The sequence below is a fragment of the Thermobia domestica genome, chromosome 18 (assembly GCF_964235325.1).
Source record: "Thermobia domestica chromosome 18, izTheDome1.hap1.1, whole genome shotgun sequence".
Taxonomy (NCBI): Eukaryota; Metazoa; Arthropoda; class Insecta; order Zygentoma; family Lepismatidae; genus Thermobia; species Thermobia domestica.
Genome location: NC_137471.1, coordinates 152,602,362 through 152,674,450, shown reverse-complemented (window position 1 = coordinate 152,674,450; position 72,089 = coordinate 152,602,362). Strand labels below are relative to the sequence as shown.

The following is a 72,089-nucleotide window of genomic DNA, read 5'->3' as shown; positions in this document are numbered from 1 at the left end:
AATAATGACATTCCCAGGCTTGTGATCATAAATTTGCATGCAAACAAAAACATTATATGTAAAGAAGCAGTTCTTGTTTTCATTACCAGTGCATTTTTAGAACAAAAGCTCAGTTGTCTAAAAATGACTTACAGAGCTTCATATTGTATCTTCGTGAGTGACTAAAATTTATTAAGAAATCTGGTTGCTGGACACTACTTGTGTATAATTATCAATTTCTTGTAGTGTTTTTTTTCTGTGTGAAGTATTTTTGAAAATAAAAAAAACTAATTACATAGCACAGAATTAATATTCAGAAAGAAACTTTTTCATAAAATGAAATAACAATTTTATTTCTTTGTAATGAAGAAACTTGATGTATTTCGAGTTCACAAATTTTGTAAATGTCAACGCGTGAGAGGTTCTTTTATCTTGCTTTGATTCTAGATGTAGAAAATTTGAATTGAAGTATATATCTATTACGTATGTATCTTCCTAATAAACTTCTAAAGTGTACCAACAGTATATATAAACATTTAAAAACAAAATAATACAACTCTTGTATCTTTCAACACATAAGTCCACAATTTGCAGACAAATAAAACCGGTTTTCAAGCTTCTAAATAATTTTGTAATTTATTTCGTACTTCATTTCTACTTGTTTAAGAGCATGTAAGTTAAGAGATAATACGAGCAGCAAATTTAAACGCATAAAGAAGTATGAAGGTACTAGCAAATGGCTCCACGACACCACGTATGGAGGATATCTTAGCGAACCATTCTGACTTTTTTTAATCCTTTCTACGTAGCTAAAATCAAAGAACGCTGAAATACGTATTCGTTTATTTTAAATGAGAGGTTAAAATTACATGTGTGTAACCTTAAAAGTTTACCTCACACTTAGCGAAACTCACCGTATTTATTTTATTTTGTTTATTTATCTATTTATTTATTTTTTGGTTAGGTTTAACTGGATTGTTGACGGAACTTGCACAATACAATATTTTAAAGATTTTGTTTGCAAATAAACCTACATCTGTTTTATTTTCTGGTTATAATCACCTTAATTTGCATCGCCAGTAACTAAACCTACATAAAATAAACCCTAAGGACAACGACTTTTATTAGATAAACTCTAGTGAATTCTATCAATTCAAAACAAGAAAAGAAACATAAGAAAATATGCCGAAAGGAAACAAAATGGTATTGATTGATATAGCTTAAGAAAAACTATCAAACTTTTACTAAACATAAATTTTACGAGTTGAGTTTGATTGTGAAATCGTGTTTGCAAATTGCATTTTAAGCGTTTTTTAATTTAAAATGTAATTCACGAGTGCAACTTGTGCCAACCTATTGCGGTTTGCAAGCGAGAGTTTTTAGATTTTTGTTCAAAAATATTAATATATCTGTATTTTCAGGGAGAAGTCTAGATCTACTGGCAGTAACGATATTACCAGCAAGTGAAAATACTCGTTCAGATTCGACTGAAGTTGCTGGAATCACCATGAATTTTTTAGCAAGACATGCTAATTTTTGAAGCCGATGTTCGTTAAGTTTCCATCATTCAAGGCTGTTGCCCTTTGCGAAAGACACTGATCTGACTTATAAAGAGTAAGCTCATCTGTTACATTAGGACTTTTTGAACACGATGGAAATATTCCAAGCAAATAGTCTAATGCTGATGACCCACCGGACGATTGCTGTGATAAATCCTCTTCTGATCTTTCTGATTCTACGAGCATATCATGAACCAATCTTTGGATCTTTGTTTGCATTTTAAAATTCAGAAATGGTAATGATTTGTACTTTGGGTCCAAGAATGTTGCTAAGAGGTAAAATTTCAGAAAACTATTTCACAAAAAATCTGATGATTCAGAATCGGATAATGCATCGAGCTGAAGACGCTTTCCTAAGTCAACTGATATTGAAGATTTCAAGTTTTTAACAATTTCAGAATCTGAAGAACATTCCGACAGGTCGTTAGAAATAAGACCATAGCCTAATGGTAAAGCAAAAGAAATGGAACACTTTTGATCACACATAACTGTTGTAGCCATTTGTAGTGGCTTCAGTACTCGAACGATATCTTCCATGATTTGCCACTTGTCTTCAGTTAATTGTAAATTCCTTGCATCCATAGGTTTAGTGACATTTCTATCAGAGAACACTGCAATTATTGCTTCTTTTTGTTCCAGCAACCGTTCGATCATCGAATATACACTGTTCCAGCGAGTCTATGTATATTGAATAAGGCAATGCTTTGGTAACTTCAGAATTTCTTGTTTCTTTTCAAGCGCGACTGAAGCAGTGGTGCTATGTTTGAAGTGCCCTACAACTTTGTTACAGATTGAAATTATATTTGTTAACTCTCTTTTCTCTAAACTGGTCAGTATGGATCGCTGCAATGTATGTGCCAAACATGATACATTGTAAACCGGCAACAAACGTCCAGCATTAATCATATTCGATGCATTGTCGTGAACTAATGCAACTACATTGTCTTTGATGCACCATTCCTCCATACACAGTTTAATAGCATTAGCTACATTTTCAGCTGTATGTCGTTCTTCTAGTTCAATTGTTTTGAGAACAAAATCTTCTGTACAGAAGTTTGTATACAGAGCATGACATGTCACTGTAATGTAAGAACCTGTTGCTCGAGACGTCCATATATCTGTCGTTAAAGCAACTACTTCTGATTTTGGTAGCCTCTGTTGTACTTGCTCTTTCAGTTCAGAATAAAAAACCTGCAAGCGTCTCCATAGTGTCCGCCTAGACGGTACGCTATAATTTGGTTCAAGAAAGGACATTAACTCCCGAAACCCTTTCCTGGGAGTAGATCTGTTACTATCATGTTTGCAATCCTTTTCAGAATCTGTTCTTCATGTTCTGGTGTGCACGGCCGGCTATTTTTAAGATACTTTACTATTGAATTTGTTTATACGTTCGCTTTTTATTGTGTGTTTGAGGAACTCTAATTACGTCATCACGCGTTTCGTCATTGGTGACAGTTTCACAAGAAACTTTCACAGTAGTATCTTTAGATATATTTGTGGCCTCAACACAGTCTGATGGTCCAGGAGAATCTTCAGAACTATCCGAATAGGAAGCTTCCACAAAGGTACTGTTGAAAAAGAAAATGACACAATATTATGTTTAAGCAAAATCACAATGTAATTCTATGAACAAACTAAATATAAACTTATTTTAAAGACAAAAGCAAAGAAATTATAAATATAAGCATTGAAACTTGTTTTAGTGTATTACTATTTGCCTCATCAAGCCACTAAGTGGGTATGCATGTAACAGTTGTTTTCACAAATTTGCCTCAGGAGATTTGTTGGTACTTCTGCTGTCTTGAAATTGGGGTGGTGGGAAACTGGAAGGCGTTCTGGTCACCAGCATCCTTGTAGTAAGTTATCAGAGAAGGAAAAATATCTTCCATAAAAAAGGAGATTCCATTCCATCTCGCCTAACGATTTATCAGTCACTGATATCTCAAAGATAAGAATGTCAGCTATTTTAGGTGAGATGGGAATTCACATCCTGCCTAATCCGTTCTCGCCTAAAATGACGGTAAGATACAAGGAGGGAATTTCTGCACTAAAGAGAGAATTCCTCTACTAGCATTTTAGCCAGATATTTTAATCAATATTTTCAATTTCTGTCAACTACAATATAAATATTTAATAAGTACTGTACTATACAACAAGAAAGCATAGGGGAGGGGGACGATTAAGTGGATGTAGTTCACTTTTGGTTTGTCTTGGGAAAACTGGAAGGTGCTTAGCAGACAGGAGCTAATCAGAAACAGGATAGAAATATACAGTGTTTCAAAACAACACTGACAACGTTTAGGAGCAGATTCCTGACACCAAGCTAAGACAAAAAGTATAGACCAACCTGGGTGTACAAATACTTCCTTTCGGTACTATGACCAGCCAAAAATCTGTCGGATGATGCAAAAAAAAAAAAAAAAAAAAAAAAGCAACTCGAGAACAAAATGTCGGACCGAAGTTGGGGGAAAGGGAATGTTTATTATTTTTAGCCGTAGTTTCCATTAATACACAACTCGATGTGGTGCAGGGCGGGGGCAAGGGTCACCCCAAAGAAATTGAAGAAATCCTGGGATATTTTATTAAACGATGATTTAATGACATACGATTAAACTAACTAAAACTAAAGACGATGTTTCAACTAACAAAAGTCTTAGAAGTGGTCCAAGTTACAAGAACCTCGTTAGAATTCGAAAAGAGAAAGAGAAGAATATTTGATTGATCTACTTTGTCTCAGTACAGAATTGGCTATCGAGGAAGAACTGAAATTATATGAAATCCAAAACGTTTAAATATTATGCCTTCTAGGCTAATGAAGACAGAGAAATCACTCACGGCTATGTGGGTAGCATACGGGACTTTGGCATAGGAGACCCGGCTCCGATTCCCGGCAGGAACGCAAGCGGTTTGAATCTCAGGTTAATTCGTAGCTCCATAGCTCATATAACTTTGCTACCGAAGGAATGCTAAACTCAAATCCGAACCAATAATACAGACAGGTAATACATGGAAGCTAATTATTGGAAAATAATTCGTGAAATGAGAATGTAAGTGAAAACAGATAATCCCGAGAAGACTCAGTGGTACGATGGTATCCACCACGAACTATTATAACCTGGGATCGAACGAGGTCCATCTCGCACCAGAAGTAAGCGCTCTATCACTGAGCCATCGTGACCCTACTTTGGAGAAAGCACTATGATTCTGACCGAAGTATCGGTCTAGAAAATATTGTGTGTGATAAACCAATGTAACTTACTAGAAGTACAAACAGTCAGAATGAGGAACTTCTTTCGTTCTGGTCGAATGGTTTTCGATAAGTACCTCGCATATGATAAATAATAGAAAATAGCAGCAACGTGAGAACAGTAGCCAACAGTTCTGTTCACGAAAACCGAAATTGTTCCAATATTGGACGGAAACAGTGATGAGGATTAAATTCTTTCTATTCATTCTTTATTTGATCATATTAAACACACATATACAGTAATACCATCGAAACAAACTAAACACATGAATTGCTATTAACAACAGGTATAATATTAACCAACTGTTACAAAAAAAGAACAATTACTAAAGAAAGATCTATATGTATCACAGAACATTGATTATGTGCACAATTCACACAAAATTCGGGAATGTATAATTTCAGTTGATGTACAGCAGTGGTGTAGCCAAAGGAGGTGTGAACATGGTCGAGAATCCCCTTCATCCTCAGAAACCAATTACCGTTAAGACAAAAAATACTTGTTATCATAAGATTCCAATGTTATAACAACTTCATCTCCTCCCCCATAAACACCTAACATCTTTTTTTGATGCAAATCAGTTGAGCCGTTTAGGAGAGAAAAAAAATAATTTCAAATTAATTCCCCCCTCCTAACACCCCTCCAAAAGCGCTTGGGGGGCTGACACTTTTGGAAAACGAGTTTCTCATAAATGTTAATCGATACTGTAAATTTGGTGCAGATAAGCTTCGGGGAGCTTTCACATCTTTTTCCAAAGTAACTGTAACGGTAACGCGTTAAAAATTTCTAAGGAATATACCTAGTTTGCTTTAGTTTGTTTTGCGTTACATTTCGGACGAGTAACTATAATATGTATGGTTTTCCGGAAACTAATCTTTGTTTTCTTTCCTGTTTTAAATCTCTTAGAATGGAGCAATGGAGCATGAACTGTCAGTGACCAACAGTCACTCACACACAAAGAAACAGATAAGATCTTAGGGCCACTTGCTGGTTCCAGAAGGGGAGTATAAGCTCAGGGAAATCACGTGTACTGTTTGCAAGCCAAGCACTAGGGAGATTTTGTAGTAGATTTTTACAGCTCTAAATTAATACATTCAGTGAGTGAACTGCAAGTGCAATGATAGTCCAGCTTTGATTAACGAAAATATTTCAAAAAATCCTTTTTCTTAAAAGCTGAGGATGAGGACATAATTTAAAAGTAAAATGTCTGAAGTGTACCGGCAGGAAATATTTATCAATAGGCAGGAGTTCGTCTACATATTTCAAGAAACATCTGAAGTTTTTTTTAATTATTATTATTATTTCTAGAGTATACCGAAACAGTACCCACACAAGCATTGCAGATAAAACTATTGTCCAAATGTTAATAATTTCTTTACACGTGCTCTTACTACTATATTAATACTTTCTTCAATACTTCATTCTTGTTTAGTGCTATTCTGATTATACTTATGGAGATTTGTTTATATTTATGGAAGTTGCAATTTCTTCGAAAAAAATGTTTCAATTGCAATTAAGTAAGAAAAAAGATTTCATTTTCTCAAGAGATCAAAAAAACGAAATGTATATAGAGTGTAGGTGAAGTAGGAAGTGTCGGAGTAGGTGAAGTAATATGTCGATTGGTTATCGTGACAATAATATAGCGATTTTCTACTATATACTCTTTCAACTTGAATAATTAGGTTTTAAGTTAATCATCGAAACGTAAAATCTTTGACGTAAAAAATATTCTAAAATGTTTTATATGATATGATTATCCTTATAAATCAATAATTAAGAATTGCGGTTAGTATATACATTGGCGTATTTAGGATTTTGTTTCGAGGGGCTTTGTCTGAAAATGTGAAAATTCTGCAAGGTGTTACATATACTTTATTATAGTAAGTAAGATTTCGGGGGGCTTAAGCCTGGAAGCCCCTCTAAATACGCCACTGACGAAAACTCGATTTAGGGGCCGCTCAAAAGTTTTGTAGGCCCTGATCCAATTAGCCCAAAAAATCTAATATATTTCAATCAAACATTTTCTTGTATGCCTTATATCTGGAGAACTACATGCAGTATAGACATACCCAAACTATTTCTTAACTCACAAGTAAACCTTACGTTTGGGTGAATCGAGTTGCTGACTGAGACACATATGAAAACGTAGTACTAAATGTGGTCAGTATTTCAGTGAAGTTTTAGGTGCGAAGCTCCAGGGGTTTAGGAGATATAGCTACCAGAACATTACATGGAAGTACAGAATAGTCTTCATACAGTTGGAGGTAAAAGCTCTGTAAGACCTCTTGTAACGACAAAAGATGAATAACAAATATATGGGTACATATTAGGACTAGGGGGAAGTCATATAGTAAGGGTATACCTGACGGCGGCCATCTTGAAATCCGCCATTTTGAATTAAGGTTAAGTTTTTAAAATAGGAATAGGGTCATGTGATACATGATTTAAGGCGCAAATTTAATCAGAAGAACAATGGTGACGTTAATTTTGATTTACGCGCAATTGGTAAAAAGTTACAGGGAAATTAAATATTGTTGCAGCATATGTATTAGTCCTTTACCCCACTTTGTTAAATTTTGTGTTAATGATAATAATTAAATAAAAAGCAGATGAATAAATATTAGGTCTATGGTAAGAGTTGCCTTGATGGCGGCCCTGTTCAAATCCGCCATTTTGAATCAGACAAAAGTTTTAAACAAAACGCATAACAGTGACACCTTATTAATAGCAAATTTTACCATAACTCCAACGGTATAACCATTTTTGCTTTATCATTAACCAGCACAAAATTAAATGGATCGCTCCTTACGACTACTGCTTTGACGGAATTGTTAACGACAAATGTGTCAAGTGTAACTCGATTGCCATTGTCAGGTGTGCTCACTGTGAGCAGAGCATTTGTGCAAGTCATGCACTCTTTTCTGAACTACATATTGATTGTACTAATTGAGGACTTTTCTGGAAGAAAGACCCAAGTTCAATTATGACTCAATTCCACTTTGGTCATTTTTCCTTAAATTAGCAACTTGTTTATGCGATAACAAGTGCTGGTTAATGATAAAGCAAAAATGATTATACCGTTGGAGTTATGGTAAAATTTGCTATTAATAAGGTGTAACTGTTATGCGTTTTGTTTAAAACTTTTGTCTGATTCAAAATGGCGGATTTGAACAGGGCCGCCATCAAGGCAACTCTTACCATAGACCTAATATTTATCCATCTGCTTTTTATTTAATTATTATCATTAACACAAAATTTACAAGGTGGGGTAAAGGACTAATACATATGCTGCAACAATATTTAATTTCCCTGTAACTTTTTACCAATTGCGCGTAAATCAAAATTAACGTCACCATTGTTCTTCTGATTAAATTTGCGCCTTAAATCATGTATCACATGACCCTATTCCTATTTTAAAAACTTAACCTTAATTCAAAATGGCGGATTTCAAGATGGCCGCCGTCAGGTATACCCTTACTATATGACTTCCCCCTAGTCCTAATATGTACCCATATATTTGTTATTCATCTTTTGTCGTTACAAGAGGTCTTACAGAGCTTTTACCTCCAACTGTATGAAGACTATTCTGTACTTCCATGTAATGTTCTGGTAGCTATATCTCCTAAACCCCTGGAGCTTCGCACCTAAAACTTCACTGAAATACTGACCACATTTAGTACTACTTTTTCATATGTGTCTCAGTCAGCAACTCGATTCACCCAAACGTAAGGTTTACTTGTCAGTATAATGTGCTCTTTCCGTAAAAGGGGGGCCGCGTTGGCTCACTGGTAGAGCGTTCACCTCTGGTGTTTGGGGTCCCGGGTTCGATCCCAGGAGCCTGCCAAGTGAGCTTTGTGGTGGACAAACACCGTGTGCGTGGATTCTCTCGGGGTTCTCCCGTTTCCTCCCATTTTCTTCATTCCACGATTTCATCCATTACTCATCATCACCGTCTCCTTTAGCCTAACCGGCATAACCTTGAGACGTAAAACTCAAAGATTTCATTTTTTTTCATTCCGTAAAAAAATACGAAAACGATTTAGGGTCCGTTCAAAAGTTTTGTAGCTCCTGATCCAATTAGCCCAAAGGATACAAGATACTTCAATCAAAAATTTTCTTGTATGCCTTATATCTGGAGAACTAGATATAACTAACTAACAAACTCTATGGCGTATGGAACCCGAGGTTCAATGCCGCGTTCAAAAAAGCTCTCCATTGACTTTTATCCTTAGCCAATTGAATCCAATTGAACCCAAACTATCTCTAAACTCAGTATGATGTGCTTATTCCGTAAAAAAATACGAAAACTCAATTTAGAGTCCGTTCAAAAATTTTGTGATCCCTGATCCGAAAAATAATTATTAGCCAAGATCGCAATCCTTTGATGCATTTTTTTAATCATTCTTAAACTTCTTGCCCAAGATCGCAATCTTTTGATCATTTTTTGGGATAATCCCTAAAAGTAATGTACGCGTAAACTGCAACGACTTTTAATTACTTCTTTTCATACATATATATATATATATATATATATATATATATATATATATATATATATATATATATATATATATATATATATATATATATATATGTGTGTGTGTGTGTGTGTGTGTGTGTATGCAACAGGAATGCATTGTGACAAAATGTGTGGGAAATGTGCAGAAACTTCCAAGGGTGCAAGTCGTGCACATTTCTCTCACGTTTTGTACACGTTTCTCACTCCTTCTGTTGCACAAATATATAAATGTAAAAAACGTGATCAAAAGTTACAGTTTACGCATACAATTTTTTTTAACAGTGCAGCACAGCATTTCAATAATAGCGCATTGTTTATTGTTGCTATTAGTGTAGATATGTTTGATGGGTGGCATAATTAACGCTGATGAGCAAGCCTAAACTGTCCGCATGAAGGGATATAGCAGCGCTACTATTATCAACCTACAGTTCTAAACATTTATTACGATCGGGAAAAATCAGAATGTGTAATAATAATAATAATAATAATAATAATAATAATAATAATAATAATAATAATAATAATAATAATAATAATAGTAGTAGTAGTAGTAGTAGTAGTACGAAAAATTTAATGAAAAGAATGTTTTTTGTATATGATTATTAGACTTCGGATTTTTGCATATTTGCATGTTTTTTTCCTGATGTGATATTGATATGCTCTTTAAACAGAAATTCGTTTCAGCTGTTTTGGGGTAAAATAGTAGAGTTTTATAGTGCATATATTTGCATATTTCGGATGTTAGTGCATGTTTATGTCGTTATTGCATATAAATGCATATTTAAAGAAACGACAAAATTGAGAATTTTTGATGTGCAATAACTTTAGTCATAAATGGAATTCCAAGTTTCTAATATAAGTAGACTCAAGACCTTGAAATGGTTCATTGTTATCGGCTTTGAATATCTTCTAAGGTCATATAAAAGGAGAATAAGAAAGGGGTGAGTGATTCATCCTCCCGGCAATGATGCATGATTGTTACCTTTTTTTTCTTTTAGTAAGACTGTGTCAAATCACCTACAACAAAATCTCCACGTCACCCATCTCGGAAGTTAAAGTTGCTACTGTTGTGTGCGTGTGGATTTGAAATTGTGTGGTCTTGTGGCAGGATAAAAATACCGAAGAAAAATCTTCTAGAATTTACTTCCTGAAACAGGGCCCATTCAGTTGTAGTGCGACATCTTCAAATTGAATTTTAACTAGCTCAGAATTTTGTCCAATTTTTGTCCATTTTTGTCCAATCTAGAACAAATTTTGTACGATTCAAATTACCAAAGGGGGAACATTTCAAAATCTGGGCCACTTTGATCACCTGTAGTGCGACATCTTCAAATCTGAAATTTAACTATTTCAGAATTTTGTTAATGTTTATCAACCCAAGTTTTTTTTTTTTTGAAAATCCAAGTAAACGACGGAAGGCCATTTAAAAATATGGAAACTTTGATGAACTGTAGTGCGAGATTTTCAAATTCGAAATTTAACTAGCACACAATTTTGTCCAATTTTCGTTCATTTTTGTCCACCCAAGAAAAAAATTAAAAGTTTAAATAAAAGAGTGAGTGCCATTTAAAAATTTGGCCATTTTGATGACCTTTGTGCGACATCTTCAGATCTGAAATTTAACTACCTCAGAATTTTGTCCAATTTTTGTCCATATTTGTCCACCCAGAAAACATTTTGGAAAATTCAAGTAAAAGAGGGAGGGAAATTTCAAAATTTGGCCACTTCGATCACCTCTAGTGAGAGATCTTCAAATTTGAAATTTAACTAGCTCACAATTTTGTCCAATTTTCGTCTATTTTTGTTCACCCAAGAAAAATTTATGTACCATTCAAATAAACGAGGGAGAACTACTTCAAGATTTGGCCACCTAAATCACACATGTTCAAAATCTGAATTTTAAATAGCTCATAATTTTGTACGATTTTTGTACATTTTTGTACCACCAAGAAAAATTATGTACCATTGAAAGAAACGAGGGAGGGCCATTTGAAATTTTGGCCACATCGATCAGTGTGACATGCTCAAATTTTCATTTTAACAAGCTTAGTATTTTGTTCAATCCTTGTACCACAAACAAAACATTTTGTATCATCTAAATAAACGAGGAAAGTCATTTCAAAGTTTGGCTACTTCGATCACCTGTAGTGTGACATTTGCAAATTGGAATTTTAATTAGCTCAGGATTTTGTCGATTTTTGTACATTTTTGTACCACCAAGAAAAATTTTAAACGCTCAAATTAACAAAGGAAGGACATTTAAAATTTTCGGCTACTTAGTTCACCAGTAGTGTAACATCTTTAAATTCTAATTAGCTTAGAATTTTCACTTTTTTGTAGAGTTTTGTACCATCAAGCTAGTTAAAATTCAAATTTGAAATGTCTCACTGCAGGTGAACGAAGTGGCCAAATTTTAAATGCCCGTCCCTAGTTTATTGGAATGCTACGAATTTATTTCCTGGTGGTAGAACATGTTCAAATATTTAACAAAATTCTGAGCTAATTAAAATTCGAGTTTGAAGATGTCTCACTACAGGTGATCGAAGTGGCCAAATTTTTAAATGAACCTCCCTCGTTCATTTGGATGGTATATATCTTTTTGTTGCTGGTTCAAGAATATAAAAAAATGGACAAAATTCTAAGCTTGTTAAAATTCGAATTTGAAGATGTCGCACTGCAGGTGACGGATGTGGCCAAAAATTTCAAATGGCCCTCTCTCGTTTATTTCAATTGTAAAAAAAATCTTCGCGGTTCACCAATGTACAAAAAACCGGACAAAATTCTGAGCTAGTTAAAATTCGAATTTGGAGATGTCGCACGACAGGTGATCGAAGTGGCCCAAATTTTGAAATGGCCTTCCGTCGTTTATTTAAATGGTACACAATTTTTCTTGGATGGACAGAAATGGACAAAATTATGAGCTAGTTAAAATTTAAATTTGAAGGTGTAGCACTACAATTAATGGACCCTCTGAAACAATGGATTGAAGTCGAGAGACGTTAACAATTCAAGGAGAAAACATATTTTGCAAAATGTATGCTAAACAAGTAATATTTTCAAACTAAGTGTGCTTGATTTCGGAAGAGGACATTTCCATTTTGTTCGACAGCAAAAGCTGATACTTCAGCAGCTATTTTTTGGCCTTCTTATATAGCAGCTTTAAGTCTGGTAAGGAGTTCTACAAGTATAAAACAACTTTTTTTCTTTTGCATACTCGACAGAGATCATCCCAAAGAAACCCTTTAAAAATGTATTTCGGGAAGAAATGAACAACCTTTTGAAAATAAGCTCTACAATTAATTAAAATATTTGCTTTACAAAATCTAAAACTTGTCGCAGCAGTTACTTTTTGAGATAAGTTTTCGAGTTTTCCTTTAAGTAGTTTATGAGATTATTTAAATATAAGTAGGGTGCGCATGAGAAAAGATTTGTGACTGTCTCGTCTCGAAAATGTGCTGTAAAAGTCATGTCTCGACTCGAAATAAGTATATTTCTCTATTGGAAGAGCCGTGTCTCGACTCGAACTTGGCAGCAAAATCCTGTCTCGACTCGACTTGTGCGCATCCCTAAATATAAGCTTGTGTTGCTTCGATATGAACCTCAGTCTCTCGAAACGTAACTTTCCTACTAAGTCTTCTGTTATGTTTTCGATAACTTTACCTTGTTCCCATTCATGCTTCATGTCTCGCTCAAATCAGTTTATTCAGTTTAAAGTATCAATATTATACATTGTAAATTCTTACTGTTTTAAAAGGACATGTTACGCTAGAAGAAAATATTCTAAGATTAACACATAATTGGATACAAAAAGTAATTTAAAGTGGATTTACTTTCTTTTAAACAAGAACAAAGGTTTTTAACACAGTGAAAATTGCCTTCAATAGGTCCCTTATTAAACGGAAATATTTCACGCTCCATGAATTTAAAGGTAAAAATAAATATATAAATAAATTGTCTCGATTAGTCGGAATCTGTGTTGCGAACAACGGATGTTAAAATATACTTTTTAACGGAAATTTTTAAGTTTCGGAATGCAGAGTTTAGAAAATTTTTAGACATTCTGTGAGAGGTTAGGTATATGAACTACGTTGTCTGTAAAGGTCTTCGTTTACTGGTTACACTTCACATTTAATATAAGTCAACCGCCATATAAGGCCCTGGATACGGTGCAACTTTTTGAACAAAGTGCAATTTATATAATAATTTCGAAACCAGTAACTATTTTTCTAGCTGATTTAGAGACATGGAACGAGGAGCATAATATACACAATAAATAAAGGGAGCCAAAAGTAGAGGGAGGAGCGCTGAAAAGGGCAGAGCATCTACTTTTTGTCTTGGCCTTGGAAAATGTATGTAGTCTTTTTTTTGTTTTGTTTACTGTAAGTTTTATGTGTATGAATTTGTTGCATAACTAAATACTGTAATTTAATATAGTATGTATAGCATTTTATCTTATCTCCCTATGTCCATTATTTATTTATTTATTTATTTATTTATGCATAGATCTATCTCCGTTAACTTTAAAAACTTTAAGGGAAATTTTTACGAGTCGCTAGTCATGCTTTACTATATGCTTATGCCGGAAATGTTTATTTACTTCTCTAAGTATATTTATTCATATATATATATATATATATATATATATATATATATATATATATATATATGGGGGGTAGATGTATTTGAATTTCACATACTGAACTGTTTGACCGAAGAAACCAAATGTATTCAAGAAGCCGTGTATACTTGCGGAGCTGAAAACATTCAAAGCGAACTTGCGTTTATCAATACTCATTTCAGTTCAATTTCAAAGATCATAACGGGATTAGAAGAGCGATTATTAGGACTTTGTAGTACATTTGAGCTGTTTGATTCAATAGCAAAACAGGCTTCGCCAAGACCAATCGGACAAACATCTTTTCGAAAGGCACAGTCAATAGACGCAAAAAAAAACCTGGAATAAAATTCTTGTCTAATGCAAATAAGGTGTTCCTGGGAACAACGACGCGCGAATTACGCGCTTATTTGAAATACTGTCTCTTAACGACCCGTGACACGGAAGGAACATTTTCGATGTACAGTAATGTTTTGTCTAACAAATGCAGGCTTTTGCCAGAAAATGCCGAAAACTACATAGTTGTCTATTGTAGCATAAATGCATCATGGATGTACACCAAGTATATGTAGTTTAAGTAAAACAACTTTTTCTCTAAAGATAATAAAATTTCTCATTTAACTTTAGCTTTTAATCGGTGCATATTTATCCTTTTTAGTGCATATTTGCATATTTTCAGTGCATATTTTCGTGATATTTAGCGCATATTTGCATGCATATTTTGCCGTTTTTTAGTGCATATCGATCCGAAGTCTAATGATTATATTCAAAGTTCCGGGCATAAAAGTAACGCGTTACTTGTCTTGCTTTCGAAGTAGGGTAACAGTTACTTTTCTAGGGGAAGTAACGTTCCCTTACTGTTAACGATATGCAGTAAGGGAAAGTAAACTAACTTATAGCGCGTTACATTTCTACAAGTAATTTACCCAACACTACCTCAAAGCCTCAACAAGTCTTCGATGGGTACCTGAAACAAGCTTTCGGAAAACTGATTACATGCTATTTTCCAAAAGTAGATGGGACAAATGCATTCACATGAGAGTGTTTCATGCATAGTGTAAATAAAATTTTGTGAGAATAGCGTTCTATAATAAAATGAGCCTTGTAACTATTTGAATGACCCTCGTCTTTGTTCCCCTCACAACGGATGGTATATGTCCAAACACACACAAACATACACATTGACGATTTCAGAAGAGTCTCCCCGGACAAACTGAATAAGCAACGAGTGTAAGTAGTACAGTACTACTAAAATACTGGTTTCCAAGAGGTTAAGCCCAATCAGAGAAATGCCCACGGAAATTTCGTCGTTCTGGTGCAGTATCTTCAGGCCATACCATGAAATCACTGCTCACACAATATTAAACACCAGTAGTGTAAGCAGTAACGCCCGCGGTGTTTTTCCAAGGATGGAGGCTGACATAGAAGCAAAATTGCAAACACAAGCCCCTTGAAACACTCAATATAAGTTTTACTGCATGTAAAACAATTACTTACGCTCATGGCGTAAGTTTACTACAGTAATGTGTGTGAATAAGCAAACTTGTTTTGATATTTATTTTGAGGGATCGGACCAATTTTGATAATCCAGGGAGCAATGTCCTTCTTGACTCCCGTTGCAGGTGGGCATGAAAGTAAGGATATAATTTTTTGGTAAGGTATACGCGCAACTGTTTTCAAACATATAATGTTACCCATCATCCCCATATATGCTTCTTCTTTCGTAAAATTAAAATGGGTGAGTATTATGGTTACCAACACTGAAAAAAAAAAATACAGGCACCCGCTCAAAATTTCCTGTGATATAGGCCTAAGTGAAACGTCTCTCTCTTCGAACCCATCCATGGGAAGGAAATGTACTATCCTGGACAAAATGCATTAGGATTTAGATTTCTGGGCTTTGGGCATTTAAGGCCATTTAGCCCTTCACGTTTTGAGGCATGACGTCCCTCGGCGAGCACACAATCCGAGAAAAGGGAAGGAAGAAAGGATTGGGAAAGGAAGGAAGTGGCCTGGGACTTAAAGTTAGGTACCACCCTGGCATTTGCCTGGTGTGGATGAGGAAAACCCAGGAAAACCTCATTCAGGATGGCTGGCATGAAAAAGCGCTTTACACTTTTTCGACCGAGTGCCCCCACCAGGAATCGAACCCGGGAGCGTTCACACCGAAGGCGAAAGCGTTAGCGATCACCAAAATTCATTAGGACCCGTATCCTGCATATCTTTAATACATGCACTTATAAGCATAATATATGCATTGTGTTCTGAAGTCGTATTGATCATTTTCTTCTTTTTACCAGTAACTGCTACTTCTTTAAAATTATCGAGAGATGAAAAAAGAGTATCTTAATCTGTATGTGTCAATTTTGGACAAATCCTCACGCTATATTTATGCCGCACAATTATGACAAATTAAACACTTCTGTATCCAGGGAAGGGGGCGATCGGGGCGATCGCCCCCCCCCCTCCCAGAAGAGAAAACTTTCTTATTTTATATATATAAATAAAACCCATCCCAAAGTTTGGAGCCTTTAAAAGTAGCAGTATGACAACCCACCGCCCCCCAGAAGTTGGTTCTGGATCCGTCCCTGTCTGTATCTATTGTCGAAAACAATGTTTCACAATAACATTTAATTATCAAATTTCTTGTTAAATAAATGAAAAGAACACTCATAAGCGTCGCTGCTAAAAGGGATGTTAAACGCAAAATGAAAATCATGAAAAGAACTGCCGTAGGTTTTTAAAAAAATTACCGAATGTATAATACAAGGAAAATTTGTATTTGCAAATAAGACACTGTTCAGAATTAGGATGTTTAATATTTTATTCTGGATTATAAATTTCAAAATAGTGGTCATAAAGAGGCTGGTAAGAAGTTTATAGTGTGTACTGGTCACCGACCTTAATAAAAATAACCGCAATATATAATAACGGGCTGTTGGCAACCCTAGTTAGTATGCACAGGGCTATAACAATATAAGAAGCCTCAAACTTTTATGTACAGTAAGGAACACTTTTGAATGGTACACCCATATGGAAATTTACGGCAAAAGTGTACCATCCAGAAGTGTCCCTCCCGGGGCCCACCGAGGCTGAGCCCCGGTACTTCTTTGGTTGCCGGGGCTCAGGCCCGGATTTTTTCTCGTTGCTTTTTTAAAAATTTTCTCCGCATCTCAAATAATGTTGATAAAAACCGTACTTTAACTTTCCTTTGTCACTGTTTCGGTAGCTCGGTGGCTCACATTAATGTAAAATTCAAGTGCATTATTGAGGCAACCGGGGAGTGAGAAAATAGCAGAAACAAGGTTATTTTCTCTCCGGTCGCTGCTGGTAATTTTCTTTTTTCTATTTGTTTTTCAACAGGGGCTATAGCTGAGCTATCCTTGGGGGAGGAGGGGGGCGGAGAGTGACAGAAACTAAGAAGTTCTTTCTTCTACTGTCTTGTGTGATCTTTCTAGCTTTTCAGAGTCCTTGCAAGAAAGTACTATAGCCCTACCGAAGGAAAACTACAGAAAAATCGAGGTGTTTAAGGCCCATAAATAGAGAGGAGACATATACTGGAGAGAAGTACAGAGAGCCATAAAAGAGAAATATTTTAAAGAAGTTCCCTTGAAAATGAGTGGAAGGAAAAACAACGCTTCGGAAATTAACAAAGGACAGTTCTATGAACAGAAGGTGCTTGACTGAGAAGGACACTGTGTACTCCGAAATGATGAAAATTACTGTCCGGAAAATATTAATGTTGATTATAGCGAACAAGACTTGAAAGAATTGTGTGAATTGTTTTCTTTGTGATTTCCAGAAACTATTCAAACTTTAAGGATAGTGGAGGCAGCCAGGTCTTGGGGAGAATGAAGGTACTAATGCAGTGTGTGCAAACAATACCAGTCAGCAATGCTGAGTGTGAGAGGGGTTTCAGTGTAATGAATAATGTTGTCACGCCAACTAGAAACGCGCTATCGGTTGGAAGTGTGTCATCTTTAATGACAATAAGTAAAAATGGTCCCCCATTGTCCGCAACCCCTCCCGTACGTTAAGCGCTGGATATCACAAGGAAGAAACAGCGCCCTCTCAAGTTGCTAGGAAAGTAATCGAGGCAGAAGAAAAAAAAATCGAAGGAAGCTTTGTGGAAACTTCTGTGACTTAACTGCATCCATTGTCTTATAATAGGTAAATTCAGCTATTTTGATATTATTATTCACATAAAAATTATGTGAAAATTCTATGTTGTCATGAGATTTGCTTGATTTGTGTTTGCACAAGTTTTCCCAACTCTATTTAATATGGAAGTGCCTGGAATTTTACAAGATTTGACTAAACCGCACACACACACACATTATATATATATATATATATATATATATATATATATATATATATATATATATATATATATATATATATATTTATATATATATGGTAGCCAGGAAGGGATCCGGTACTTTTTTATCACGAATTTAAACACTGCCCTTACTGTACATCCCATTATCCCTTAAAGCCACTTTTAAGGTAAAATAAAATAACGAAAGTTTGGTTTGTTTCAGTTTACCGCGCTACGGTTATGCCATGATGACTAAAGGACACTTGGACTTACTGATTTTAATGGAATCTGAACCACTTTTTCCGTTCAACTGTGTCCCACCGGGAACCGAATCCACGCGTGCCGTAGGCAAGCTTGTTAGCCACTAGACCAAACGGGTGTCCAAAATAAAGTAAGTTAAATATTAAATGAAATATTACATGATAAAACACACGACGGTATATATCCCTTGAATCAAATTACATAAGAAAGAAAAGTGTTTAAATCTTGTTACCTTAACGTGATGTGTTTTGTAGAACCAGAGATTCCAGGATCGTCATCATCTTCTGATTGAGTGTTCCGTGCAATCACTTTATTAATACAAGAAATGTGTTTAGTTCTCAAGTGCGATAATAAAGCACTTGTCGATCCTCCTTTTTCATCTAAGTACTTTTTTACACAAGAAGCATTTAGCTTCTTCTCTAGTCTCGGCACGTTCAAAGTATTTCCACACTTCACTCCGTGACATATTGTGCTTTGCTTCACCTTAATTGCTTAACACTTAATTGCTACTTTCACCCATATCTTGCAGGTCACTGAAATTAATATTAAATGCTTGCTCAGTGCGTTTGCGCAGTTGACCTTGACAATCGTTGCACCATATGCACCTGCAAATGTTTACTATCAAAAGCTCGACACATTATAGGCTTAAGACTTTTAGGTTCCAAAACGTTCAAATTAGAATAAAGTACATTTAAGGACGTTATACGTTAGGATTTTGTTTTATGTATTAAAGAAAATGACATTTTCCTACATTTGATTACCAGTATATTTTAACAATGTTAGCTATTGTGCACATGGAAACATCTTTTAATACAACAATATTTTAGTTTTAAGCTAACAGTTTTAACCCTGGATTACAAACCTTATATTTTGCTTACGTGGTTACAAACCATTCGTAAAATTTACGACTCAATTTTAGTCTTTTTATTATTTCTGTATATATTATTATTTTTTAAATATAAAAATGGGCTTGTTTATAGAATTATATGAACAATAATATTGGATGCCTTTGGAATACTTTATTGAACAAGTACATGTAAAAAGTTATGTATATAACTTGCTAGCTGCATACTTGAATTGCAAATATGACGTCATGAAGATATAGTTACATTTATGTGGGAAAATTGTCTTATAGATATTACAATAATATATAACTAAAGTAAAAGGACCAAGACAACTAAAAATCGTAGCACTTTGCATATCAACTTCGAAAAAAGTAATTAGGTGCAAACTTGAAAGTTGTCATTGCAAACTTTTTCATTTTTCCTCGTCACTCACCATTCAACACACAGCTCTAGTTTCAGCACAAATCGCCTTCCTCCAGTGCTTACACAAATGTGTTGTCATTCTCCTTTCCCTTGATGGTCAGTAAAAGTAAGTTTTTTTCTTATTTCTTGTGGCGGGTTTGCCATAGGGTTAGTGATGTGAATGCGCTTCATTAGCAGTATCACTAGAGCCTTCATCAGAAGATATCCAACAACATTTTTATTTGATTATTTTCACGTTCTTCCTCACTCTCACCCATAGTTTCACCATCAACAACAGTTACAATAATATGACACGAATCTTTGCACTGTTTATAGTCCAAAACACTCATTTAATGTTGAAAACAAGAAAGTAGATTTGTCAAAATTTGTGAAAAAAAAAAAAACTAACATGGTTACAAACCTTTCGTAAAAATTACGACTAGACCTTCAAAATATGCATGATAAAACTGACTGACACGGCTGTAAAACCAAAACTAGCCTCTGCTGTAAGAGCTAGGAAGGTATTGGGAAGCAGGCCGGCCGCGCATTCGCGGTTCAGCGAATTCAACAATTTTGGATATGTTGCTTCGTAAAATTTACGAATGGTTTGTAATCTAGGGTTAAGCTAACATCTTTTAAACAAAATAAAATATTAATAGAACTTTCCTTACCTGGAGTTGTTATTCAAATCTGGTACAAGTAACATTGCCAAAGGGGGCCAAGGACGCGGGCGCTACCCGTAGGCTATACCTGCACCCCAGACTGGTAGTATATATTAATATTGCGCAAACAATGTGAAATTAACCTGTTCAGTATAACTCCCTCAAATAAAATGTATCCACCCTTCGATTGTGTCCTCAAGAAATTAAATCTGATACTGTAACTGGTGGTATAGCATATCACAGCCAGTTTAGAACTAGAATGGACCTAATATTTTTATTTTACTTATTTATTATTTTTAATTTTCCTATTTTTAAAATCAAATGTACTTCACTTTCCTAGAATCACACTAAGGGAGAAAATAATACCTATATGAGGTAGAACATACGGCGTAGAGGGAGCCTTGTTATTCCATTGTTCAAAACTGTTTGACGATCAGAGGCTAAATCAATATTTCGTGCGTTGATATATATATATATATATATATATATATATATATATAAACGGCAACTTAGGGTATAGATTCTAAACGCGGGGGGGCTCCGTCCCGACTTCGAAAAGATATGTAGGCGTAGAGATGCCAGGGCTCGGAAAAAACCGGCTTTTTTGGAAAAAAACTCGGTTTTTTCTGCTTTGCTTTTTTGCTTGGGAAATTTTGGGCTTTTTTCAAAATACTGCTTTAAATTGATAAAACAGACTTTGTATCGCTTCTCTATAACACAAAAAATCATTTAATTAGTGGTTGATGCTGATAATAATATAAAACTAACTAAACTAACTAACTAACTCTATGGCCTATGGAACCCGGAGGTTCAGTGCCGCGTTCACAAAAACTCTCCACTGTCTTCTATCCTTAGCTAATTGGATCCAGTTTCTACTTTGTATTCCTATCTCTGCGAGATCCATCTTAATATTATCCTCCCTTCTGCGCCTAGGTCTTCCCAATGGTCGTTTTCCTATGGGTCTACCAGTCAAGACTTTGAAATCGTTTCTACTTTCTTCCATTCTAGCTACATGACCTGCCCACCTAAGCCTCCTAGACTTGACGACCCTAACAATGTTGGGTAAACCGTATAAACTATGTAGTTCCTCGTTATGAAGCTTCCGCCATTCCCCATTCTCGTTCCTCTTGGGTTCGAATATTCTTCTCAGGATCCTGTTCTCAAATACTTTCAGTCTATGTTCTTCCCTCAGAGTAAGCGACCATGTTTCGCAACCATACAGAACAACAGGCATGATTATCGTTTTATATATTTTAAGCTTCAAATTCCTCGACAGAATTCGCGACGACAAGAGATTTTGAACCGAATAGTAACACGAATTCCCTGCTTTTAGTCGACATTTAATTTCTTCGTGAATATGATAATAATAATATAAAACATCGAAAATAAACTATGAATTTCGAAAAAATATTTCAAACAATTTTTCTTCAACATATTTACATTATGAATTCCACAGGATTAACCAATGTGTATAATAAGAATTTTTTAACCTCCTATATACAAAAGTAAGCAGAGTTGGCAAGAACCGTGGTTGTTTTTGAAAATGCCAAAAACCCGTTTTTTGGGGGATGTTTAAACCAGGCTTTTTTGGTTTAAACCAGGCTTTTTTGACTTAGATTTTTTGCTTTATGTATTTATATTACATATTCACAGAAATAAGATTGTTTCGCCTTGATGTTATTATGCAACAGCGGGGTTATGCCGGAAGAACTCCCATAAGCTTAAAGAAGTGCGGTCAGTAAATTTCTTAAGTTGAGAATCTCCCGCCCTAGCCATTGGGAAAATCCCGTCATTACTTGAAATGTAAGACAATAACGGGAAAATCCTGTTATTGCTTTGCATGTAAAATTTAAAGGTCAACGTACCATAATCAGTACGCTAAAACTGAGGTATTAAATTACAAATTTAGTACCGGTACGTAGATATCATTGAAAGTCCAATCCAAGCTAATGTTGGAAGCTACGTAGGCAATCGATAAATTTTGCCAATTTCTATCAATATATTTAAGCAATATTGGCTTCTTTATGAAACAACACGCATTTAGGCATGCAGAAATATACAATTTGGTTTGTTTCGTATATTTAGGCTTAACATCCTTACGAAATACCGAGGTTATCAAGGAGAAGACTTTCGCTTAATCTGACTTCCGAACCGCTACTTGGGTTACGCATGAAAGAAGGTTTGTGGTTCGACCGAGAATTGAACATGGGACACCTTGATTAAAAGGTGAAAGGGAAATAAAACTATTGCAGGTGGTTTGATATCTGGAAACGTTACCATGAAGTTCACACGATTCGCATTTTTCATTCTTTTTATTTTTGTGGTTTAAACCAGTTATTAAAAAAAAGTTGGTCTAAACCAGCCAACCCTAAAAGTAAACACTTCTTTTTAAAGAATACACAAATAACTAGCAAAATAGTATGTAGTATTTTTACTTCAAAATATTCCATACCCTCTTTTTGAAACAAAATAAAATTAAAATAAAACATAAGAGAAATACTTAGATTTATATGATACACTTAAAGGGTGCACATCTAGAGCTTTTGGTTCTGTATATTCTTGAAATTCTACAGTTAAGTTGTATAGAACCACCATCACAGTTTACCCAATCCTCAAGTTTTCTGAATTTTTAACAAGAGGGATTCAACATATCATTACGGAACTTCCCCCCTTCCCAAAAAAAGACTACGGAATATATTTAAGTTAAGCTAAATACAACTGCACAACAAACGTGACTGAGTGATTAGCTTTTGTGCTTCTATCGGGAAGTCCGGGATTCAACCAGCATTCGACCATTCTGACAAAGCTTTTCTTCATTCCATCTGTAAATGTAGAAATAGTGCGTGTACTGTGAGTTGGGTGACTTCCTTTTTTATTGTTTTTAAATCGTTATTATTACTAATTACCAGCAGTGACGGTTTTGCGAAGGTTAGGGGGGGCGATCTTTCGGACTGAAGCCCGTTCCCCAAAGTTACGGAATGTCTGCAACAAACGAAATATCTATTATTTATGCCTTTACTCATAAACTTTAAGCTCCCGTCAAATAAAAATTACGAATGTTTAAAAAACTAAACATTAGTAAGAAACCCTTCCCAAAATACTTTTCTAAATCCGCCACTGATTCTCAGTATAAAATGATTTTTAAAGTTGTATCCGGAAGATTATTGCTAAACATATAAACGAAACGAAATATTAGCTATGCCTGTACTTATAAACTTCAAGCACTTCCCAAATAAAGTTAGGACTTTTTAGGAAACGAAACAATCAGAAAAAGCCCTCCTAAAGTACTTTTCTAAATCCGCTACTGATTATTTGTATAAATTGGTATTCAAGGTTGTGTCCGGAAAATTATTGCTAAATCACTTCACAGCTACAGTATAACAGAAATGTGGAAGTACGGTTTGACGGATATATTGAAAAACGTACGCTTTGACGGATAAATAGAAAAACGTAAGTTTAACTTCTGCGTTAGAAGCTAGAGTACTAAGCTCTTAGAAATGAAACACGGATGACAAACTAGAGAAGAAAAAAGATGTCGATAACTAAAAAGTTAAAATAAAGTTAAATAGCCTCTAAAATTACCCTCAAATACTACATTCTTCATGTTAGCTTTAATTCGTAAAACATGTGCTCCATCCATCTTGATGGTGAATTTCAGAACGAAATATCACATTCAGGTCATGGAATTCTTATCTAACTATAGAATATACTATAAGAAAGCTATTTAGATAGAAAAATCATCAAGTTGAAAAAAGCCAAAATTATGTGAAAAAAAACATCGATTCAAAAAAGCCGGCTTTTTTGCATCTCTATGTAGGCGTCGCCAAGTTGTTAAAAAAAATACAATGGAGAAAGATAGGAAGGGGGAACAAGCGTGACGTCATGCTGCTACCTACCGTCCTCCTACCTTTTCAGATCCACTTTTACCCCTTTTTATGAACCCCAAATTAGAACATTTTAGATGTTTTAAAATTCTTGTATTTTTGATCATAGCAACTTGACCTGTAAAGAAGACACAAAATTTCTCCATTAACTGTACAGGAACGAAATAGGATCATCCTTAAGAATCTGAAGCTTCGACATAACACTTCTTTTGTGATGTGTGTCACAGCATGAGACCACTGCGTGGTAGCGATTTGTGTTCATGCAAAGCAAAATGTGCGTACATCAGCACAATACAAAACTGAAAAAAGCTATTTATTAATGCTTATTTTCATTACCGCAAACTAAACGCAAATATTACGTTGTGTCGAGCTCGAAAACCGCTTGTGAATGAGGGCTCAGAGCGCTTGAAAAAATTGTTTTACACAATAATTTTGTACTCTGAGTCCAGAAAATGAACACCTATAGGCCTACATACATTTCAATTTCTTACTGGCAAATAGTTATCCGGATTTTCGGTATCCAGTTCTAAAACAAGCCAAAAAGTTCGCTTAGTAGATTAATTCAACGACGGTACTAAGAAAGAGCTGTTTCAAAGATACAATACACAATAATTTTTGAAAAGGCGGTAGATGAGCCTCCGTAGGATTGCCTCCGTCTGTCTTGATTCGTGAAGACAATAAATCAAGAAATTTTTGTACTAGTATTACCATTTCTTCTATCTACAACATAATATTACGCAACTCTATCATACAGGGCATAGTGTTTCATTTCAGTATTCTCCCCATTAAATTGATCACTTGTGACTATAAATATCTATATATTAAAATGCTAGGTTTATATGTTTGTGTGCAAAGAAAAGTTTATATGTTTATCTCCAATCCTGTTGACAATGAGATCTCGAAAACCACAAGTGTTAGAATCGTGCCATTTTTGCTGGTCGATTCCAAATTTTGTGTAGATTGGCCCAGTTCCAATTGAATATTTAAAAAACATGGCCATTATTTCTTTAATACATTTTTTAGGGTACACTGGAGGTGTTGACATTTTAAAAAATAACACATTCTTTAAGTTATACACTCCAACACAACATGCTTGTATACAGTGGTTGTATATTTCTCAGGCGTTTGTTTCATGATCAATTGATAATGAACCGAAACCGGTTTTTTGAAGAAAACCGATACCGCTTTTTGAAAACCGAAACCGTTTTTTGGAGAAAACCGGTTTCGGTGAAAACAGGTTTTTTGAAAATTTTGAAAAACCGGTTTAGGTTTTTCTTGGAAACCGGAAACCGAAAAAACGGTTTCTGCGCCTACCACTAGTTTATACTGTATGTGTGTCTTTTTAAGCGTATGAGTAATTGTATGTTTATCTGTTTATTTATATATTTATTTATTTATGTGTATTTATATATATTTATAATATTATTTAGTTATTTATGCCAATTATATGTTAGTTTAGATTAGTTGTGCCAAGATCGTCCTTTTGATGTGTGTGTGTAATTTACAACAGATAGGAAGCCTCGGTATAGAGAAATACGAATTAGAATACTTGAAGTGGATTGGCTGCTGCCAGGAGCCCATCAGAAGCAAGATATCTCAGCTCTTGTGTGTATATTAGACTGCACGTTTCTCATGTATCTCATAGTGTCTGATGAAGACAAAATGTTAGTTGGCGAAATTGTAACACGTATGTAATATTTTTATGTGAATATATATTGTTTTGCTCAGCAAATATTTATTTTGTGTTTAAGTATATATAAAGCAAAGCTTCTACTTATGGAAAAAATTACATGTGTAAGGATAAAATAGTATTGTAACGCCGCTAGTGGCGCATCGAGCCGGAAGCTTCATATCGTGTGCAATGAGTTGATAGCCGGTAAATTTGCAATTAAGTTTGGGAGTGAGATGCGTTTTACTGATAAGTAATGTGTCAAATTGTTCCTCGTGTAATAGTTGTTAAAATATGAGTTTATGAGGTAAGTACAAGAGAATGTTGAAAAATAGAAATAAAAGTCATAGTCAAATAACTAGATACATGATCACTATGAAGTTAAATAGTTGTTTCGGGTGGAGATACATGAAAGTGCATGTACGAACCACTGTAAGTGGCATGAAAATCGAGGTGAAGAATGTTGCGAGCTGCGTGCTGAACGTGTTTTAATATTAATGGTTGTGCAAAAGAGGAACGTTTTGAAGAGTGTGGGTGACAAATGCTAATAGTTTATGCATATAAATAAATTGATTAGTCTTTCGAAGTCTCACCTTTTCGATTTTGAACATAATGAGTCAATAGTGGTACTACAAGTTTCGGCCTGAATTCTTCAGGAGCAAGCCGAGACTTGCACTTGTAGCTGTATGTCGTAGGCGGGAATTGATACCAAGTGTTGCTGATGGGAACTTGTTGCAGATTCGGACATTTTTCATAGGAAAAGGAAAAGTGTGCACCTCTTTGTAGGATAACAGGTTCATAGGTTGCACCTGTTAGTAGGATATACTTTATTTTCTTGACAGCGTTTACCTGGGAGAGGAATTAGTCCTAATGAGCAGGATTGTTCAAATCGGCATCTCTTCTTGAAAATTAAGATTTGTTTATGCAAAAGGTCGTTGAAAGTATCCTGTGATGTTCTCAGAATTCGAACTATGTACGTTGGTCCCTGATTGTTGCGAATACGGATGCATTTTTAAAGGTGTATCCCACTTCAGGAAGTTCAGTCTATATATCAAGTGTTATAGATAGAGGGACTCCTCGTACTACTATTGATATGGTATGTGGCTGAGGTTGCTAGTGTCGGATGTTGTTGAGAGAAGTTAAAGTTGCAGTTTTCCTGAACATTTCGAAACTGGATTGTCACGAATTATTTTGCGAAGTTAGCCGACTGTGATTTAATGATGAATACATTTTTTGTTTCTACCATTTGTGAAATATCTTTGCGTTGCCGATACTGGAAAAGTTAGAGAAGTAAAACCTTCGAACTAAAGTACTTTGTATTGTAGTTTTGCTGTAGCAAGCTGTAGACAGCTGCAGAGGAGGATAAGCTGGTTGGAGTCAGAGTCGGAGCTCGAGATGCTATGTGCATTTGTATGCTTCTTAAATGGTGGTGAACTCGTTGATGATGCTTGGTGGTTGCCACTGGTCGGAGAACGAGAACTCTGGGAACTTGGTTCAGTTTACGCTGAGCATGGACGAAATTGTGGAATGAAGAAAGTGGGGGGAAACTAAAAAAATTCCAAGGAAACCCAAGCACACGATGTTTGTCCGCCACAAAGTTAACTTGGCGGGAGCAGGGTTTGGACCCGAGACCCCATGCATCAGAGGTGAACGCTTTACAACTGAGCCACCCCGGGAATTTTATCTTCAAAGAATGTATGAAAGACTTTCCATCGTCAATTATCATATGCGGTAAAATAACCGAACTGAAACAGTATTCAAAACTATGTGATGAGAACAAGATAAGAGTGAAAGTGATCATAATGATGATTAAAAATTATACTACTTGTGTGCTCCAGCCAAATTACGTTCGTGAAAACTCTCAATTTCTTGCAACCTGTCGCCTGTTAATGAATTAGCATCACTGTGCGCCCACATGAGTGCAATAAATAGAGTCTAGACTTGGCAGCTACGCCTCACTACATGTGCGCCAGCTGAGAAAGTATGTGAATGCACTACGTTTTACCGGCAAATCAAAGTGGCTAGCCACCTATGAAAAGGTTACGCCCCCTGTAACGTGAGTGATGGAAAAGAATTTATTTACAAAGTGTAAGTGGAGATCTGTGCTCTATCGAAATTTTACAATTATACGGTATAAAAACTAACAAAAAATCAAAAAGAAAAAGAAAAATGGGCGTATGGAACTTTGATCCTTAGCATTATAATGTAAGTAAACATATATAACACAACTTAATATAGACAGATTGATTCAATATAAATACAACACAATTAGAGAAAATAAAAAAAATGTGTAAAGGGATAACGAGGACGGAGAATGAGGGGAGGTGCGAAGCACAAGTTTACACATGTGTATTGTTAATCAGACAAATGAATGTGTCTTTTGCGTAGGGTCATCTCTATGTGATGATGGGAACCGGAGAAGCCAAACTGAGCTGAAAGTGATTACTGTGCAGGATATGATGGATGAAAATGGAAGATGCTAATGAATAACATAATCAGATATAATCTTCAGCCCCAGATTAGCCCTAATTCGTCACCGTTTTTTGAATTATTTGTAAACAATTGAAACAACATTTTTCTTAATTGGTATGTTAGCAACTTTGGGTGAGACACTTGTCGGTTTCCGGGGAAGATGTGGATTTCGTATTTATATGCCTAAAAGACCTCCAAAATATGAAATTAAAATTTTTATTCTTGTTGGTGAAACATTATACTACACAACAAATATAGAAGTGTATGTGAGGACACAACCAGAAGGCCCGTTCAAGATAAATAACAAACCTGAGGAAGTAGTGAAGAGATTGTGTCAACACATTCATGGTACATCTTGTAAAGAAACCTTTTTACAATAATCGTTTGCAAGCTGCAATTTTGTTAAATAAATTGAATGAGACAGTAAGTTAACTATTACAGGGACAATTCGTAAATACAAGAGAGTTGCCCCCGCGTTTGTGAATGCCAAACGGAGAAAAGAATACAGTAGTGTATTTGGTTTTCATTGGAAATGTCCCATTGGTTCGTATGCATCTAAGAAAAATCTGAGATGAGAGTTCCAGAGATAACAGGAAGCCAGAGATCGTCACATTTTACAACGATACTAAAGGTGGGGTGGACATAGTAGACCAGATACCTACTGAATATGACGAAGAAAGAAATACTACACGATGGCAAATAACGTGATTTTATCACTTCTAAAATGTAGAACCGACTAATAGTAATGTTATACATTTAGCGAACACAGCAAGCTTATTCGGATTGACTCTAGAAACAGATGCTTCTGTAGCTAATCATGTAGGAAAGCGAGGACGATGTTACATGTATAAACACAGTAAGGCCAGATATTTTGCCAAAAGTGCTGTAAGTGAATTTGCCTAAGTCACGCAAAAATGATGTGTGGAGACTGCTGCAGAATTGAAACGTGAATATACCGCTATTAGGAGAAATCCTGGTTTACTTCTTTCTAGTTAATAAATATTTTATTTTCAGTACCGGTATTTAAGCAATAAAATAGTCACATAATTATCGAACTTCATTTTAACAAGAAAGGTATTGCCTCAATAAAAATGTATAGTTTCACTTAAAGCGTATCCACTGTCTGGTGTTTGTATTTCATATTATAAATATAATACAAATTTAAATCCTAGTTCACATCTTATCAGACAAAAATGTTCCTGGGTCCAGGAGGCAAAATGTTACCATTCATAAATTTTTTTTTCACCTTACCACTATAAGGTTAAGAACAATGTATCTCACGAGGGTAAAGTGTACTGGCAGAGCGTAAACATTAGGGACAAGGAGTATGCTGATAGCGATTTGGTGTGCGGTCTAAAGTGAGGTAGTATATATTGCATGAATAAAGGGTGCTGGGTTTGGAAGCGTTTGTTGATATAGGTGAGATTTACTTTTTCGATATATTAGTGTAAAGTGGACAAGTTATGTATTGGTATAGCTCCAGAGTGGGACTACGTAACCGGACAATGAAAGGTATGTGGAAAACTTTTGGTTAGAAGGTCAACAGTTTCTTTTATAGATTTTGAATAATGAAGCTATCCACACTGTAAATCTGTATGTTAAGTTTGGCAGTAACAAATCTTTGTATGTACTTAGGATCGTCTATGCATAAAATACAAAAAGACGACATCAAACCGCAGAAAAGTTAAAGTTCGAGCTACTGCTTCGGGAAAAATATTTGTGCTATCTCTATGCTTTATCATTTCCATTGTGATCCCAGTAGTAAGGCTACGGCTAGAGTCTGCGTTTGCCAGCTGGAGATGCAGTGAAATATCGTTATCATTTATTGGAAGAGAACACTCAATTAAAATAATTTACAATGTTCAACTCAGATGGCAAGAAAAAAGTGAGAGTGACTTGGACAACGTGATCCCACGCTAGAGAAGTGTGCCAAATCAGATGTTTTATATTCTGCGTTTAATGTGGTGATGTACAGTAGAATGCTGCTCAAAAGTGCAGTGAACAGAAAACCACCTTTAAACTATACTACAAAAATGTACAAAGTGTTACAAACAATTTTACAGACTGTGCCGTAAATATGGCTGTTTAGTGGTGAGCAAAATATGTCTGAAAATATCGATAAGGAACAGTGGAATGTCGTTTCTCAGCCAATTCTCTACATAGAAATAAGACCGCAAGACGATAAAGGCGGATTGTTTGTAGTATTAAAATTAATGGGGCAGCAGAGCACAGAATGATCTCGTACGTGAGTGTGAAACTATTTGAGCTGTCCAAAAACAGTATTCGTCGGGTGTTTTAGCAGACCATATAGGAACAGTGCTCAAAGTTTACTTGAAAGAGGCCACGAACATTTCCAGATGTCAGAAGGTGACAAAGTTGCTCATTTTGGTGACTATAACTTGAGCTTAGATATGGATCTACAATAAACATGGGATAACGTCAGACACAAATTAAAACCCTTTGTTGACTATTCTACTCAAGCACTCAATTTGGGATAGTACAATTTTTATAGCACGCATAAAAATAACAGCTTAGTTTATATCATATCTATTCTTCCAACAGAATGCGACATCTCATATAAACTCTCAGCACGTGTGAGATTTTTGTCCTTTGTGGATTATCATTTACTTTGCAATATGTGAACATTGAGTAAATGCCTTGCTAAGCTCTTTGCATCTTTTTGGTGACTGACTTGTGTTCAACTGCGTTTCAAGGTTTTAGCGTTGACTATATCGTCTTCCACACTTCTCACGTGTGAGGTTTTCATCCTGTGTGGCTCAGCAGGTATGAACGTTGAATAAATTCTATTTCAGGATTTTTGCAAGGTGAGATTTTGCTACTGTTTGGATTCACATGTGTGCAGCCAATTTCGAACGTAAATTAAATGCCTCACCACACTCTTGACATGTGTGATGTTTTACTCCTGTGTGGATTAACATGTCTCTAGCCAAACTTCAACGTATATCAAATGACATACCACACTCAGGGCATATTGATGCATATTCTAATTAAAATTAACATGTGTAGTCAGAATTGAACTTCGATTAAACTTCTAAGCATACTCTTAGCATACGTCTTTTTTTCCTGTATGGATTAACATATGTGTAACCAAACTTAAACGATATTTAATTAAGCCATCACACTCGTAGCATGTGTGATATTTTGTTCCTCTGAGGATTAGCATGTGTGCAGCTTAACTGGAACCTCGATTAAATGCCTTAACACACTCTTGGCATGTTTAATCTTTTTCTCCTGTGTGCATTAAATAAATGTAGCCACACTTGAACATAAATTAAATCCTTTACCACACGCTTGGCATGTGTAAATTTCTTCTGTGTGGACTAACATGTGTGCACCTAAACCTGAACCTTGACTAAATGGCTTATTTCACTCTTGGGAAGTGTGATGTTTTTCTCCTGTGTGGATTAACATGTGTGTAGCCAAATATGAGCGAGGACTAAATGTCCTTCCACACTCTTGGCACGTGTGAGGTTTTTCTCCTGTGTGGATTAACATGTGTGTAGCCAAATCTGAACGCTGAGTAAATGCCTTTAAACACTCTTGGCACGTGTGAGGTTTTTCTCCTTTTTGGATTAACATGTGTCTGGCCAAATTTGAACGTTGAGTAAATGACTTACCACACTCTTGGCACGTGTGAGGTTTTTCTCCGGTGTGAATTAACATGTGTTTAGCCAAGTGTGAACGTTGATTTAATACCCTACCACACTCTTGGCATGTGTGAGATTTTTCTCCTGTGTGGATTAACATGTGTGTAGCCAAATCTGAACGTTGAGTAAATGCCTTAAAACACTCTTGGCACGTGAGATGTTTTTCTCCTGTGTGGATTAACATGTGTGTAGCCAAGTGTGAACGAAGAGAAAATGCCTTACCACACTCGTGGCACATGTGAGGTTTTTCTCCTGTATGGATTAACATGTGTGTAGCCAAAGCTGAACGTTGAGTAAATGACGTATCACACTCTTGGCACGTATAAGGTTTTTCTCCTGAGTGAATTAACGTGTGTTTAGCCAAAGTCGAACGATGAGTAAATGCCTTACGACACTCTTGGCATGTGTGAGGTTTTTCTCCTGTGTGGATTAGCATGTGTTTAGCCAAAGTCGAACGATGAGTAAATGCCCCAGCACACTCTTGGCACGTGTGAGGTTTTTCTCCTGTGTGGATTAACATGTGTGTAGCCAAATGTGAACGTCGATTAAATCCCTTACCACACTCGTGGCACATGTGAGCTTTTTCACCTGTGTGGATTAACATGTGTGTAGCCAAATCTGAACGTTGAGTAAATGACCTACCACACTCTTGGCACGTGTGTAGTTTTCCTCCTGTATGAATTACCATGTGCGTAGCCAAACTTGAAAATCCTCTAAATTCCTTTCCACATACTTCACAAATGTGAAATTTTTCACCTGAATGTATAAACTCACCACTTGACATAGTTGAACTTTGATTAGAGCGTTTATCACTATTTTGGTACGTATGACGCTTTTCACTTTCCTGTGTCACCATATTTTTTGTCAAACGTGATCGATGAAATCCTTTGCCAAACTTCGTAGAAGTGTCAGATTCCCCATAAGAATGAGAAATGGCTTTATTTAATGTAGTAAACGTATTCCCTTCTCCGTGGAAAGCAAAGATGTTATCGCGCCTGTAACAAATTCAACAAACAATGAAACTTAAATGGAGGTAATAAATAAGTAGCAAGAAAACATGTAATCATTCGCTATATTACATGATTTATTACATTAAATATTGTAGGAATATGAAATGGAGTACCATATCACTATTGTCTCAAAATAAGTTGCTGTAGTTTGTTTCACTATATCAAATTAAACTATCATTTATATCGTGGCGGACATAAGTCTATGACCAGGTATTGTCTACTGTCTTGACACAAATGCACAGTATGAGAATTAAATCTGTCGTATCTGTAGTTTCGTGTGGAGAAAAAAACAACTTGCGATCCAAAGATTTAAGAACAACTCAACGTATTAATAGAAACTGTACCGAATATAATTCACTTATATCATCATAAGAGGAACACGAAAGCCGTTTTGAAACCAATTAAAAAATTACATACAACTTTCCAAACTGAGGCAGAGAAACTTAGAGTAACAAGACTAAAGATGAATGATTTACATCGTTGTGAGTAATCATTTTCAGTGGTCTAGGAGCTTGACCAGTAATCACGAGGTTCTTCGATCAAATACACGTCAAGCATTTTTTTACTTTAGGAATTTTGATGGAAATAGATCGGCGATAAAACACGCTTCATTACATTCAAATATTTGAAAACTCGTTTGCTTCAGCACTTGAACTATCAAATTTTCAAACTATCAAATTTACAATTATTTCGAAGAATATATAAAAATTAAAAACTTATTATCGCTCAGGTCATGCCATTACAAGCAGAAACGTGATATTAGGCAAAAAAAAAAAAAAATTTAAGTTTTGTGTAATGTTGCCCATGAAAAGACGAATTTCTCATCTCGATTCTAAAACAAACCAAACAAAATCGGATTAAAACATTTTAGTTCGAGACAGGAGAAGGTTAACTCACACTATAGTCATGCTTTGGAGATGAGAATCGAGACGAGACCAAAACTATCGTAAACATTTCTCATCTTATCTTGATTCTAGAAATAATGTATGCCACTCTTTAAGCAACAATTGCTCTGTAGACTGAATCTTATACATCATTTTGATAGTTTGTATTTCTGAGCTCACTGAATTATGGTCTGTGTATATATTTTTGTAGCAAAGGTTTTTAATTACATCTGCAAACTTCACAAGTTAGTTTATTACAAGCTTTAGTTTTCAATTATATTGTTCTTTCTTTTTACAGTTTTTTTCCTGAAAACGTACAGTAGAATATATTCTACACGAAATATTAGCAGAATTCTTTCGTTTAAATTTGAGTAGCTGTAGAAGTGTCTCATGATGGTATGGAACCCCTTTCTTGAAACCCCTTCGACATCTTCTGTAGCTTAGCCAGCATAATTATTACTTAAAAACAACTGTAATTACGGCTCTTGTGAGTTTAGAATCCCTACTTTCTACACCAAAATTACCTCGAAACTTTCCGTTATAACATTTAACTTTCCTTTATAACATTTAGCTAGTTGTAGGGAAACTTTCCGTTATAACATGTACCTAGTTGTAGGAACGTATCGAGAGGGTATGTGCTGTTGGTCCTGACACTTCTCTCCAATCCCGACTATTTTGTAACTTTTGGCTCACGATATGGGTTATTTTACAGGCTTGAATACAATGTGTCCTCATACGGAATTTGTTACCTGTACTATTATTATTATTATTGTTACTGAATATTTGAGACCTCAATATTACGTCACACTGCCGTAGCAAAGCTGGGATAAATGCAATAAACAAGTGACAAATCTTGGCAAAAAGACGAAAATCAATGTGAAGGTTACGATTATATTTACAAGAATATAACAACTACCAAAAAACACGATTTCAACCACATGGCGACCGTTCTCCTGATTAAATTATAGTAATCTTCCTACAACTGCTTTTACAATACCATTAGTTATACAGATAACGTGTTGAGTTTGGATCTGATTAGCCTACTGTCGACAGTCAATTTCCATCAGAACCTCGGCGAACACAATTAATTAAAAATAGAGCAGAGTGATAGATAAAAACAAGAACTGAGTAATGTAGATTTTTCATGTAAGTAAATATGTTTTGACCTTGAAAGCAACAGAGATTAATGTAGGTCATAAAACTTTTTCTTGTTGATTTTTAATTCCATGTAGATGTGAGTGGATAGCAAACAGCTGATTGAGTATACACACATACATACATGTTTTACACTATGCACCTTCAAGTGCATTTATGAATAAGAGTAAATGTTTTAATACTAATACACAATAACACACTGAGCAAGGCTATGTGATAATATGTAAAAAGAAAACAGTATCACGTGACAGTTTCAACACAATAACTGTGCAAACAAACACAGAACATATAGAGAATGTTTCGGAAAGCAGGAATTAGGACGTACAGGAAAAGAGGAAGCAGAATAAATGAACTAGTCAGAAGAACAAAGAGAAAAGCAATAGCGAACAAAGATCAAGGGGGAGTAATATATAGATTAGGATGCGAAGAGTGTAACAAAATTAACATAGGAGATACAAAAAAAATGCAAAAAAAGGATTAAGCAGCACCAGGATGATGTAAGATTGAAAATGGAAAACAATGCGATATACAAGCATCAGAAAGAAACAAACCACAGGATAGGTGGGGAAGGAGCAGAGGTCATAGAAGTAGAGAACAGGGCTTTGGTGAGAAAATGGAAGGAAGCCAGAGAGATTATGAAAGCAGGACGTAAGGTGATGAACTGGAATGCAAGATTCCCGATAAATAAGGAATGAGAGAAGATTCTGCTTAAAAAGGAAGGAATAAAAAGGAAGAAGAAAGAAAGAGAAACAAAATAACAAGGAAAATAAGGATAATTAGAGGACAGGACGCATCCAGCGGAAAGAAGTAAACCTTTAATTGGACACGTGTGCAGCTAAAAAGTGAAAGTGAAAGCCAGACAAATGTTACTTTTTAAAGAAGGGGCGGAACCTAATTAAAATTGATCTCCGGACAGTATATATAAGTGATAACCAACTCCCAGCAACCAGAAGGAGTGGAAGTCTGCTGAAGACACAGTTATTGTGTAGAAACTGTCACGTGATACTGTTTTTCAAATATTATCATATGGCCTTGCTGATTGTGTAATTGTGTATTAGCACAAAATGGAATCAAAGCACGATAGAATAGTTATAGAAAATATTTTATATATGGTACTAGTTTATATCTGTGCTAAATTTATATTGAAGCACTTTGCAAAGTGAAAACTGAGTTGTAAAAACAAGAATTGGTTGTTAATGGTCGTAATATCAAAATTCTTAGTGTTTCATGTTTTAAGTGCATGTTTCTTATTTTCGTGTTAAATCCAGACATTTATATTTTTGTACTTTGAATTAGTTGCTCGTAACTCATATCAATATGGAGGCTAGTGTTCTAGAACAATTTCAAGCAATGTTGACAGAGGAATTAGAGAAACAATTAGAAACCATTGCTCAAAAATGGTAATGAATATTGGATGCCTAGGACAAAAAATACATGAATCAGTAGGTGAACTTCAAAAGCCTGTAACAGATACGATTTGGGAGCGTAGGAAAGAGCGAATTGAATACCAAAGCAGACAGCTTACGTAATAATATCAAAGTAGCCAATAACTCCTTAACCGAAGTACTCTCTGAATTAGTTAACACGGAAATCATGTTGATTCAGTAACTGCTGAGTTTAAAAATAGTGTAGCGGAATGAAAGAAAGGTATCACTGTGTTCTATGAATACATGCGAACGGCACAGTTTGAGTGCAGGCAAACTAACAAAATAAAAGAGTGCAAGGCGGAAAAGAAACCGTCTTGAATTCGAGCCAGCCCAAGCTGTGAAAGATATGTGCCAAATAAACCAGAAAGTCGATTACAGTCAGGAAAAGGAAATATGCAGTGTAGAGATAGCAAAAAAGAAGAATTGTTACGCATACCTGTAAAAAATTGTTTTTAATGCAATTGTTTTGCAGGCAAGGGATACCGATGTTTGACACATGATAAGCGATAGCGTTCAGGTTGCGCGTATCCGCCCTCTCGAAAAAGCCAGGGAAGGCTTGAGATTTCAATTGATGATTTTGTGTGATAACGAAGTTACAGTGTTGTCGGCTTTGTGTCGCAGGCAAATGGTTTTGCGCGAATTAACAAATTCAAATTTGTCTTTGTAACCGTGTATGTCTAACGTAAGTTGCATTTTAGTGCTGCAAATCCATTCCGACTTTATCAGCTTTGAGTATTGTAGAAGGAAACGACTTAAAATTCACAATAGACCCACCAAGCGAATTCTGTTTTACGCAGTGAATGTCTCGTACATAATATATCGGTCGGAAATGTTTACCGTAAACAAGCGAACACTTCAAATAAAGCACACGCAGTCGAAAGTATATTTCCGTTAAAGAACCGAAATGTAACACCAAAGTTAAGAAGAAAACTAAGATGGCCAATGATACCCAGTTGAGTTTTCGTAATACATTATTAACGAAAACTCGATTTGGAGGAACATATTCAGTAAAATTAAAATGAGCAGACGTGATCATATCAGTACATCAGATGCAACATTTGTTAATTTTCAGTTGCCGAAAGTTTGAATTTTCAAGCTAGTACTTCACTATTGCGAAATTGTAAAAAGCGAAAGTTTGAATGTAGTGCTACCAATGTGCGTCGACCTCCACGTACAGCGTATTCTCAGCACGCACAACCACACATTAGGCGTGCAGAAGGAAATAAGTTGAGAATAAAAGGAAAGTGCCTTGGTAAGCGTAATTCGGAACGCACTAAACTCAGTCAAAGACGAACTACATGCAAATTAAAGTCGAGCTGTAGGCGATGTTATTTCGAGTCAAACATGCGGAAGAAGTATACATCGACTCCGAAGAGCACTAAAAAGCTTAAGCGAAAACACGTACGAACATTGTATAGTAAACTACATGGCAAAATATAGTAATAGTAAGCGCAAACCTAAAAAGAAATTTATGGCAGGTATCGCAATGCAGCGTAAATCTAAACGTCGCAAAGGATGGTGTGTTATAACCGCTGCTATGTTATAGAAGGATTTTTTGTGGACACTCTGTATATTTCGTCAAGACAGTGATCATTATTTTCAATTTATACTTTATTCTGCAACGCACATTAGTTCTTTCTTTGGGGGAAATTGCTTCTTCCCCACACAATTGGACAAAGAAGTCTTTCATCGTTTTTTTCATATATATAAAACGTTGCTTTTGCTGAGAACATTTCAGTTAGTGACTAACCATTTCAGTGTTTCTCCCTGACTTATTATATGCACTGTATTTATTCTGCAGTTATTTGGAACTGAATTAAGTGTTTTCTTTAATCGCTTATGAAACATTATAATAGATTAGAGAAATACGGGCAGACCAGATGTTTCAGCAATCAAAGTGGCACCAACTGCGTTGTTTCGTTGCCCGTTATCTGTACTTTCTCACGCCAGTGTTATCGCCGTGTCTAGTGCATTATAGGCAGTTGACTAAAATTAACATAAATTGTTTTCCGTATTCTGTTTGTATGTGCATACAGGTGAGTTAACTGAGTGATTTTTGAAATGAACTGCTAACACAGGGGCACAAGCTATTAGCCGGTGAAGGACGATTTCTTACGGCTAGCCCCAACTAGTGAAGTCCCAGGTCCGCAGACCTTGTGCGTTTAAAATGTTATATACGCGCCCGCCAACAGCAGTATTCTACTTTCGAGAATTTCTTGTTTAATTTGCTGAAGAATCACCTCTTCGTTTTAGGACGGTTCAGCGTAACAACTGGATTCATCGTGAGACGATCCAGACAACTTCTTCCTAGTGCTAATTTCCAAGCGTGTCAGTGGTGTGAGGGAAGCATTTACAGTGATATCTGAATCATAATCATATATATATAAAGGGCTATATTGCCTGAAAAGGGCAAAGTGTGATTTCAGCGACGAAAATTATTATATCTATCTAGTGTTCAGTGTTGTGTCCATTCTTCTTCGCTATTTTTTTCAAACTAGTGTTCTAATAAATAAGTATAGTGTCATCCCACACAGCAAGGAATATTTTCTCAACCAAAAGAAAATATTTTCCTTGGTTTCAAAAGGTTTTCCTTCTCTGGAGATTTCCATGCTGGTTTTCCTAATGTATTCCGTATATTTCCGGAAAATATTTTCCCAAAAATGTTTAGAAAACATTTTAGAAATTACCGAAAGTACATTTTGAGAATGCTAGCCGGAAAGTATATCCAGGAAAATATTCACAAAATGTATTAGAAATATTTTATTGGATGTAATCTAATATGTTTTCACTATTGAGAAGGAAAATATTTTCGAAATTATAATAAAAAATTTTTCAATATATGATATGGGAAACAATGAAAGGAAATATATTCCATATATTTGAAAAATGTTTTCTAATAGGTTATTTGCAATATTTTCTATTTTTACAAGAAAACATATTGAATATATATATTTTTAAAACGTTTAGAATATTTTAAAAATAAATTCTTTCGTAATATAAAAAATATTTTTCAGAAATGTTTTAAAAAGGTTTACTTAATTTTAACAAAAGTATTTTGGTAACCTTCTGTTATAACTTAAATGGAATATTTTCGTACAATATTTTAGTCTTATTTCCAGAATATTTTATCGGATTTTGAATATAAAACTCTAAAACAAGGAAAAGTAAACATATTAAAAATGAATAGAAAATGTTTTCCGTTATGTTTTGGAAAATATTTTGTGTTTTTAGTGAACAACTTTTTCTGATATATTATAGAAATATTTTTACATTGTTTTCATAATATACTCTTCCGTTACTGGAGAAAATATATTTCTTCTTATATCTGAGAAATATCCCAATACTTACCGGAAATATTTTTAGAAAATGTTTGGAAAACATTTTATGAAGTACAATAAGTATATTTTTAGAACGTTAGAAGGAAAATAATCTAAGGAAAATTTTCACAAATTCTACTATTGTGTTGAATGTAATGCAATATGTTTTCAATGTTGAGAGAGAAAATGTTTTCAAAGTAATACTGAAAATGTTTTACATACATGATATAAAAAACAGAAGAGGAAATATATTCCATAGATTTTACAAATGTTTTCCAACGTGTTACTTGCAATCTTTTCTATTGTTACGAGAAAACTTATGAAATATAATTTTAAAAATGTTTCGAATATTTTAAAAATAAATTCGTTCGTAATATGAGAAATATTTTTAAAACGCCTATTAATTTTGTATGGAAATGTTTTTGTTACCTTCTACTGTAAATTAACCCTAGGAAGTCCACGATTTTTTTTGTCTCAAGTAGGTCCAAGGGGGGACTCCTCGAACCCACAGTATAACATACTATAACTCACATAATGCCATCTAACAAGAAATGAATATAGAATAAGCATTCAGAACTTACTCGTGGCTGATATGTTGTTTCCTAACATAAAAACACAATCCTTGTTAAATACAAACGAAAAAATCTAAGTTCAGGAAATATACTTCTAGAAAATATGTCACATGGAAGTCCAAGGAGGGGGTTCGATGAGCCCACTACTTAAAAATAATTTTTAATTTTCAAGTTACTAAATAATACCGCACATTAATGATGTGGATTTATCAAAGAAGTAATAATAGACAACAAATAAAATTCTCAATATTTTAATCAAGACTTACGACGGAGTTTTTCAGGAAATATACTTGTAGAAATTATGTCACATGGAAGTCCAAGGAGGGGGTTCGATGAGCCCACTACTTTGAAATAACTTTTAACTTACAAGTTAGTAAATAAAAATGCACATTAATGATGTGGATTTATCAAAGAAGTAATAATACACAATTAATAAAATTCTCAATATTTTCATCAAGACTTACGGGTTTTTTTCAAGAAATACAAAAGAGTGGGCTCGAGAAGCCCCTCCCTTGGACTTCCTAGGGTTAAATAAAATATTTTCAGAATATTTTATCTAATGTTTAATTAAAAAAGTTAAAAAAATATTAAAAATGAATATAGTTTGATGTTTATGAAATATAGTTTATGAAACATAGTTTGTGCTTTTAGCTAATACTATTTTATTATATATCAAAGAAATACTTTTACATTATTCTCATAATATATGCTTCTGTTAAAATAAAAGTAAATATTTCTTGTTATACCTAAAATTAATTTTATCGGAAATGTTTCTGAAACAATTTTCTAATTTAAATATGTTGGAGAATATATATATATATATATATATATATATATATATATATATATACAGATGGTGATCAGAAAAATGGAACCACCTGAACGAAATTGCAACTTACCAGATTAATATGGTGTCGGGCCACCTTTAGCCTTCAGAACAACCTTGATGCGACGTGGGATGGAAGCATAGAGGTCGTGAATGGTAGCAAGTGGAATTTTACACCATTCTTCGTGCAGGGCATCGGCCAGTTCTCTGAGAGAGGATGGAGGTGGAAATCGTCGCCGGGGTCGTGTTCCCAAGACGGACCACAGATGTTCAATTATGTTGAGATCTGGGGATTGGGCGGGCCAGGGGAGGTGTTGAACTTCATCCTGATGTTCCTCAAACCACGCTGCAACAACACCAGCTGTGTGAGTGGGTGCATTATCATCCTGGAAGATGGCGGAGACACTGCAGATCATAAGCTTCTTTGGGCGTTCTCCACACACAAACACGGCCCGTGGTTGGGAATAGGGTGAAGGATGACTCATCCGACCATATCACACGTTTCCAGTCTTCAACGGTCCAAGTGGCATGGTTGCGGCACCATTTGCGGCTTGCGAAAGCGTTATGGTCCCTGATGAGCGGTTTGGCCCGTGCAACACGACCCCGTAAGTTCATGTCATGTAATTCGCAGCGGACTGTGATTGTCGAAACAGGATGGGGGAGGTGCTGATTGAGTTCTTCCGTCACTTGCTCCGCAGTGGCACGACGCTTCTGCGTGACAATGCGCTTTAATACCCGGCGTGACCTGTCACTCATGATTTTCTTCCGCCCACTGTTCCGCTTCCCCGATGTGGTTTTCCCGTGTGTTGTGTAAGCCGTCATCACCTTCGACACTGTCCCACGCGACACACCTAACACAGTAGCCACTGACGTCACACTCACTCCACATAACCGCGTACCAACAATTTGTCCTCTTTGAAAATCTGAGAGGTCTCCGATTTTACACTACCTCCGTCTGCTGCAGCCACTGGACACTGCTGTTCCACTGCGCCTCACGTAGTATGGAGACCGACCTAACTCACCACCACCAGCGAACCGGCGCTGCGGGCTCCATGACACCACTGCCAACCCATACATCTGACGTGTTGTCAACTACAGGTGTTTCCATTTTTCTGATCACCATCTGTATATATATATTGTTGAGTTGATATTGAGTTTAACGTCCCTTTTAGCAGCGAAGCGTGGACCTACTGATTAACATGGAATCCGAACTAAATGTGGACGTCTTTTAGGCCGCGCCTCTATTACTTCCGAATGCGATTGCGAATGCGAATTTCCCAGCACGTGTAAATAAATTGGAGAGGCGTCGACTAGTTCCGACCAGCAAATTGTGAAAAAACCGACGAAAAGATACGAATGATCCCAACCTGTTGGGATTGTTCGTCCGAATACGTGCGAAGGAGATTTGTCTGCAAAAGAATTGAGCGCTACGAAAGAAATAAGTTTGTTTTGCGTGAAAGCAGACGACGTTGCAAGGTGCGGAGATAAAATAAAAAATAAAAATTAAGATGGAAGTAGATGTTCATGGTGTAATGAATTGTGCTTTTGATAAAGTTGCATTGTGGAACAAATTATGGGCAAATGTAAGCAAGGAACTTGGCGTGGAAGGTATGTATATTTTTCTTTGTTTTGTCTTTAAAATATGAAGATTTAATTAATACATGAACTCCAGCTTTTTATTCAATTTATTTTTCTTTCTGTTCCTTAAATAATGATTTTAGGAATATATGTAATTATTGACAAATATGTTTGAAATAGCAAAAACGGGTTCCTTTTACTCATGGAGAAAAGTTACTTAGAAAGTAGATTGATTCTGTAATCTCTAATTTTATTTAGGTTATTTATTTTAAAGTGAAAATAGTAGCGGTTACCACGAAAGCATAATAATAAAGGGAGCGACATTCAGTCTATTTTGCACACAAAGGAAATGCCATTCATCCTTTGAACGTGCAAAATATGTCATTTATCCGCATTCGTCTTCTTCGTGCTCTCAAGATTTTAAGGTACGAATTTTGAAGCAAAAATATTTCACATTGAAGCGTTGAAAGAGACATTGCAACTTGATTCGCATTCGCAATCGCATTCGGAAGCAATGAAGGCGCAGCCTTGGACGTCATTCTATTACCTGTAGTATGCAGCGCCAGGGGCAAGTATATGAACCTGCGTTGCCAGATCTAGCATAATGATGCTAGATCTAGCATAATGATGCTAGATCTAGCATAATTTGCATTTCTTTAGGATCTAGCATCTTGTTTTTAGCATTCTACCCAAATCTAGCATAATTTCAGCAAGTTTATCAAAAAGCCGTAAAACCTGAAGATGAGAAACAAGTTGGTCGTGGGAAGAAAAAGAACGGCAGAAATGTATCCTCTTTCATCGATTCATATAGTCGGTAAACCATACAGGCAGTCTTATTTTCCGAAGTAAGTTAAAAACGGCTTTTTTTTTGTGTGTGTGTGTGTGTGTGGCTCCACCCACGGTTTTCTAATCCTTTAACTGCGAGGCATGGCCGGAGCTATGGGGGCCATTAACCCCCCAACTTTTTGATAATTTCACCATCTTTATTTCTGACTTCATTACCACCTCTATTCCTGAAATGAAAGGTCAGGGACCTATCAAAGTTAGCCCCCCCCAGCATACAATACCTAACTCCGCTTATGCTGCTAGGTAAATTTCTTTCAAAATATGTAAACAAACACTTTGCATTCATTTATACGATATATACACCATTGAGTCTGGCAACGACTGCACTAGTTTAGTTGAGTTAAAGCTTTGGTGCGTGAAGTATTGAGTTCTATCCACGCATTCTTGAGCTCTGCGTATTTTAAGTTACGTTATCGTATCTCAACTTCGTTCTTTTTTCTTTTAAATTTCCTGAAATAGTAATTATGAGGATCTAGCATAATTTCGATCAGGTTTTGGAATAATTCCAAGCTGTCAGTCTGGCAACGCTGATGTGAACCAGCGAGTTTTGAAAACAAATGAGTGTTAGATATTGGTTGACAATTCGTTTGTGAAGCAAAGAAATTAATACAACCTTATTTCGGACAATTGTAGGGAACAGGCCATTTAAATCTATGTTTGGGCCAAACTACACGGCATTTTACAGATGCCGAATAGAATGGAATGGAAGCAAAGAAGCTAACATTTGAAAAAAGTAAGTGTTTATTTATTTATATATATATGTAACGTTTGACAAATTTCTTCCATTTTCAGGTTAGGGTAAGGCTTTGTATTTCTGTTAACTGAGCATGCAATAATTAAGGAGATCCATTACTACTTGCAGATTGACATAAGGAGAGCTCAGTGTAAGGACGGTATGGACGTACAACATAAAAACCAGTGCATAAGGGTAAACTTTACTACAAGACACGCCCCAACTGCGCATCTATAAGTAGGGCCCTTCGAAAAAATATAGTAGAGTAGGGTAAGGTAAAGTAGAGTAAGATATAAATAGGTAGGATAGGGGTTAGCTTAAGGTTAGGTAAGTTTTGATTCATTTTCATAAAATTATTAATGTGTAATTTCTCCTTTCTGAGTGAGAGTATCTGCTGGAGCGGGCCTTGTAAATTAACCCGTGCATAAATCAAACCAGTTTGGGGTTAAGTTTAGAGTTACCCCACCGCTTTTTATAAAAATCAAGAAAATTTACAGGAGAAATGAGGTAAGAAATGATAATTTGAAGTATTTATTTGATGTTTAGGAATTTAAGTTCGGCATGAGAGTTATGTTTAATACGAGAAAAGATATGTGGAAATTAGTAGTATTTACCGGATGCGGAAGCATTCGCGGAAGGTTTCAGCAGCATGGTAGTTGTGAAATATGGCGAACATGTATAATGAATGCTTAAAAATAATGAAGAAAACCTTTTAAATTTTTGTAAAGCCAACGGAGTACTAAAGTTAAGTGAAATGTAATAATTTTTAATACTTTAAGCACTGTTTTTTGTATGTTGCGAAGTCCAAGGGAACCTACAGACTGGAGAGGCAACTCTAAACTTAAGCCCCAGTTTGTGCTAGCTGGCCACTGAAAAGCGCGAGTGCTATCTAACTGAGTCAGGGCACAAGTGCAGCACGAAAGCCCAAGTGATAATTTTGCGCCCGTAGGGAGCAGGCTCGTCAGCGACGGGGTTTACGCGCATAAACGATGATAGTGGAATAGCACACTAACAGGTATTTATTCCGAAGTTGGTCGTCGCCTACTTTTTGGCTAAAAGTGTAATAATTGGTTTCTTTCTTTAGCAAAGTTTTACATTTAATTCACATAATAATGCCGAGTGAGCGTTAGCGAGTGGAGACGGGTTAGTGCCTCGCAGGGCACGTTGTTTTCTATTACTGCTGAATGGGAAGACGGGCCTGTGTTCTTGAAGGTTGCTGGCTTCTTGGTTGTCACTAACCGTTACAGTAGACAATATTACTTTCTCCACGTTTTTTTTATGTTAGTATTTATCAGGGTTGGCAAAAACCATGGTTTTTATTGAAAAAAAAAACAACGTTTTTTTGTTTAAACCAGGTTTGTTTGGTTTAAATAATTTGTTCTATATATTCATATCATATATGGACAGAAATAAGTTTGTTTCATCTTGATGTTATTATGCAACAACCGGGTTATGCTGGAAGGGGTCACTTGTGCTTAATGCGGAATAAAAACCGCTTCTTGAGTTACATCCGAGAAAAATTGTCCTCCAATTGAACTCGGAACCAGGAATAATTGGCCACAAATGCGATACGTTTGCCGACTCACTCAAGAAGGAATCCTCATAAAAATACGTTGAACTGATCTTTACATGCTTCTTGATATAATTGTCAAGAGTAATTTCAGAAGAGCAAACACATAAACAGTTGCACAAGTGAAACTATTATACAGACTTACATATGGACAATTTCAAAGTACTACGGAGTACAGAAGAACTAATTTAGTTCAAGTTAGTTAACAATGACTTTTATTGGTCCAAATTAAAGAAATACAACGACTTAATTTGCATATCAGTAAGAAAAATGAATAAAGATACGAATTATTTGAGTCCACTTTGGCTCAGACTCATTTATACATAAATAGATACCAAAAATACTTCTCATTTCACTAAATGCTTTTCGTGGGGTCTGTATGACCCCCCCCACACACACGAAGTACGGCATTTCGAAGTATTTTATCAATAGTAAACATTGAAACGAAACAATATTTAGTATTTTTCTTTGATTGCAATTATATAACAATAATAACAACTACAAAAAAAGTTGCTTTTGTAGTATAATCTTTTTGAGTAATGAATGGGGAATTTAGGTCTGAGTATAACACGAATAATGGGAGTGAAACGTGATAACCCACAAATGTCTGTTCATCAAGATTTTACAAACACTTACACTTTTACGAACATTTTTCGTTTTTTGGTTTAAACCAGTTTTTTTTTTTTTTTTGAAAAAAACAGCTGGTTTAAACCAGCCAACGCTGGTATATATATATAGGATGTAAGAAAATTTAAAGCATCAAACCTACAGAGGTGATTTGTCACATCAGAGCAAAGAAATAGTTCATATGGACCTGTGGTCAAAAGTCCATACTGTCGAAGCTATAGACTGTCGAAGACATAAGAAAATAAATTTTAAAAATCTATAGCTTCAGTGTGGGACCGAGCGCAGTCAAGGAAGGCATCACTTAAGAACTAATATGTGCCCTATTCAAATACCCATGCTTCAGAATTCTGCGGTGCTTGCGTATCAATGGACAGTTTATGAGCACTTCAACTTTTCTGAGTATTCCTCAACTGGCTCTATAAAAATTAATGTGTAAGTGCCGCAAGATTCTGTAATATGGATATTTGGATAGAGCACGTAGTAGCTCTTAAGTAAGGTCTTGACTCGACTGGGATCGGTCTCACAGTAGTGGAATTCTGGACCTCTAAATTTCCTTTTCCCACGTTTTCGGCAGCCTGTAACTATAGACGTTTGACCACGGGTCCATATAAACTTTTTTTCTTTCTTTTCGTATGCAGAGTAAGAATTAAATGATAACTTAGCTGCTGGTAGTCGAATTTCGGTTAAAACTACGCTAGAAGTCGTGTAGCCGAATAGTAACCGAGCAGTACTCAGTGCAACTACACTTTGCCTTTTCCTGGATTACTATAGTACGGAAGGTATAACGTTGTTGCTTTCCCGTGAAAAGTTGTAGTGACGTTTATGGGGAATTGCCAGCTTGGTTACTCGTGGCTCGCTGAGCGCAGTGAATGGTTGCTGGTGATTTGCTATCCTCTTACCACACCCCCAGTGACGAGCAGGTCGAAGTGCGGGAAGCCAACGACGCTATACCTTCTGACCTTTAGTTACCAAGAAAATTGTCAAAAGATGTTAACCAACTTACTTGGTTACATTAAGCAAAAGGAATAACAGCTGTACAGTTTTGCTGTAAAAATAGTCGTCTCGTCTTTGTAATTGCTCATTGCACTTAATTATTGCCGGTACTTGGGCTGTTATAGACAATTAGTTATTTGAACCCCTCTTCCTTGGTTGCAGGACTCAGTTATTCAGGATAAATTAACACGTCTCAATTGATCTTTTTTTTCGAGTATTGAAATTCTTATATAATATTAAATTAGCTGCAGTATGGGATATTTCGCAGTAAATTATTCTGGTCACAGTATGAAACATCCTCAGATATGCTAGTTGTCATTGTCGTGTATGCGATGCACTAACCAATTAAAGTAGTGTCTACTAATTACGGCTCTCGATTAATTTAATCGTGTGGTTGGCGTAATCATAAATATATTCATCTGTATTAAATGAATCGGTGAGTAGAAAAAGGAGAATATTCCCCAACACGTTACTTTTGAAAAACGAAAAATAAAAGTGTTTACCAGAAATACCATTGTTTACGTAAAAATATCTGTATGGGAGATTTGTAGCGTATGTTAAGACCTTTCATTTCTCAAAATTGCAAAAACGTAATGGAATTGGATATTTAGTTATAGAGAAATTCTTATCATAGAATATTATCCTTTATTTTTTAATGTTCTCCTTTTTCTACTCACCGATTCAAATATCAGTTGCTATATAGATGTATATGTAGTATATAAGCGAATTTTAAAGGGAAATGTAGACAGTAACTCCCACAGGATTTTTTTACAGGGGGAGTGGGCAAAAGGACCGACATACAAGCAAAGTCACGGATACAAATACTTAGAACCACCTAATATTTAATGTAAAAAAACAATTATTACAACTCACTGCTAACTTCACTAACTGTTGTGTGTGAATAAAAAAAATTAGCATATTTTAATATTAATTAGGAAAATCCATTGTTAAAGCAAGTGCTCCCTGCAGCGGGCGGCTATGGTTACGGGAATACAGTTTTAGTGTTATTGATACTTCGTAAGTGAAATCCTCATTTAGTTGGGTGAAGAATCTAGAATACAATAGTGCATGATAAAGAAAAGAGTAAGTTTTTATATTTTAGGTATGTTTTGTATTTGTAAACTGTTCTTCTTTCCGAAAGTATATTCTCCTTTAGAACAACTTAACTCTGTGCATCAGAAGTGCAAAAGTACAACTCTTATGTAAATCAGGCGCAAATATATATGTATTGAAAATTGAAAGTAAAGATTACCATGAAAAAAAGCAATGATAGAACGACAGTGCGAAAAATACGAAATAACCAGTGCTAGATAGCTACTGAAAAGCAGGAATATTATTAACAGAGTGAGCACAAGGGCGTAGCAGGATGAGCTTGGTGTGCTTCCGTATGGAGCGGGCATGTCAGCGACGGTGGATATGCACGTAACCGAGGGTAGTGTAAAAATTTTATATCCCATACAACTATGCCTTACATCTAATATAGCTTTAATTCACTCCTGTGGTACTGCATCATCACTTTACATAATGCCTTGATTTCATAATAGCTTCCTTACGGAGTACTATGCATTACGTATTACGTATTTCGACGTATGATAAATATTATAATAGATATAAGGTTCTGATATATAATTACATGTAGATTGCTATTGCAAAATGAATCAACATATAAATAACATAAATAATGGTTTGCGCCTTCCATTTCAACTGAGCCAAAGAAAAAGTACCATCATCATCTCAGATATTATTGGAACTTTTTTTTTATAACAACTAGACATGTTTTTTAAATGACCCGTATTTTTGTTGTTGGAAAAGATTTTCCCGCCAAGTAATGGGCCATCAAAACGGGAAGTACAATTTACGACTTTTAGAGGACGTGGAAAACGGTAAACTTCGTTGCCTCACCATTCAGCTATGGAGACAGATAGTTATAATTCTTGTTGTGGTATGTGCACTCATGACAAAAATTATTGTCGCATGTCTATAAATATGTTGTTGTAGGAATATAATTTGTTTAACGAATTCATCCGGTATTTCTTATAATGTAGTGTGTGTATAATCGGGAAGGACGATTTATGTGGCAAATTTCATGTCAAAAGAGTAGTAAATAAGAACAATAAAACGAAAATAAAACTTTGTCAATTTAGCAACATTTTGTTTTACTCATTCTAATTTTCGTGTTTGTAATTCTTTTCTTCTTAAATTTACTACAAGTATACATTTCCCAATTATACACATAGTATCATTATTAAAAGTACCCTGCAAAATCATTATCAAATTATATTCTTACAAGAAAACAGTTATAGATATGCGACAATCATTTTGGACATGAGTGTACATAGGGATATAAATAAAATATATTTTATTATAGTTTGAATTGCGCATGCGTATCTTTTGGTATATAAATTAACAAATGAACGTAAGTTTATGTGAAAAGTCGAAGTTTATGCTTTCTTTCGAGCACTTCCGGTTCGAATTTTAAAATTCTATTTTACGGTTGGTAAGACCTAGTTACCCGCTTCTCAAAAAAAAAAAAAAGTATTGCTTGTGTGTGCAACCGTTTTGTCGCAAAAAATCGAGAAACCGTCAAATTTTCAAAAATCACCTTTCTCGAAATCACCATAATTTAAAATTCTGAAATGTTGTCAAATTGTTCAACTTTACATGAATAATACACAAACCAAATAGCATTGTCGACCAATGCTTCATGAATAAACTACAGCCTCTTGAAGTTAGCGAAGTTTCATTAACTTCAATATCACCGTTGGCAACACTGAAAACAATGAAAGTGCAACAATTTGATGATGTTTGTGGTTCACATTCATTAAATAAAAAATAAAGGTTTTTCCTGGCTCCTTTTTATTATTTTGATCAAAAAGGCTCTCTGAAATAATAAGATGAGTCTCCCCCTACTCCGTTTTCCTAAACCAATGTAACCTGAGGTGAAAATTACGATTACGAAACAAATTTTGAACTTACTTAAAATGGTTTTCGGAAACAAAGTTTCACTGATTTTTTCCACTCTGAAGTAATTATTTGCTTGCTTAGTGTCTTCTTCGCTAATAGCATGTCAACATGGCAGATGCTCCAATAGGTGTTGGTGCATTCACAACTCGTAGCACGTTGTCGATACTCACAAAACACTTATATTCTCTTCTCTTATTCTCTTCTGGAAACCTGTACCCTGTTGAAGGTCCATGTGGAAACAAAGAAAAAAATGAAATGAAAACTTGGGAGTTTTACGTCCCACGTTTATGCCCGTTAGGCTAAAGGAGACAGTGATTATGAGAAATGAGTGAAATGGTGGAATGAAGAAAGTGGGAGGAAACGGGAGAACTCCGAAAAACCCATCAGCACGGTGTTTGTCCACCACAAATTCCACACGGCGCGAGCTGGGATCGAACCAAGGACCCTAAGCACCGGAGGTGAACGCTCTACCACTGAGCTACCGCGCCTCCTGGAAACACAAAGAACACTGCAATTTCATGTAATTTATGATTTATTTTTAATATTTCTGCTATCCATCACTGGTTATCGTATATGCATGTAACAAAAGTTCATTTTAGCAGATTTCCTAAATCTACACTTTGAATAGCAGAAGCTCGATTTTGGGGAAAGCAGGAAGTTAGTCCATGGTGACCCGTTACTGCCATAATAGCCAAAGATGACTTCGGTAAATACCAGTTACCGGTCGCACACTTTCCCACTTTTTTTTATTTTATTTTATTTTTTTTTTAATTGTCGAATTCGGTTTTTGGCAACAAGGCGAGAGTAATACCCGGAGTTGGTACTTGCACTATACTCACGAATTTATCTGCAGGTGAATCTGTTTTTCGTTTTCCCGGGTTGCCACATTCTTATCCCCCCTCTCCTAAATACGTCGCAGAGACCCTAACCACGGCCGGTTTCACTGAAAAGCCACTGCTTTATCGGACCTGTCTGCATCTTGGACATCTGAAAGCAATTTTTAAAGTAGAATGCAGCACCATCAGAAATCACTGAAACGGTTTATTAAATTGTAGACACTTATTTTCACGTGTTCGAACCTTTTTCTATAACGTATATTATCGCTTTTCTTCGAGTATTTTTAGAATCTTATTCATTCTACGAACCGAATCGTGTGTTTTGTCATCGCTTATTACGGCAAAACTGTCAGTTGTTTCATAATAATATATCACTCCCGTAAAAAGGACATTTGCTCGTTTCTCCAGTGATCATTCTCAACTTCCCTTTGCAGAATAACAGTCCCATTTAAGCGAAGTCCACATGCAGTAAAATAATATTTGTATTTTGAAATTTTACACGATGCTTTGCGGTAACATTTTTTTACACTTTCATTGTTTTCATTGTTGCCAACTTTGACTTCAAAGTTAAAGTTCGCTAACTTAAAAAGGCTGTAGTTCATTCATGAATCATTGGTCGAGAATGCTATTTGGTGTTTATTATTCATGTACAGTTGAACTATCTGACAAAATTTAAGAATTTTAAATTATGATGTTTTCGAGAAAAAGACTATTTTTAAAAATTTGACGATTTCTCGAATTTTTTGCGATAAAATGGTTGCACACAGAAGCGATACTTTTTTTTGGGGGGAAGCGAGTAACTAGGTGTTACCAACCTTGAAAACGGAATTTAAAATTCGAACCGGAAGTGCTCGAAAGAAAGCATAAACTTCGTCTTTTCACATAAACTTACGTTCATTTGTTAATTTATGTACAAAAAATACGCAAACCAAACTATAATAAAATATAGTTTATTCATATCCCTATGTGCATACCACAACAAGAATTATAACCCTTCATGTCTCCATTGCTGAATTGTGAGGCTCCGAATTTGACCATTTTCCATGTTTTCTACAATTCATGAATTGTACTCCCCTTCCTTGATGGCCCGCTACTTGGTGGGAATTTTTTTCCGAAAAAAAAATACGGGTCCCTTAAAAACATGTCTAGTTTCTATTAAAAAAAAAGTTTGAACAATATCTGAGATGGTGATGGTACAATTTTATTTTTTATTTATTTATTTTTGCCTCAATTGAAATGGAAGGCACCAGATATCTAATTTAAGTTAAAAACAATGTACGTTTCTCATTAAGTTTTAGTTACTATAAAGTTGTGACTTAAAATTTGTAAAATACTGTACATATTTTAGTTTTTTGCATTTTCTTTTTCTACAATAGAATATTAAAACACATGGTACAAAACATTAGAAATGTTTATTAAGTACTGACCTGTTCCGAGAGATCAGAAAAGATGAATACGAGCTGGTTTTGGAATGAAAATGGTGTTCTTTATGCTATGTATTGGATAGTTCAGGAAGTGAGTATTTATTGAATATTTTATTATTTTTATTCGATATGCCCATTAAACCATATAGTTGAGACTCTATTGTATTGATAGAAAGTTGAGACACTATAATATTAATAAATTTTCATAGAAATAGGCACTAACTATACGTTTAAATAGAAAGAATGTGTCAAATAAAATTTACTGTAGGCAGCCAATGACACCCCAAAATAAACAAACTTCTGTTCTTTATAATATATCGAACGTAAAGAAACGACATTGGTTGATTTGGCGCTTTATTGATGCATTTCGAAGGAAAAAAGAGAAGCAGGACACGAGGCAATGCTTCGAGAAGACGATCCGCCCAAGAAAAGAAGAAAACTCCCGACTAGAGCCCACGTCCTGGTTCGGATTCCACGTTAATCAGTAGGTTCACGTTTTGTATAGCCTCGCTGTTCACGGGATGTTAAACTCAAATTCAACTGAACTGAAAGAAGAAAATAGATTCAAGCTGATGAAAGAGTTCGCCGTACAGAATTTTGAAACTGTTGACATTACAGAATAATGCTGGATTTGGCCCATAATTCCGTCATGGAATGTTAATGTCATGGTAATTGTAACATAAGACAAAGTAAATTATTAAATAAGTATAGTAGATTTCACTGTTGCTTCCTTTTCAATTATATGTGTTGCAAATACGTAGTAATAAGCAGTAATGCAGTGTTATGAATTGCTATGAAGTTATGAATATCCTTTACGTTAGAAATATTGTAAAGATAACTTCACAGAAGTTTACTTTGGGGTGCTGTAGGGTGCCTACAGCAAATTTTATTTTAGCCCAATATAGATTCATGCTGAGAAAAATTTCTGCAGGTCATTGTCTCCGATTTTCCTGAAATTAGAATATATCATTCTAAAAACAAAATAATTAGACCCATTTTTTCTGCATTATACAAAAAAATATTAGAACTAAATTAAGCATTTGTTGCAACTGAGACTTTCAGTGACTGTTTGCCATGGCATTTTAAAGAAAATGTGGATCAAATTTAAACTTTCCGAACTTCTTAATTTTAGGTTGTGCAGTTATTTTTTGAGTTTTAGTGATATTAATGCCTATTTTTAAGGCTTTTAGTACGTAATCATACGGTTTCTATTTTTGAAGTACATTATATCCCATTTAAGTAGATTAACCTATTTAGATATACGGCTTTGCGTCCAAACGTCCTGCTCCGGTATCACAGGGTGGTATAGGAGCAGAGGGCTGGTGTTATTTATCATTAGCCTTGAAGATATATATATATAAATGAGCATAGTGAGAAGGACCATATATACTTCTACCTTATTAATTTATAAGTATGGCGCTAAATTCGGTGTACAAAAGCAGAGGGGTGATTCCTGAGAGTAAAAAAAAAAAAAGTTCCAATAAACATAGGGCGAAAACCCCATCGTTTATGTGTTATAGGCTGCTGGAATCATGAAAAAATGAACTTTAAAGGTTCATAGCTCCTAAACTTTGGGACCCACCTTGGTCCGGTCATAACTTCACTTAGAACCTAGTATGTTCCCTATCCAAAAATGCGTGCTTCATAATCCTGAGGTGCTTTCACAACAATGTTTAACGAGGAAGTTTGACTACGGGCCTATGATATAAAGTACTCTCAAACTACCTCCATAAAAATTGTTGCGTGAGTACCTTAGGATTCTAAAACATGTATTTTTGGATAGAGCACATATTAGTTCCTAAGTGAAGTCTTGACCCGACTTTGGTAGGTCCCATAGTTTTGGAGCAATGGACCTTTAGAATTGATTTTTTCATGTTTTCGGCAGCCTATAACACGTGAACGATGGGCTTTTCGCCCTAAGTTTATTGGAACATTTTTGTTTGTTTTACTCTCAGGAAACATTCCTCTGCTTTTGTACGACGAAGTTAGCGCCATACTGTAGGTATCGTTAATAAAATGTAGATATTAAGCTAGGATTAATCTGCACATTTTAAAAAAAAAGTTTATATTTCTATTACTTTATGGCTGGCATGCATATAGCGGAGTTGGGATTTGGGCGCCATAGTCGAGCGGGCAAGCTCTATGTCGATTTTCTACATTATTTATTTACAAATACTGAACAAATATTAAGAATTAATTAAATCTTTTAAAAGTTTTTTTTCTTTTTAACTCTTTTTAAAGCAAGCTTAACTTCTTTATCTTTTAAGTCGAAGCAGGAAATATAAACCACCGAACGATTTCTGTGTATGAACTCTGTCAAACTCGTAACCCAGCTGAGCTACTTTCCTTCCTTCGCTCAGTAATACTCATGCATCTACAGTTTCCATTTTCATCCTAAGTTAAGTTTATTGTGTTCTGTAATATCATTATTTTAAATTTGGATCATAGTTTCAATTCTATATCTACACTATAACTTTATTCAGCGTACCAAATTTGAGTGATAGTTATTAAGATATTTAGTATATAACTTCCAAAAGTATGCGAAACAATGTTTTAGTATTTTGGATAGCCTGAGGTAAGATTAAAAATAAGACGCATAAAACGCTTTGCTTGACTTAACCTTGATTCTGAGATATCTTTCGTTTTTAAATTTTGCCCCACATGCTACAAATAGTAATTTTACAACAATTGCTTTATTTTAGGAGTGCACTGTGTTTGGAGGCTATCAACCGAAATGATTTCAAGGTACGCACAGGTACTACATAGACGGTACCAAATTTGACCGTAAGTAAGGATGAATCCCAGAAAAAGGAAGAAAGTGTTGTGACTCACCTAGCATTTCAAAGTGTCTTCCTATGTGATGAACTATCAACAGCCTCCCATCATTAGCGCGCGGCTTGCTCAATTTGCAGATTCGACGAAAAATGTTTTATATATAGAGAGTTTGGCATAGAGACATTTAGTATAGGAAGCCCAAAACTCATAGCGTCAACATAACAACAATTTAAAAATATGGACTGAAGATCTAATTAATTCTTATTAACTGTGATTTTTTTTTATTGGCATAGCTCGCTTCGTGTGATGTGTATGGTACTCATTTAAGCTAATATGCGTGCATATTATGCTGTTTTAATTTATGGCAGTTAAATCACACTTCAGATTCTAAAGTAATGTATAATATACCTACTTCGTACCGTTAAATATATTCTTACATGAGGGTGACAGAGAACTTTTCAAGAAATAGTTTTAACTTATTTTGTGTGTGTTGAGGAGAGAGGGGACGTAAGTAAACGCATAATTCTGCTCCTTGGTTTTCGGTGATTGGTACCGTCATCTTCTGAACTACAATACTAGGGTGTAGGAAAGAGTTTGTAAGATGCAACTCTGTTCAAACATTTCTTACAAAGTAAGTGTTTTTTTTTTTTAATACACTGATGAGGTGTATATACATTTCAAACTATTATAATGTACGGTATGCATTTAGTAGACTTAAATTAATATAGACTTTTTGTTTATGTATTCACATTAAATATATTGTGTACTACAAATGTATACTTAATGTAAAATTTAATAAATAATTACTGTAATTATTCTCAATAAATCTACAGGATTTTATTTTATGTATTGTCTTTTAAAGGTTCATTCCTTTATTTGGCTTTCGGTTTGTTATGTAATCATAAGTAATGTAGGATGGTGGAATTTAGATCTTTTTAAGGATAATTTCTCTATTATATACGATAACTCAAAGAAATAATCGATTGTATATCGCATTAAACATTTACATGATATAAAATAAGTTATTTTCCCCATTTATCATGTATAAATCTTACCACCAGTGGGGTTCTGTAGTATAGACACTGGTTGCCCAAGTACTTCACAAGTTGCAGTATACTCAATGCGGTCTGGTTGCTTGAGCACTGACTTCAGGAGTGGTAGAATGAATGACTATTCGGAAACAATGAGTAGCCTAGTGGTTAATGCATCGACACGGTAAGTTCAAGTTACAGGTTCAAATCTTAGTCCATTCTTGCATTCTCTTTCCTTTTGTAATTATGTACTTTAGCTTAGTAGACCTGATTTCTTTATACTCGAGTTATTTCATCATGACTTTCAACACAAGGACGACATGAACCACTCACATGTTGATAACTGGGATGTCTTCCTTGTGCTCTCTCATTTATTCTACGCTTTACAATAGCTGTTTTAGTGTTGTGTAAAACATACAACGAAGAGCACAATTAAGACACCTCGACTGTGGACATCTGAGGGGTCCACGTCGTCCTTGTGTTGAGAGTCATGGTGCAATAAAATGGTTTCATGGTGATATGATCACGTTTTATACTGATTCTTTATAAGAAAAACTCATTATATACACGTGTTTGTAAGTTTCGTATATTTTTAATACTTCTGTAAGAAACTGTACTATGGCATTTTATTTTAGTTCCATTACGAATACTTTTCACAAAATGCATGTGATTTGTTCCGATTGTTATTGTTCCTCCATATTTTTAAATGAATATTGGCATAGATATAGAATGTGTGTCCGAGATAATTTAGTTTTCTCCACTTGTACTGGACAGTGCCCCCTGTGGTGTCGCCTTGTAATATTAAGGGATCCCGGGTACATGACAAAATATTTGGAAAATATTTTCTGTACAAGACAGAAAATTTTCAGAGAATATAAGGTAGACAAATCAAAAACATTTTCAAATTACTTTTCTTGGTGTTTTGTAGCAGTAGCAAATGTTAAGAAAATATTAAACTAGTTTCAGACGAATTTGTGCTAACAAAGAAAATATTTACGATTTATTTTTCAAATAGCAATTGATATGTTTTTGATTTGTTATTGTGTGTAGTTTCAGAACGTACTTAAAGTATTTTCTAACATTTTCTGGTTTTCGCAGAGAAATATTTTAAATTATTTCTGAATATTTTTCCGTCATAACCACCATAACACCTACAGTTTGAAGTACATTTCTTTCTTCAACCTATAAGTTAGAATTCCAGATTTTGTTTCAACAAATTTATGTGATGATATAAGTTTCCGTGTGTTCTAAACCGGTTCCAAAATACACAGACTTCTACCACCCCATCAATTTCTAAAAATGAAATCCAGATATTTTAACTTACAAGAGTTGGAAAACTGTTCAGTATGCATTTCCTTCAGTACTGAAGAAAGAAATAATTTCAAACTGTAGGTGTTATCCTGGTAATGACGAAAAATATTCAGAAAGAATTTAAAATATTCTATGTGAAAACCAGAATTCGTTAGAAAGTATTTTAAGTACGTTCTGAAACTACATACAATAACAAATCAAAAACATATCAATTGCTATTTGAAAAATGAATCGTAAATATTTTCTTTCTTAGCACAAATTCATATCTGAAACTCGTTTAATATTTTCTAAACATTTTCTGTTACAAAACACCAAGGAAAATAATTTGAAAATGTTTTTGATATGTCTACCTTATATTCCCTGAATATTTTCTGTCTTGTACAGAAAATATTCTCTAAATATTTTGTCATGTACAGAAAATATTTTCTGTGATGTACGGAAAAAATCCACTAAATATTTTTTGTCATGTATGGAAAATATTTTTTGGTATGAGTGGAAAATATTTTAAAATTGTTAATTTACAGAACATTAATTTTTGTTAAAAATGGATTAGAAATCTTCAGAAAACATTTCAACTAAGTACCCAATACATTGTAAAAATATTTAGAAAAAATTTCTTTATTTTAGACAAATGATTTTCAGTGTTATTGGCAAATGATTTTAAAATATTCCATGCGAAACATCTTAAAAAACATTCCGTTAACATTTTATAAAATGTTTCAAATACATTTTCAGTAATGTGTGGAAATTATTCAGAAAACAATTTTTGGAAAACTTTTCTAACGGCGTATAAAAAATTTCTACAACGTTTTTGAGTATATTGCGAAAATATTTGGAAACAGTTTGTAACCATTTCTTGGAGAGGTCCTTCATCGTCCTGTCCAGGTAAGTTAAAGTATCAGGAAGATACCTATTGGTAGTACCACGAGCCACGGACAGCGACTACATGTCACGGAATGGTTACAAATAAATGGACGCCCGAACAGTGACTTGAACTCCAGGCGATTACAGTGTCACTACGTGGAAGTTTAGTAAATACGCTGTAAAAAGGAAAAAAAGTTCCGAAATTAAACAAACGAACTGGAAATGTACACGTAACTGTGCTAAATTACAGCTTACAAGCGTAACCGGCACAGATGGAAAACTAAAATCTTAGCACAAAAAAAGCGTGACCTTCACCCCAACTCGGGTTAAACCCCGGAAGAGATGAGAAATCAGAAATACCGAATTTGAACTTTTAAACTTTTAGATTATGAAAAAAGGATTATTGTTTATTTTTTTGATTATTTCCCCGAATTTCGAAGGTTACTTTTCAGAATCAAAATGTGTACCCATCGCCACTGACGCACCAGTCCAACAAACCATCAATATCGCTCTACAATCAGGTACGTTTACTTAGATATCATGTTATATGGTTTCCTTACAGTATTTGGAGATGAAAGATGAATGTGGAAAGGAGAGGAAAGACAGCATTGGAAATTTTAAACAGGTAATTGATTTAGAACGCGATTTCCCACTTTGAAATTGTAATAATACCGCACCACTTGTGAAAAGTATGGCTATCCCGTTTTGGATGCGGACTTTCAGTATCGAATTCTTATTAGGATTACGAACATAATTAGATAAGTACTAGTAATAACTACAATTAATCATAAAGTTAAAATTTTGGGTACTTAAAAAAATGTGCTCTTCAGATAGTGAACTTTTTCATCTGATGTTGTGATTGTATAATGAGAAAATATGCAAAATTTTGTATTGTAAGATCAAGTCACCGTCAAAATACTGTAAGTTAAACACAATTTAGTATATTATTGAAAGTAATTGACAATAACCTTGAATTTGATAAAGTTGCTCGTTGATTTGTTCGTCGTTCGATATATATATGCAGTCTACTATGAAAAGTCAATGTGGATTCAATGTGACTAATAATAACTGAAGTTAATTGACTTAAGAGAAAGCGATATTATAAGTTAAGAAGAGTTGAAGGCTATAATATAGTTCATCCCCTAGGAACATCACTACTTTCGTTATAAAATTAAAGTGGTGAAACCAGTCCGACGCCTGGTTGGGTCCCAGCTAATGTGCAGATTCGGCAATTGACTAAAATTTCAAAATTTTGTTCTAATTCTTAATGTTTGTCATAATTAGAGAAAGGTGAAATAGTAATAAAATTGATGTTCGGATTTTAGATTTTGATATAATATTTAGTTTTGATTTGGATTTATAGAAAATAATTAGAGTTTTGATTTGCATTTAGAGAAAGTAATTTAAATGTTATTCTTTTTGATATTTGAAAACAACTCTTGTATTCTTGTGATGGGAATCATAAACCGATCTCGAGGAAAAGAAAAAGGGAAGCCCGTTTACGATTTCACCCTTTACTACGATAAACACCGGATACTATGATGTATCGATAGTACGGAGTGCCTACGTCAGTTAGGCAGTATATGGTAAAATTAAGGTTTATGTTATGGGAACATATTAAGATTGCTACGTACGAGTAGGCCCTGAACAACAATATGTTTAATGAACAATTTAATATTACTGTTATCTTGTGTTTCACTCTTGTGACAAATGCTCTCGGATGTGATCTTATTCTCGATAAAGATAAGTGCAATTGCTAGTAAGCCACACATAAGTATTAGCTAGCGGTCTTTAAAAGGTTACATTTGTAAACCTACCAATTTTGTAGGTACGAGCAGACCTGAAGTAATACTAATGATTAAAAAATTGATGAATTGAAATGTGAGGCTGTAGCCTTAAATCTCCACCCAGGGTGTATTTCTTGTCGTCCTCTACATTATATTTATTTTCTTAAAATGCCTCCTCAAGGCCTAAATGTTGATAGCCCAATTGGGGTTCGGAAATTAACCCTGATTTGTCATGACTCGAATGCCGAAGGCATGCAACTAGGGTGGTATGTAAGGTCTTAGGGTAGAAGCAATTCACTCGAATCGCCAGGGACCCTGCAAGCTTCAACTGTAAGAAATTGTCAGCACCGTTGGTTTTAGGATCCAATTCATTAATCTGTATTTTTTATGAATGACTTAAAACCTGTGTTGTCAAATAATTACGCACAGAATGGCGCTCCGTAGGGCTTAACCGCCGTTTAACTAATTTATTTGTATTAAAATGTTCAAACGGTTATTAGTTACGTTGTATAATATAACGAAACTGACTTAACATTGACGGAAATTCTTTTAAAATTTGGCTGTCCTTACAGTGACTGTTTTCCACGCCACTACAACAACAAACCCTCCCTGCAATTAGAACTGATGCTGACACCCAACATTAACACCAAAATAAAGTTACATGTTCTATCGTAGGGGTAGTTGAAACTTCGTGTATACAGTTCATGGTTTTACCGACGGAGAACTTTGAAACTCTCTTCATATTTTGTGCGAAGTAATGCCCGATGTGCAAAGTAACCCCTTGTCAAGGTAGGTAGTAACCACCGTAAGCGAAATGAAGTATCAAAATTTAGTGTGGCAAAACATAATACGGAACTATGAAAATGTTTGGGAATGGAGGGATCCATATAATTAAGAAATTACGTCCCTAATGTATTGTGTTACTTTGGAACACAAATATACAAGCAAAGAAAGCATTTCAGCATGTTACCTATAAAATACTTAGGAACGTACAAGAACACATTCAACACGTAAGACATATAAGTCATCCTAAATACAGAATTTTGCGCTATCCTTGTTTACCCACATTCTGCGTAATGCCCTAATCTGTATAGCAATCTCATTTTTTACCGGCCATCTAGCACATGCTGATTAGCGTTGTTTTTACAATAATTTATATATTATGTACGTACACCAAGCCCCTAAAGTGATTCCATATTGAGAAATGCAGGTCTATACCCTAAAAAAGATTCCTGGGAATGTAAAATTCGACTTCCTTGAAAAAATTAGTGCAGCTATGAAATGGACTGTTGTATGGACCTCTACAAATAATGAACATCCATTGTTGGTTAAAATATTCTTTGTCTTGTATTTTACTTATGTCTTTCGAAGCCAGCCGGAAAAATCAAGCTAGACCCATTTGAGCTAAATCAAAATAAAATCACAAACGTCCATAGTTTATGTTCGAATATAATACATTACAGGTTTACATTTGTAAAATTTTTGGTTAATTACCATTCTCATTATTTGTTGTTTTACATAAGTCTCTATATAAATAAAACAATATGTGAAACAATTAGTGAGAAATGTGTAACCAATAATAAAGAAATAATTATTTTATCAAGATATGAACTACATAAGAATTGTATGGATCGTATCAATCTTGTTACTATTTTTATTTGGTATACAGCTTGTCTATGTGTTGTATGTCATTTCCAAATTGTAGGCTACTAACTTACGTTCATGATATCTCCCATACCCAAATATTTCTCGTGAAGTATTGCTTTTAACCAACAAAATTTCCGAAACCATGTAACCGTATTATCTATCTGAGCCAATTAGTTAATGAAGAATTGAACATTACCTTTCTGGCCGAACTGAATTTAAACTTTTTGTTGTTAATTGTTGGGAGTCATTAGAATGCGACGCGCAAGTCTCCTGAACCACAATTTTTTTAGCGTTTCTATATTACTTTCAAATTCAGGATCTTCTTCTAGTGCTAATTCTGGTTTAAACCTATTAACGTTTAGTTTCACATCCAAAGAGCACATAGCTGTATCCTTGCCCACTGATACCTCTCCTTCCGTTGTAGATAATATTAAGTCTTTGTTGTAATTCATTAGTTCGTATGTCCACCCTTTCCCTTCGAACGGATCATCACTAGGTAAGTCATAAGCAATTTCTTCTTTGCACATCAATTCCAACTTAACAGACGCCTTACCAGCCATTGTGAATTGAAATATAATAAGAATTTAACACTGTTCTTATACTCCCCTTATATTTTACGTTGCCAGTGATAATCAAATGATTTACAAGTATGTTCACAAAAGCAACTTTATATTTCCAATCTTCTTCTTCTTCCTCTTATTCTTCTTAATCAACCACAATTGCTCTCTCGGCAATTGATTGTTTGTTTGTAGTAAGCATTACAAAAGTTTTGCATAGTATCATTATCACTGTATTGACCAAGAATATCGGCAATTTAGAAAGGTAATTAAACGTGTAAAATGTAAAGATTGGAATAGTTGTAAAATGATAAAAAAAGTAACAAGATATGTACAAAGCCATAAAACAGATAGAAAGTAGTAAGTATGATAAAGCGAAAATACGTGAAGAAAGAAGTGTCGCAATTGGAAAAAAGTCAAATTTCAGGTTCAAAGTATTTTCCTTCCTTCTCTTCGGAATTTTGGTTCCTGAAAAAAAAGAAAAAAGAGAAAGTAGGTACTGCCCTTTTTTCATTTAAAGTTTTCCATTTTCTTTTTCCACCAAAATTCAAGAAGTTCTTTCTTTTTTCTATTTCTTTCTCACTTAGTTCAATTCCATTTACATTAAAGCCTAGCCTCCAAGCTAATTTAACCACTTTCCTTCCTTTTTCATTTCATCGATCCATGTCCATTTTTCCCTGATTGTTAGGGTTTCTTCACATTTTCACAATAAGTGTTCTAATGTTTCATCTTCTTTAACACATAATTGACATTTTTCGTTCACTTCTTTAATTTTTTTCAATCTTACCCCTGTTTCAAAGCTCCCTGACCTGGCTTTGAAAATAAAAATGCTTCGCAAATCATTGTTCGTATAATTTATTTTCTCATAACGCCTTCTATATGTGTATATTCCTTTCAAACTGCTCTTCTTGACACCTTCTTCATACCACTTTTCCTGCGCTTTCTCTTTAATTGTTTCTTCTGTGATTTTTTGGAGAGAAGTATGGTACAATAGGAAAAGATCAGAATAAGGAGAGAATTTCGAACAGATAAGGGGGCTGAAGGCCAAGTTCAACGGAACAAGAGGTAGAGAAAATTGAGGAGTGTGGAATGACTGGGAAAAAGTGTAGAAAAAGGAGGGAATGTATGAATGTGTAAAGGAAAGAAAAAGTGTGTAAGTTTAGTAAATATGTATAGAAAACCCACACAACTCTCGTCATCACAGGACAAACAAAGCACGATGCACTCGCCATAACGGCCACGCTACTCGATATTTCATGGACACTCTCCCGGCAATTATAGACGGTACTTGCAATCAAATATACGATCAGGTTTTAATATGATACAGAATAATTGCTTATTGAAAAAAATAGTTCTTCTTCTTCTTCTTCACAAATATAAAGCCCGACATGACAAAGACCATTGCAAATTTATAATGTGTTTTAAGCCACTGTTGTATACGTGTTGAAAGCATGAGCTACCGCTGACTTTATATATATTATTATTATTATTATTATTATTATTATTATTATTATTAATTATTATTATAATAATGATATTCATAACAATGAACGAAAAGTGGTTGGTGTGTTTTCTTTAGACTTTTGTTTTGATATCATTATTGTTTTCCACCGTAAATTAAATTGCATTAGTTATTTTTTTCGTTTATTCTATTTGTGAAATGTTAACTTTTACCTATGTCAACTCATTCAAGAGTAGTGATAGGCAGTGGGAATATTTACGGTGGAAAGGAAAATAAAAAACGGGAATATTCCCGGGTTGTTCTCTTGCATATCAATTTCCGGGAAGGAATTTATTTCCATTTCTTTATTTTATTTTCCAAATTATATGAAAAGTATGATAAATTACTTTATTTTCATTTATTATGATATACTTCTAGTTTCCAAACAATTTGAAGGTTACAAAAATTAAAATTCGTTGACTGTATTTTATATAACTAGTCATATGATTTTTTTCTAACAAAGGACATGTTTCGGTTAGAACGCGATGATCGGTATAAAATTTGGTATACATATACAGGACTAAGTACTGAACACTGTATGATAAGTCATTCCCGTGTAAAACTGGTTTTCCGCCGACAACGCCATCTTTTCTTCGAAACACTAGCAGTTAAATTCCTCGTTATAGGTGCTGAGTGATGATCAGTCTGGCGAGCTAGTGTGTCATAGTAAGCTCGAATTAATGTTAGGTCAGTGTGGAAAAAATGGGGCGGGCTGTTAGCATTAACCTCCTTCATGTAAGTGATCTGTTAAAAGACAAACTAAGGCGCAGATTTAAGAATCAAATATCAGTTGGAGCAGAAGATCAAATATCAGTTGGATTTGCAACACTTTGATGCAATTTAATTATCAATGAGTACGAAAATGAATTAGAAATGATCATACTCGTAAGAGATGATAAAGAAAACTGGGCCATATGCAGAGTTCTTCTGGCTTGTGATTAGCACCATACTAAAGCGTTCGACTTACATATGCTTCCTTCAGATGTCGGGAGTTTAGCATGACGTTAATCATTTGTCAAAACGACTATGCATAAGGCGGAATAAATTTCTAAATGTTATAAACAAATTAGGTTGGGTAACTGCCAGAACACAGATACCCCACCATTTTGTCAACATTTGCGCTTAAATATGTATGTTCACAATATTTGCATGTCTTTCCTGTTGTTTTTTTTTTAATTTTGCATGTAACATTGCCACACACGACTTTTCTTCCTGCCTATTTCTCGAAATTCCATGCGTGAATTCACATGTAAGTTCGAGTACCTCTTCAGAAATTCGAGTCAGAGAGAGGAGACAGACTGACGTCTATTAAAAACGGCAAAATTTGATGCAAATAGCTTAGAACTGTTATATATATATATATATATATATATATATATATATATATATATGTATATGTATATATATATATATATATAGGGTGTCCGAGAAGTCGTTCCCTGATTACAGAAATTGATAACTCAGGCTAGAAGTAAGATAGAAATATGAAACTGGTGTAGAATTGTTTGCAAACTATAAAAGTTTTGGTCACATCAGTACACTTCCACATGAGCACCCTTGGTAGCACGTAGCTCATCTAGGCGATATTCAATTTCCATCCACACATTAGCCAACATCACTGGAGGGATCGATGCAACGACTGTGGTTATTCGTTGCTGCAGGGTTTCAAGATCTTGTACACGTGTTTGGTAGACCTCATCCTTAACATAACCCCATAAAAAGAAGTCTAATGGGGTTATGTCAGGAGAGCGTGGAGGCCAAGCTGTTGGTCCATCGCCCAGGAAATGTCCTATCGAGATAGGCACGGACGTCCAAACCCCAATGAGGTGGTGCACCGTCTTGCTGAAAAACGACATTGGGGCGATACTGAAGCAGCTGTGGAACAACATGCAGCTGCAACATATCCAGGTACACTGCAGATGTGATGGTATCCTCAGCGAAGAAGAATGGCCCGATAATTCGATCGTGCAATAACGCGCACCAAACATTCACCTTTGGACTGCCTCTGGTGAACTCCCTGACCTCCCTGGGGGGTTCTGAACCCTAAATGCGTACATTATGGCGGTTCACTACTCCACTGACAAAGAATGTCGCTTCGTCGGAAAAGGCAATTCGTCTGAGATAACCATTATCGTGCTCAATACGTGATAGCATTTTGACCGCAAAGTCATATCGACGTGTACCGTCGTCGGGCAACAAGGCCTGAACGAGTTGCGATTTGTAAGCACGAAACAATAAACGTTTGTGTAAAATGTCATGGATAGAGCTTTTTGGCATCTCTAATTCACGTGAGGCCCTGCGCACCAATTTCTTAGGACTTCTCAGAAAAGACTGCTGCACAGCCTCCACCGTGTCTGCTGAGATTCTTGGTCGACCAGACCTCGGAAGGTCAGCAACCGACCCTGTGTTTTTGAACTTCTCATACCAGGCTTTAATGCTCTTGACATCAGGTGGAGTCCTCCTAAATGTTGTCTGGAACTGTCTCTGCACCGTGGTTGGTGATCGTGTCTCATGGTACCACAGGACACACTGTGCCCTCTCCTGGTTGGTTGGCATGGCTTCTTGGGCTTCTTACTTACGTACTACAAACCTAAAACAAAAAAATTGAGACTTGGTAAAACCGAACAAACCTAACACAGACAGAAACTTTTATAGTTTGTAAACAATTCAACACCAGTTTCATATTTCTATCTTATTTCTAGCCTGAGTTATCAATTTCTGTAATCCGGGAAGGACTTCTCGGACACCCTGTATATATATATATATATATATATATATATATATATATATATATATATATATATATATATATTACTAGGGTGATATTCACCAACTCGTGTGTGTCCATAGAGAAGAGGCACGTTAGCTGTGGTGGGTATACTTTTACAAGATGTCGAAAACTACTAATTTGTTAAAGGTGGCCACTACAAGCTAGTTTTGATTACAATTAGAAGCAGTGAACCGTTTCTATGGTTACAAGTGACCTATATAATTTCTCTTAATATTGCTAATCCTTTCTAGCTTGACACGTTTCAGGTTGTAAGCCTGTAACAGCACCTCCGAAAAGAATGAAAAACACTTCATCCTTGACTGTCCACAATTGCTCCTTCTGTGCAGAGTTCTTTGTACATAGTGTTCGTACTTGCTGTGTCAGTTCTTCACTATTAGTTGTCAGCTATGTCGCCTGAGTGAAGTAACTATTCTGCATACTCTTTTGTTGTGACGTGACTGATTTCACCTGGAAATGTCCAAATACTGGACCCCTTCTTCATTTTAAGCATGTGTCATCTGATATCGTAAAAACGTTTTTATGCAGTGCGATCCCTTCCTACGCGATTGTGACTGAAAGCTACTTGTTGGGACCACCTACCATAGGGTATGGGTGTGTTTCTCAAACTCTTGTTATTTTCCACACAAACCTATCATTGTCTTCTCGCCTACTCCTAGGATTACACACGAGCTCAGTTCCTCAAATTCCCTTTGCTTTAAATTGAACTAGATATAATAATAATAATAATAATAATAATAATAAAAACACTTCTGTGCATCTTGCAGTCGTGTGCGTGATTTTCGCTCTTGAGGTTTTCATGCATATTATACATTTGCACACAATAGATGCACAATACTCAAAAAAAAAAAAAGAGAGCAGAATATATCAGAAGATAATCAGTGAACATTCTGGTGCCATCATATAACATTTATTATGGACATTCATTAACCAAAACAAATCATTATGACAATAATTCGTGAACAAATAAATTTATTGGTTTTTGGTGATCTCTTACGAATATCATGAGGCTTTCAGAGCATAACGGAATCAAGTCTTCAGAAAGCTGAGAAAGTGAAAAACCTTTTTGTAGGTACTTTTATGTATTATCTGTGAGAAATGTAAATGTACACCTATTTTTCGAGTCTAGCATTCCTGCGCTCCATCCGTGGAGAGTATGAGAATTAAATCAATCAAATGATTCTGAGGGGCAAAAAGAAAAGTTCAATCTGAATAAGACACTGCAGAAGGCACAAGCTGTGAATATGAATAGTGCATAGTGTAAATAAAGGACGACACCAAAAGAGAAAGCCAGAAACAGCTGTTAAACTTAGAAAAAAGAGTAAAAATTGTCGAAGTGGGACCAAAACATAAATACAACAAATACGCCGACAACTAAACATTCACCACGCCGTGATCTTGGTGTAGTGGTTAAGGTGCTGGTTTATAAATGCAAAGGTCGCCAGTTCGAATCTTCGGTGGGGACGTTTTTAAAAATTTTTGTTAATAATACATGCAGCTCGTGAGGGATGGTAAAAGAGGTCGTATTTAGTTTTTCGTAGCAATTATTATTGGTAATGTTTAGTACTGATAATACTTTTGTCTTTGCGTATTGCTTTTATTCTTGTCTTAATTTTGAAAGAGAAGAAAATCCGAACCAATGCCACCAAAATTCCTTATATTTTGAATGCAAACGCCATTTCCAATTAGTAAAGAATAAAATTTGAACGTTCCGATGTAGCTGCAAAAAGTAAAAAGAAAAACATGGAAGTGGAGTGTTCGAATCCATACTCATGGTTATTAAAAATACAATTTTTACATGCCTTACACCTCCCGACCACGTTTCTACTTTAGCAAGTAAGAGGTTTCTGTTTAGGTTAGACTGCTCAATAAGTTTTGCAAAGGGGCCCGGTTTAGCTCTGACGCACCACAGGTGCGAGAAGGGAGCAAAACACTTGTTCTCTCTTCCTCTGTGTATCTATTTATCTATCTATCTGTATATATATAACGCTATTCGTGAATGCATTAACCATCCTAATTTTCAGCGGATTGAGATGAAACTTGGCACAAACATTAATTGTTGAAATATCTTGATGAGTTCGTTAACCAGAATAATCAGATGAAAATGTTCAAAATGGTGCCCCTTCAAACTTTTAAAAACTTCCAAGGGAACCAAATTTCGCCCATAAATAGGTATTCAGAAAGTTTTTCACGCCCTTTCGCTACGGTAGGCTTTTTTTTGGCAGTAGGAGGGTTATTTTCCTTTGGGAAAAAGATGATTATTAGTGATGATATGGAATTACACATTGAGAGTGAAGAAACTTGTTAAACGTGTTATTTGAAAGAATAATATAATAAATGTGCTTTCTTCTAACACAGAGAACTGTAAATCATGTATTTCGAGTTCGGGAGCCTGAATGGCGAGGAGTGTTATTTGATTTGCTTTTTAGTAACACATTGCATTGGAAATAAAGGTAGGCAACATTAGTGGTAAGTAAAACAACAACAATAATAATAATAATAATAATGATAATAGGTGTTGTTTGTGGCAAGGGAATATCTTTTTCAATTCTTCTTCAAACGAAATGCTTGTAACGCTATATCTCCCTTACAAACAAAATATTAGCAATTTATATCGAGAGAACGGGAAATTGTAGAGTGATGGGAGCAACGTTGGACAGTATGCACTCATATTACTTAGAAAAATAAGCGATTTCAATGCAAAATGAACGAAGAGCCATTGTCATGGGTAGTCATGGGGCCACGGCAGAGCCCTCTTTAGGCAAAATGTCAATAACTTATATCGAGAGGACAGGAGGTGATAGTGAGATGGGACCAACGTTGACACCGTGGACCCATAAGTAGTGATGAGCAAATGCAAGACCAAGACCGGGGTGGTCTTGGTCTTGGTCTTGGTCTTGCACTGGAATCCTTGGTCTTGGTCTTGGTCTTGCACACCCAGTCTTGGTCTTGGTCTTGGTCTTGCATTTAAGAAATCTGAAGCTGTTCGTAGGTAAATTTTACTATGGATATAAGGGATAATAGTTTCTACAATGCGCCAATAGTAACGGAGATACAATGTATATTTCTAAATGTAATATAGTTTAACTTTGTGTAAGTATGATGATAGTGTACAACATAGGTGATGACCTTTATTTTTTTAATGGGTGCCCACGCTTTACTAATAAGATATGCCTAAATCACAACGTTTCGTAATCTGTTTATATTTTTTAACAGATCCAACACTCCAGTGGTTCCCAAACTGGGGAGGCTACCCCTGAGACACATGAAAGAAAATCAAGACGCCACAGATTATTGAAATGCCACGAATTGCAAAATTATTTTTACACTTTAAAAGTGTCAGATTTTTCTTTTCAACCACGATTAGCTAATCCTTGTATTAAACAAAACTCCAATTAAATATTGAGATTTTGTTTTAATGATTCCAATATGTACTCTATGGGGCATAAAAATGGACATTACGCAAAAGCGAATAAAAAAATGCATGCTTTCGAAATGTGGGCATGGAGAAAAAGGAGAGAATTTGCTGTGTTGAACGTAAAACGAATGAGAAGGTGTTAGACATATTAGCAGTAGGGAAAAAAGAAGAATTTTAGATATTGTTAAAGAGGAGGAAGAGGAACTGGTTAGGATATTGGCTGAGGAGCAACTGTATTTTGAGGGACGTGCTAGAGGGTATTGTAGATGGAAAGAGAGGAATGGGAGCGAAGGAGACTGTAGTTGAAAGCAGGTATTAAAACAGAAAATTGTTACGTCAAAACGGAGACTAGCTGAGGCCTACCGAACGTCGAACTTTCTCTGTTGCAGCAAGTAAACTGGCAATAATAGCAGAATAGCTATGATGATCATGATGATGTGTTTAGCAATACGGACCAAAAAAGAGAGAAAATTAAAAAATAATATATATTATTATAATCAAACCTCTTAATGAAAACTGAAAATCACTCAACTGTCTATGTCTGGTATAAACTCAATTTATATGAATACTCTCGACCTGTATTAGAAATACAAAATGACGGCATCATACTCCAAGTCATACTCCAATATGGATTACTAGCATCAATTACCCACTTCCTTGGGTTAAACTAATATATATATATATATATATATATATATATATATATATATATATATATATATATTCGTTAGTCAGTTACTTTTTACTATTAGTAAATCGCTCTCTGAGAATCAATCGTTTTCGATTATTTTTACATTTCTCTCCTTTCCTACTCCCCAAGCTACGGGGCTGAATTTGGATTTAAACAGCATCGGAAGTGTCACTTCTTATCTCATCGACCCCCTAAACTATAGATTCCACTCTAATATCGGCCATTTTCGATCATTTTAGATATCTCTTCCCTCCCCCTCCCCTAAGCTACACTATCAAAGTGATATAGGAGAAACCAGTCTGAGGTCCGAACCTCATCTATGTTGAAAATTTGATCGAGATCGGTTGGGTGTTTCAAAAGTTATTAAGTTTTTATATATATTATATATTATACCGAAACTTATACATGTTAAAAATTTGATTGAGATCGCTTCAAGAATTGTTTAGTCACAAACTTATCACTTTTATTTCTATTTATATTGATTTTTGTATATCTTCCCCTCCTCCTCCTCCCCTACGTTGCTCCGTCAAAGAGAAATGATGAAAACACTCCCAGGCTCAAACTTCATCTATGTTGAAAATTTGAACGAGATCGGTCAGGTGGTTCAAGAGATTAGTAGTCATAAAAGTAGTCACTTTCAATTTTATAATATAGATTTATTATTGTAGTATAATATTATATCGCTCAATCCTCGATGTGTCGTATGCATAAGGAGGCTAAAAGTTATATTAATAAACAATTATTAACGTACAAGCATCCGTCCAAACTTGCCAACGTACAAGCATCCAATCAAATTGCGGGCACATGCACTAAGTTTTTGTCAGTGTCATGTAAATGTTATTCCGATATTAAT

General features: G+C 35.2%; 1 protein-coding gene and 1 long non-coding RNA gene across 3 annotated transcripts; one reads left to right on the top strand and one right to left on the bottom strand.

The window, feature by feature from the left end:
* Window positions 1-28,670: 28,670 nt before the first annotated feature.
* Window positions 28,671-63,274, bottom strand: LOC145674801 (uncharacterized). 2 transcript variants are annotated; one of them, XM_081745017.1, is made up of 2 exons: window positions 62,478-63,274; window positions 28,671-33,099 (listed from the first exon to the last, which is right to left on the bottom strand). In XM_081745017.1, exon 2 carries the CDS (start codon window positions 32,958-32,960, stop codon window positions 31,824-31,826), a length of 1,137 nt encoding a protein of 378 aa, XP_081601143.1. In that variant the 5' UTR covers window positions 32,961-33,099; window positions 62,478-63,274; the 3' UTR covers window positions 28,671-31,823. The 2 variants fall into 2 exon arrangements, with proteins under 2 accessions (XP_081601143.1, XP_081601144.1); XM_081745018.1 differs by having other exon boundaries at window positions 62,478-63,259.
* On the top strand, window positions 44,302-56,322 carry LOC145674814 (uncharacterized). Its single transcript, XR_014129037.1, has 3 exons — window positions 44,302-44,452; window positions 52,819-52,957; window positions 55,569-56,322. It is a non-coding gene; the product is annotated as an uncharacterized LOC145674814 (long non-coding RNA).
* Window positions 63,275-72,089: the final 8,815 nt, after the last annotated feature.

Bases quoted from the DNA above. Each gene is read 5' to 3' on its own strand.
- LOC145674801 (XM_081745017.1), bottom strand. From the start codon at position 32,960: ATGGTGACACAGGAAAGTGAAAAGCGTCATACGTACCAAAATAGTGAT.